This window comes from Lipophrys pholis (assembly GCF_963383615.2).
Source record: "Lipophrys pholis genome assembly, chromosome: 2".
Taxonomy (NCBI): domain Eukaryota; kingdom Metazoa; phylum Chordata; class Actinopteri; order Blenniiformes; family Blenniidae; genus Lipophrys; species Lipophrys pholis.
Genome location: NC_137636.1, coordinates 38743177 through 38813962, shown reverse-complemented (window position 1 = coordinate 38813962; position 70786 = coordinate 38743177). Strand labels below are relative to the sequence as shown.

General features: G+C 46.2%; 4 protein-coding genes across 6 annotated transcripts in view; 1 reads left to right on the top strand and 3 right to left on the bottom strand.

Moving 5' to 3' along the window:
* Nucleotides 1-3358, bottom strand: part of afg2b (AFG2 AAA ATPase homolog B) — an 8611-nt gene extending 5253 nt beyond the window's left edge. Inside the window, exons 1-4 of the mRNA XM_080490680.1 lie at nt 2712-3358; nt 1554-1739; nt 773-1057; nt 1-71 (exon numbers count right to left, since the gene is read on the bottom strand). The exon at nt 1-71 is cut by the window's left edge and continues 115 nt beyond it. Of these exons, the coding sequence (XP_080346806.1) occupies nt 1-71; nt 773-1057; nt 1554-1739; nt 2712-3293 (1124 nt within the window). The 5' untranslated portion in view covers nt 3294-3358. The remainder of the gene's footprint in view (nt 72-772; nt 1058-1553; nt 1740-2711) is intronic.
* Nucleotides 3359-16531: 13173 nt separating this feature from the next.
* Nucleotides 16532-25957, bottom strand: LOC308106739 (dynein regulatory complex subunit 4-like; the record flags this gene model as incomplete). The annotated part of the gene is made up of 8 exons (XM_080458648.1): nt 16532-16555; nt 22441-22722; nt 22802-22957; nt 23879-24072; nt 24157-24211; nt 24299-24499; nt 25181-25378; nt 25943-25957. 8 exons carry the CDS (start codon nt 25955-25957, stop codon nt 16532-16534), a joined length of 1125 nt encoding a protein of 374 aa, XP_080314774.1.
* A 3118-nt stretch (nt 25958-29075) lies between these two features.
* On the top strand, nt 29076-48930 carry nnt2 (nicotinamide nucleotide transhydrogenase 2). The gene is made up of 21 exons (XM_080491998.1): nt 29076-29454; nt 30655-30884; nt 30972-31171; nt 31259-31346; nt 31418-31506; nt 31586-31773; nt 33682-33815; nt 33900-34091; nt 34537-34687; nt 35948-36109; nt 36198-36308; nt 36382-36527; nt 37525-37720; nt 39533-39766; nt 40553-40713; nt 41924-42103; nt 42178-42337; nt 44865-44946; nt 47467-47585; nt 47827-47942; nt 48049-48930. The coding sequence occupies exons 1-21, from the start codon at nt 29325-29327 to the stop codon at nt 48193-48195; spliced, it is 3216 nt and encodes a 1071-aa protein (XP_080348124.1). The 5' UTR covers nt 29076-29324; the 3' UTR covers nt 48196-48930.
* Nucleotides 48931-49239: 309 nt separating this feature from the next.
* Nucleotides 49240-58797, bottom strand: dtwd1 (DTW domain containing 1). Of its 3 annotated transcripts, none has more exons than XM_080492012.1 (6): nt 58715-58789; nt 56906-57221; nt 56485-56622; nt 50907-51159; nt 50586-50819; nt 49413-50483 (listed from the first exon to the last, which is right to left on the bottom strand). In XM_080492012.1, the coding sequence occupies exons 2-5, from the start codon at nt 57161-57163 to the stop codon at nt 50590-50592; spliced, it is 879 nt and encodes a 292-aa protein (XP_080348138.1). In that variant the 5' UTR covers nt 57164-57221; nt 58715-58789; the 3' UTR covers nt 49413-50483; nt 50586-50589. The 3 variants fall into 3 exon arrangements, with proteins under 3 accessions (XP_080348137.1, XP_080348138.1, XP_080348139.1); XM_080492013.1 differs by having other exon boundaries at nt 49416-50483; nt 58122-58718; XM_080492011.1 differs by having other exon boundaries at nt 49240-50819; nt 58715-58797.
* Between the last annotated feature and the right edge of the window lie 11989 nt (nt 58798-70786).

Below are 70786 nucleotides of genomic sequence, written 5' to 3'. Positions count from 1 at the left end.
ACGGGCATCCGCTCACACAGGACGGACAAGATGTCCTTTCTCTGCTGCGAGGTGGGCGCACCGATTATCACCTGAAACACACACATCCACTGACCATGAGCGATAAAAACACAGTCAGATGTCTCTGGTGGGAGTTTCCTAATTCTACATCCAATCAAACAGTTTCGTTCTGAAGCTGAGCAGCAGTTTGGAAAAGTGGAAAAGTGTGGACAAATTTCACATAATGGCGAGGACGTCTTCTTCCTACGGGAGAAACGTCTCATCGCCTCGACATTCCGGTTCATGGCAAGTTTACCTGAAGGTTCAATCCACTGTTCATGCTCACACCAGATCAACTGTTCACGCTCACACCAGATCCACTGTTCACGCTCACACCAGATCCACTGTTCATGCTCACACCAGATCCACTGTTCACGCTCACACCAGATCCACTGTTCACGCTCACACCAGATCCACTGTTCACGCTCACACCAGATCCACTGTTCACGCTCACACCAGATCCACTGTTCACGCTCACACCAGATCCACTGTTCACGCTCACACCAGATCCACTGTTCACGCTCACACCAGATCCACTGTTCATGCTCCAGCAGGACGGTTCAGACTAGTGTGTAGCTCCGGCAGAGTCAAAGTGATTATTTAGTCCAGTGAAAAACTGAATCCAATCTTTAATCAGAAACTGGAATTTCTTCAGAAACGTTCATGAATCACATGAATGAAACCCAGACGAAGCCGCTCTGAAGCGCTGGAGGAAACATGACTGTTACTTTACCTCTCGATCGAACCTTCCGGGTCTCCGCAGCGCCGGGTCCAGGCTGTCTGGACGGTTCGTGGCTCCGACGATGAGGAAGCGATCAGACCGATCGATCCCGTCCATCAGCGTGAGGAGCTGAGCCACCAGGCGGTTCTCCGGAGTCGACGACTCGGTTCTTCTGGGGCACAGAGAGTCCAGCTCGTCCAGGAATAAGACACAGGGACCCTCCTCCGCCTCACATCGAGCTCGCTCAAACACAGTCCGCAGTGTCTCCTCGCTCTCGCCTGGACGCGAGCCCACCACCTGACGACACAGTCGCTCCGTCAGTTACTGAGAACCAACTTATTCAAACACAAAGTGACGCTCAGTTACAGGACCAATGGAAGCACCTGAGCTGGGGCCACTAAAGACCAATCACATCTGGGTTCAAACTGAATCGTAGCAAAGCTGCAGATTGTGAACAAATCCGGATTCTCACAGTAAATTCTAACATCATCTCCAGCATGTTTTCAATCACTACAAACATTTCACCTGCAGGAATGTCAAATATTGTCACGGTTTGTTTATTAAGGTTACTGTTGTTGTTCATACTTATTCTTTTTGTTCTATTCTTTCCTTTGCTACTCTGATTACTGCTCAGTTGGCCTCTTAATGTTAAAGTTCACACTGAGAAGATGTGTTTGGGTGTACAGGTCCAGGAGGAGGAACAACTCTTCAGAGGAAACTGCTTTTAGTGGACAGATGGTTTCAAATCGTCGCGACTCATCCAACCATGCATGTTGTTATATACTCCGCTTACCTCCGGCCCTCTGACCACCACCAGGCCGGCTCCCACCTCCGCCACCACTCTGTGGACCAGCAGGGTCTTCCCCACCCCGGGCGGCCCCACCAGGAGCACCCCTCTGGGGCAGGACACTCCCAGGGAGCGCAGGGTGCCAGGGTAGAGCAGAGGCAGCTGCAGCATCTCTCTGAGCGACGCGCTGACCTGGAACCAAGAGAACATCCAACCAGATGAATGAAACACTTTAACAGTCTAAGCTGCAGTCTGGAATGCTTTTAGCGTCGTGGACCTGCTGACTGTGGGTGGAGGCAGAGAACAACATGGACAGAGGGAAGACAAACCATGGAGCCACTGGGAGACCATCAAACTGCACACTGACAGGAAGTCCAGACTGGAGCTGAGATATTCTTGCTGTTAGAGGTGGATTATGCCCACGATGTAAACAAACCAGAAGCTGATTATTAGATATCCTCATCAATACTAGATTAATAATAGAATTTAAATGCCAAATCAAACAAATATAACTAAAATGAACCAAATCATTTTGAGTTGGATAAATTGTATAATCATATACAATTTAAAAACAATCTGAAATTGCACATGTTGTTTCAGCGCTCATTACACATATCCATATTTATAAAGGGCTGGGAGGACCTCGGACCTTTTTCATTTCCATGACTTTAAAGGTAAAATGATCAAGAATTAAACAGACAAGGATTCAACTCGGTTGGTAGAGCGCTCGTCTCCCAATCTGAAGTTTGCAGGTTTGATTCCCATCTCCGCCTGTCCACATGCCAAAGTGTCCTTGGGCAAGACGCTGAACCCCAAACTGCTCCCAGTGGAGTGACGGCGCCTTGAATGGCTGCAGCCTCCACTGATGTGTGAATGTGATGAACAATGTAAAGCCTCACGCTATATAAGTGAAGTCCATTTAACTATGTCCCTTCATGTGTAATGAATAAAGTTCCTCTCTGGGCCTGGCCTTTCTAGGCCACATTTGCACATCATACTCATCTTTCTTTCCACAGTCACAATTATTGGCGACACTAAACTGTGAAACATTGAATTTGATAGAGCAGAATAGAAGATGGATGGATGGAGAGTTTAAAAGAAGATGAAGGTTTTAATTGTTTGGTAATGAAAATACTCTTATTGAGGATGTCAGGGAGTAGTTACCTCCTGGAGGCCTCCAAGTGGGGCTGTGTGCTCCTGGGGCTGGCCCTGGAGCTGCTGGTCCTGGAGCTGCTGGTCCTGGAGCTGCTGGTCCTGGAGCTGCTGGCCCCTGAATGTCTGGACGGTCTGCACCCCGCTGACCTCCACAGCAGTTCTGGCAGTGATTAGTCCTGCACTGCCTCCATCTGGACTCATGTCCTCAATGACAACATACTTGATCTCTATGTCAAAGTCCTCCAGGTTGACCACAAACCCTCGGTAGACGTACACGGCCCTCAGCATGTCCTTCACAAGCTCATGCACAACCCGAGGAGAGCCGTGTCTCCTGAAGCCGACACTCCGGGCCACCACACGGACCCGGACAGACTTCAGTTTGGGGGCGGGCACGACCACAAGCTGCCCGGGCTGCAGGCTGAGGTGTGGGGGCAGCCCGGAGCCAGAGATCAGCCCGGGGGAGACACACTTCATGTCCAGCTGCAGAAAGCCGTCAGCCAGGTCGGGCCGGGGCCAGGCGGTGCACAGGAGGCTTCCCCCGGGGACACGAACCAGCAGCGGGGAGCCCAGACTCACACCCAGCACCGACATCACACCCGGGCCGAGCCTGCACCTCTGGGAGCCGCGGTCCGATGGATCCACTGACACCACCTGCAGACACTCCATGGTCGTCCAGCAGCTCCAGGACCAGCAGCTCCAGGACCAGCAGCTCCAGAGACCAACCGACAGCAAAGAGACACAGGAAAAACAAAACAAACAAAACATAACAAGTTTAGACAAAGTCTGATATGAAGCATCAGCCATCACTGCAAGGGTTCCATCCCAGATAGACGCTATATAGATATATATAGCTGTTAAAGTTAAGATGAGCTCTTTCTCATCACATGGAATAGATGCTTACCACACACACACACACACACACACACACACATAGAAAACACATGTTTTGAGTCTTTTCTGTGAATGTTTGCATCGGACATTTTTCTTTTCTTTATAGAGAGAGAGAGAGAGAGAGAGAGAGAGAGAGAGAGAGAGAGAGAGAGAGAGAGAGAGAGAGAGAGAGAGAGAGAGAGATTTCCCACCTGGCCATGATTTCTCAGATTTTCTCCCTGAAGGAATACAGACTATTCCTAATTCTATCTAATAGTGTGCAACCAGGTGCTGGACAGTGTCTAGGAATTCATCTGGTTTTTCTCCTTCATGTTCATATACGTGCTTTGATTTGTTTCCATTTGTTTGTTTTTACCAACAGAGGCATTTACCAATGCTGAGCTACTTTTTCAAAGGAACTATGTGTCTCTATGTGTAAAAATACATTACTATTCATCCGAGGTCACTGAACTGTTACAAATAATTAACTGATTATAATAAGGCATATAAACAACTTGTCCATGTGATTCCGGACATCTCGTCCATAACTAGTTTTCTCAGCATAACAGATTTGAAGGACTGGATTTCAATTAAGCCAATTAAGAGAATGTAAACAAAGAGAAACAAAGCCATATGATACGATACTAAATTTACATGGACATATACTAGATATACATACAACATCAATTAGAAACAACAATATGTAAAAGTACATTGTACAGAATTTATTTTCTCAAAATAATTCTGAACTCTCCCCCGTGGACGTTTCGTCCGGGCGTTCTGTCCTACAATCAGAAAAAACCCCGACTATCGTCTAACTGGGAAGCTACATGCTACAAGCTAGCCGTTAGCTGCAGTGGCTTCATGTTAAATACGTTTTAACAAACGTTATGACATAGTTACATACCAGATGAGGGCAAAATCAGTCGTTAGCAGGTAAGTTATCACCAATAGTTCATCTTCTGCCACCACATGTTCCCCTAATGTTTACAAACCGTGTGGCGTCGAAACGAGTCGGCCAACCAAAACGCTTCCCTGCGACAGACGAGCTGGCGGGTCCCCGGCTTCCCCCACCTCTCACAAACAAGCTTTACTTTTACTTTGTCAATGTTTTCATATTCCTGTGGGTATGTATTTATTTGTGTGTGATATGATAATTAATTATAGGGTAATTCGTGTAACCACAACACAATGGGTTTAGGTTGTACTCCTGGTAAGTCACTGAGTGTTGCAAGTCCAACCTATTTAATGAATATATTCATTAAACGCAGTACCGCCTGAAAAATGTGTGTGTGTGTGTGTGTGTGTGTGTGTGTGTGTGTGTGTGTGTGTGTGTGTGTGTGTGTGTGTGTGTGTGTGTGTGTGTGTGTGTGTGTGTGTGTGTGTGTGATTTGTTCCTGCCCCTGCTGTTCAAAGACTGAATTATTGTAGCAAAGTTCAAGCATTGACAGAACCTTTCTGTTCTCACGTTCCTACACGTTTCACCCTGTGTCCTGCAGGAACCACCATTTATTTTATCATACTACATCCTAGCTGTAAACTCTTGAGCACCATTGATGAGCTGCTGATGCCACTTGGGGGCTGCTGCACGCGTCGTTTATTTAGCATTTAATGGTCTTTTAGAAAAATATACTCATTTTCATAAAAATTACTATAATTTTGCTCAATAGCTCCCAGGTCATGTGACCCACTGACTCAAAATCAGTGTTGGATCGTGTAACTAGTCATGGTTGTTGAGACACACTTCGTTAATTTATAGTTTACTGATCTTTATCAAAAATATAAAAATATTATTGAAAAATACAGTAATTCTGCTCAATAGCTCCCAGGTCATATGACCTACTAGCTCCAAGTCTGTATTGTATCCCATAAGTATATAAGCTGATGAAGGTACAGGCCTTTCTATGGACTTTTAATGGCTGTTTTTAACAGTATTCACATATTTTAAAAAAAACAACTTCACTTAAAGGAGACATATCATGCTTTTAAATCCTTCCTTTTTACATATAAATCATACAGTTGTGGTCTATATAAAGCGGAACTGCAATGCTTGGGTCTGAATTCCTCATTATTAGAGCTCCACAGGCCCCTTTTCTACCCCTTTTCTGATGTGCTTCTGAGAGCAACTCGTTTTGGGGCGGTCTCTTCATACCCCGCCTCCTCTCCAGGTTGCAGAGGTGACACTCGGTTCAACTCCACCCTGTTCGGCCATCTTTGTAGTTCGATAGAACAGATAGAATTATCTAGCAGCGCAGAAACTTTATATTCACACATTATTTACAAAATGTCAACAAGGGAAGATTTGTCCATCCAGCCATACATGTTGGAGCCAGAGTCGGACCCGGCGGAGCCAGATGAAAATGACCATGATGCAGCTGCAGAACAACGTCTTCATATGGATGTAACGCAATGGTGTGTTACTATATTTACACTAACTTCTCCATCCATGCCCACTACTACAATACTGCCTGTATTACAACGACTATTTAACACAGAAGTTACATTCTAATCTAAAATGAGCACACAGCGCTAACATATGAAGACGGTGCAACTGCTAATGCTAACAAAACAATGACAGGGACGTCTTATCATCACACTTTTTAGCGTTATATACAGCTTACCGAAGTGCTCTGTTCGTCGTCTCCATAGATAGAAGGAACTGACCGCTCAATCAGACCAAGTATTTCAGCAAATCCTTCTTTATACTGGCGGAGGTTGCTGAAGCAGTCGTCCTTAAAGTGATTCGCGCACACAAAAATGACCTTACCCACAGATGTGGGTACATTTCTGTGAAAAATAAAACTTAACCAGGCACTTCGAAAAGGTTCTGATGCTGGGAGACGGTGTAACGAAGCTTGTGGGTTACTACATCCAACAACCGAACATTTCGACTTATCCTCTCGTAACTTCGGTTGGACTACAAAATCGCAGCGAGAAACAAAAATGGCGGATTGCTCGAAACGTCGATGTCCTAATTTGGCAGTTCCGCCGGGAATACTGTGACGTCATTGTTCAAAAAACGTAATAGAGAATAGAAAAATCGAAACGGATCGCAAAATATGACCAAAACAGAATATAAAGATATCAACGGAGCACCTGAAGAGACTACTTTGAACTTTTCTGTACTTCTAAACACTCTAAATATACAACAAAATGCATTTAAGGGCTAAAAAAGTGGATTTAGCATGATATGTCCCCTTTAAGCTTAATAACTCCCAGGTAACAGATTCCAAATCTGTGTTGAATCACGTCTCCCACAACAAGAGTTTGTAATCAGTCCATATTCCAAAAACAAAGTAGAAACCATATCATTTCAAAATGTCCTTTTTTTTGAAAACCGAGAGCTTAACTCTGCTCCGAGACGTTACCGTAAAGTTCACAACACGAGGGACCATAAAAATCTCGGAGCGGCTCACTTCACTAAACAGAAAGGAGGGACGGCTGGGGGGACGGCTGGGGGGACGGCTGGGGGGACGGCTGGGGGGACGGCTGGGGGGACGGCTGGAGGGACGGCTGGGGGGACGGCTGGAGGGACGGCTGGAGGGACGGCTGGGGGGACGGCTGGGGGGACGGCTGGAGGGACGGCTGGGGGGACGGCTGGGGGGACGGCTGGGGGGACGGCTGGGGGGACGGCTGGAGGGATGGCTGGAGGGACGGCTGGAGGGACGGCTGGGGGGACGGCTGGAGGGACGGCTGGAGGGACGGCTGGAGGGACGGCTGGAGGGATGGCTGGGGGGACGGCTGGGGGGACGGCTGGGGGGACGGCTGGAGGGATGGCTGGAGGGACGGCTGGAGGGACGGCTGGAGGGACGGCAGTCATGATTTCCTCATTCCTCATACTGTGCCGGGCCGTGGTGCTACATGACTCCATCCAAACTCCACTCTGGGCTCATTTCCATGAGCATAACAATCCCGAAACTATCTCCACTTCTGCTGCCCGACGTTGACGTCATGCGTCCTCTGCGTCCACGAAGGTTTGACTTTCCCTTTCCAGCAGAGGACATAAGGCCCGTCGGCCCAAACCCACCAAGAGGCTCCTGTCTGGTCCCACCAAGCAAGGAGGTTATTAAGGATTCATACAAGTTTTATTTTGACATTTCATTGTATTTTGCAGCAGAATGTTTCATTAAAATTTACTTTATGTTGAGATTGTAATCATTTTCAGTACTAACTGTTTGATCTTACAAAACTTTAGATATTTTCATCACGTACACTGTGACCACAACAAAGAAAAACTTTGAAGATTAAATTTAAAGGTTATTATAGTAATATTTTACCAGTCTGGTCCACTCAGGATGAAACTGGACTGTATGTGGTCCCTGAAGTTAATTAAATGTTATTATTAATTATTTTGTATACATCTTATATACACATGTATATATGTATTTACATTGTACACATCTTATATACCTGTGTATATGTATTTATATAGTATACATCTTTGTATTGGTTCAGTTAGGTCAGGAAGGCAACCGGTCCGGATGGCATCAGCTCCAGACTCCTCAGAACCTGTGCAGACCAGCTCAGTGGGGTCATGGGGCACATGTTCAACCTGAGCCTTTAACTGGGGAGAGTACCACAGCTCTGGAAGACGACCTGTGTGGTACCGGTGCCGAAGACCTCCCGCCCCAAGGACTTCAACCACATCAGGCCGGTGGCGCTGACATCACACCTGATGAAGACCTTGGAGAGGTTGGTCCTTCTCCATCTGCGCCCCCTGGTGAGCTCATCGATGGACCAGCTGCAGTTGGCCTACCAGCCAGGCATCGGGGTGGAGGACGCCGTCCTCTACCTCATGGAGAGATCTCTCTCTCACCTGGAGAGGGCTGGGAGCACTGTGAGGATCATGTTCTAGGATTCCTCCAGTGCTTTCAACACCATCCAGCCCACGCTTCTGGGGGACAAGCTGCAGCACACTGGAGTCGACCCGCACCTCACATCCTGGCTCCTGGACTACCTGACCAACCGGCCACCGTTTGCGAGGACACGGGACTGTGTGTCTGACCTGGTCATCTGCAGTACGGGGGCTCCACAGGGGACGGTCCTGGCTCCCTTCCTCTTCACCCTCTACACTGCAGACTTCTCCCACAACACATCCACCTGTCACCTGCAGAAGTTCTCTGATGACTCCGCCATCATCGGCCTCATCACCAACGACGACGAGGCGGAGTACAGAGAACTCAACCTGGACTTTGTGGACTGGTGCCAGCGGAACCACCTCCAGATCAATGCGGGTAAAACCAAAGAGCTGGTGGTGGACTTCCGCAGGCGGAGACCCCCCCCCCCCCCCCCCCCACACCGGTGAACATTCAGGGAAAGGACATTGAGATAGTGGACTCTTCTAAGTACCTGGGTGTTCACCTGAACAATAAACTGGACTGGTCTGACAACACACAAGCTCTCTACAAGAAGGGCCAGAGCAGACTCCATCTGCTGCGGAGACTCAGGTCCTTTGGACTGCAGGGGGCGCTCCTGAGGACCTTTTATGACTCTGGTGGCATCAGCCATCTTCTATGGAGTGGTCTGCTGGAGCAGCAGCACTCCGGCTGCAGACAGGAACCAACTGAACCAACTGGTGAGGAAGGCCAGCTCTGTCCTGGGCTGCCCCCTGGACCCTGTGGAGGTGGTGGGAGACAGGAGGATGTTGAAGAAGCTTTCATCCCTGATGGAGACCGTCTCCCACCCCCTACATGGTACCGTCACATCACTGGGCAGCTCCGTCAGTGACAGGCTTCTCCACCCGCGGTGTCTGAAGGAGAGACTCCGCCGGTCCTTCCTCCCTGCTGCAGTCAGACTCTTCAACCAAGCCTGCTCCCAGTAGACCACTGCACACCACCACCAGACAATATCACTCCACTCCAACTGGGCAAGAAGTGGTGCAATAACTATAATAATCTATAAGAACGTATTTACTATGTAAAATACATCCACCCCCATATTCTGTACATGTCCACACTTATAGGCACCGTGTGCATATTTTCTATTATATTGTATTTTTATCTGCTTTTTTTTTAGTTCCTGCTATGTGTACTTCTTTCTCTGTACTGTCCTGCTGTACCACTGCACATTTCTCCACATGCGAGATAAATAAAGGGATATCTTATCTTATCTTATGTGCTTTTAAATAACCAGAACATATTTGGTGTTTGGTTCCTTCAATATCAACTGGTCCTAAAATTTGTCCTGGTGACCCGTCCCTCTGAGGAGAAGACACCTGTCTTCGGGGGACACTTGCCCTTGGATTGTAGGGCGTCCCTCCATCACAGGTTTTACAGTATTGTTTATCACAGTCAGAAGGAGATGTTTTCATACAGTAGGTGTTAACTTCTTTAGTTAGATTTAGTTCAGTCTGTCTGGAGGAATTACTGATGCTTCCTTTAGAACCTCATTTAGCCTAGGAACCACTGATGCTTCCGTTAGAACCTGCTTTAGCCTCAGAACCACTGATGCTTCCTTTAGAACCTCCTTTAGCCTAGGAACCACTGATGCTTCCTTTAGAACCTCCTTTAGCCTAGGAACCACTGATGCTTCCTTTAGAACCTCCTTTAGCCTCAGAACCACTGATGCTTCCTTTAGAACCTCCTTTAGCCTAGGAACCACTGATGCTTCCTTTAGAACCTCCTTTAGCCTCAGAACCACTGATGCTTCCTTTAGAACGTCCTTTAGTCTCGGAACCACTGATGCTTCCTTTAGAACCTCCTTTAGCCTAGGAACCACTGATGCTTCCTTTAGAACCTCCTTTAGCCTAGGAACCACTGATGCTTCCTTTAGAACCTCCTTTAGCCTAGGAACCACTGATGGTTCCTTTACCAAAGGAGACCAGCTCATGTTCCCCCACAATTCCTTGCGGCGACAACATTTAAAGGAACCCGCTCATCGGAGCGTTCAGGGAAACTCAGGATGACTGAAAAAGGAGCAGATCATGTAAGTTACCAAAGCAATAATCTGCCTAGAACCACTTGAAATCATCTAGAACCCAGAGGAACTTTTTGTAGTTCATTTTCAGAAACTTGTAGTTCTTTCCCCACCATGACGTCACTAACTAGAGCCGCCGTCGCTTTATTATGACGTCACTAAGTGAAAGTCTGACTGCCTCACCACCGTGATCTCCTTTACTAACTCCTTTAGGAAGTCTCCTAACACCTTTACTAACTCCTTTAGGAAGTCTCCTAACACCTTTACTAACTCCTTTAGGAAGCCTCCTAACACCTTTCACTAACACCTTTAGGAAGCCTCCTAACACCTTTCCTTAACACCTTTAGGAAGTGTCCTAACACCTTTCACTAACTCCTTTAGGAAGTCTCCTAACACCTTTCCTAACTCCTTTAGGAAGCCTCCTAACACCTTTCACTAACTCCTTTAGGAAGCCTCCTAACACCTTTCCTTAACTCCTTTAGGAAGCCTCCTAACACCTTTCACTAACTCCTTTAGGAAGCCTCCTAACACCTTTCACTAACTCCTTTAGGAAGCCTCCTAACACCTTTCCTTAACTCCTTTAGGAAGCCTCCTAACACCTTTCACTAACTCCTTTAGGAAGCCTCCTAACACCTTTCACTAACTCCTTTAGGAAGTCTCCTAACACCTTTACTAACTCCTTTAGGAAGCCTCCTAACACCTTTCACTAACTCCTTTAGGAAGCCTCCTAACACCTTTCCTTAACTCCTTTAGGAAGCCTCCTAACACCTTTACTAACTCCTTTAGGAAGCCTCCTAACACCTTTCACTAACTCCTTTAGTAAGCATCCTAACACCTTTACTAACTCCTTTAGGAAGCCTCCTAACACCTTTCCTGAACCCCGTGATGTCATCCAGGGGTTAAGGTGAAGTCCATAGATAAGGAGATAGGAGGGACAATTCGGACATACCCTAAGCCATAAAATAAAATAAAACTTGCAGAGGAAACACTGTAAAATGTCTAAAAACAATAACATTGTACTACAGCTGGGCGACATAGTCATTATGCTGTTATTGCATCTTTTGTTTTTTCTGTTAATTTTCTTTGATGCATATTTGTTCAGGAGTGAAATATAATTTTACTAATCCAAGCTGTGTGTTATCAAGGTTAAGTAGTGCTATCTTTAGAATGGTACATTTGACTACTGCTGGTTTATTCTTTGCATTTCCATTACATACACTAATAGTGTGTATACTAAGTTTTGCTGCTGTAGGGAAGTAGAAATTGTGTTTTGTCATTATTGTTATTATTACTCAGACGACATCAACGTGGTGTGAAAAAGAGTTCACTTTATTAATCACCAGCTTGACAGGAACAGATATTCAAGTGTCCATGAAGCACCGAGAAGGCACACTCAATGTGGCTTCGTCTCCAAAACTAGAAAAATACTTTCACTTCTTCCCTCTGGCTGTCATTTGCCACAGTTTTCACTCTGCCCCCTGCTGGCAAATATAACTAACTGCACAAACAGAAAATGAACACCTGATGTCGAATGAAATATCAACTAAAAAGAAAAGCATTATAAACCCACGTGGTCTTTCAGGTGCCAACATGATGTTAAAAGAAAGAAGGGAGCTGTTGTCTTGCTGATTCTGTCCCTTTGCACTCCCATCCTACCTACTGAGGCATGATGGGATATGTTGTAGTCTTGTGAGGATTGCATTTGTAAACAGTGACGGCAGGAGCAGCAATTAATGGTGACAGAGATTCCATTAAGAATGGCTTTTATTTAAAGCAACACAGAACATAATAGCGGAGAGGCTGTTCTTAGATTCACAGGTCAGCAGTGAATCCTGTCGAGTCTGCAAGAGAAACATTTACATCAGTTGAATATTAACATGAAGACAAAATGAAACCTCCGAGGACCTGGCGTCCACATATGTGGACTTCACATTTTCAGGTGTCTAGACCACAATACTACATTTTGATGTACAAGGGCCTGGTGTCCACTTACGAGGACATCATACTACCACTCAGTGGTGGAAGAAGAGTATAACACATTACAGGTTGGATTCAAGATGGCTGACGATACACCCAGAAGTTTCTTCGGCCACTTCCGATCCAAACGTCGACCAGGTAAAGAATTCAATCAGATTCCACGGCTGATTTTTGTTCAGAGATATATATACAGTATATATAGATATATATTTAGATATATAGATATAGATATATATAGATAAGTGTTATTGAAGTCAAATGTCACAAAAGTTAGTAACTGTAAGGACTTACTGTAAGGACTTACCATGCTGTTATACATGATGTACACGTATGTGTACAGAAGGACTTAGTCCTAATAGTTTTGTTGAACATGTCCACAAATGTGGACAGAGGGAATTCATTTTGAAATTGTATTTTGGGATGATTTTGGTAGAAAGAAATAGTTTAATACAGTACAAGTAGATATGGCATGTTTTATAAATAAATCTACATAGGTTTTTATTAGATTTTTGCAATGATGTTTTTTTCCAGAGTATTATCCTGCCTCACAGGTACTGGAGTTGCTTGGGTGGAGACAAGTCAGAGAATATCAAGGATATCGTTCAGATCGGGACAATGACAGATCACGCCCTCCCAGGCGTCGCTCTCGGGCACAGCAAGATGAGGATGACGTCTCAAGCAATGTCCCAGAAGAGACAACACCAGGACCAAGCCCTCAAGAACGTTTCCATTGATGAGCAGATGACTCCATTCACAGGAGCTTGTCCGTGGTGACGATATCTGCCAATGAAGCCAAACCCAGTTGGCATTAAAAACTTTGTGCAACAGCAGATGGTATTGTGCTGGACTTTGACATTTACCAAGGTGCACATGCACTCCAACCTCTGGTTCTACTGGTTGAAGAACCAGAGGATCTGGGTTTGGGGGGCTTGGTGATAGATTGTCAGTCTCAAACCGTGCGTCCGAATACAAAAGTGTCTTGTGATCGGTTTTTCACATCCATTCGAGGTGTGGAACACATGATGAAGAAACAGGTCCATCTAACTGGTCCAGTTATGAAGAATCGGGTCGCTGCAGCAGTGCAGAAGCTACCCACTGACAAAGAAATGAAAGCAGACGGAAGAGGTACCTCAGCCCAAGTTACCACTGAGGATGAGTCGTATGACAATAAACTGGTATTGACGATGTCAAGAATGAGATGGGACAAGAGAATGAAAAGATATGTGACCATCTCACGACCAAGTATTATCTGTGAAAACAACTCCAAGATGTGTGGGGTTGACCTTGATAGAATGATGAGTTCCTATCGCATGAATGGCTGTACAAAGAAATGGACACTGCTGATGCTGAGGCACTTTACCGACCTGGCTTTAGCCAACAGCTGGTTACTGTACCCTAAAGACCTCAGTGGGTTTGGCACTTCAAAGAAGAACATCATGCAGTTCCTTGAATTTCGTATGGAAGCGGCCATGACCTTCTTGGGTCACATGACAATGACAACTCTGACTTGTCAGAGCAGGAAGATGGCCCAGATGTTTCGGTCCAAGGGAAACGGTGTCCAGTGGAGGCAGTGCCCCATGTCTCAGTCCGCAGGACGGCTAATGCACATCGTCCAGAGGTGGTAAACATGAAAAAATGCAGCCCGGTCCAGAGCAAAAGGCTGCTCAGGGAAAACTCCAGTGCATTGTGTTCCATGCAAGGTGTTCCTCTGCTTACAGGCACATCGTAAATGTTCCACAGCCTTTCACACAGACAGTAGGTGTGAAGCTGTTCAAATGGGAAAGTTTGAAGGAGCAGTTTTGGAAAGCAAGTTAAGTGTTTCATGTTTCATGCCATGTTCAAAAATTGGCGTTAATAGTTTAGAATAGTAACAAAACATTTAGAATGTGTTTTTACTTTATTACAGGCATATGTTTTCCTGCAGCTGTTAGCAGCACTACAAGTTAACTTTACTGATCAAAAAGGAAAACTTGTTTCTCATTTTGGTTTTGCACTGAGGAGAAATCATGTTTCTCAGAAACTACATCATGTTGTAAGGGTCTGTGTCTTTGTGTGTGTTCGTCAAGTCCGCGTCTCACACTCTATGTTCACTTCCTGCTTTATTGTGTAATCCTCAGTCTGTCACTTGCTCTTCCTGTAATAATATAATTCTCTGTTTTTACAGTCATCAGGTCCCAATTTGTCAGGTCTATAACCCCCTGTGTGTCACCTCATGTTTCTAACTAACCAATGGCCTTCTCCCTCTTTGTGCTCCCATTGTTGTGTACCACCTGTGTCCACCCCTTCCCAGTGTATTTAAACCTAAAGTTACGTACGTAACTACGGTTCTATGAATCCCGGATGACCGCCAGAGGTAGTGCTTTAGCACTGGATGAGCAATGTCAACAGTGTCATGAGGACTCCCGATACCCACCTCACACACTGGATGCTGATAGAGTGACGCCCAAGACCGCTCCCAGAGGAGGAGGCGTAGCCACGTTTACTCTGTAGAATCTGGTAAATGTGCTGGGTGAGGTCCACGAGGCGGCAGCACAGACTGCCTCAATGGGTACCCCCTTCAGGGCAGCTCATGAAGTAGACACACTCCTCGTTGAGTGACATCTCACCCTGGATGGTGGTGGGGGGAGCACTGGCCATGTAGGCATGCGTAATGATGTCCACCACCCAGTGGGATAGCCTCTGTTTCGACAAGGCCCTGCCCTGCCTAGGGCCACCGTAACAAACAAACAGCTGCTCGCATCGGCGTATGCGTGATGTAGCGTTAATGTGAGTCTCCAGGGCCCGAACTGGCCATAGCAGTTCCGAACTTGTTCTCATATTGAGTTTGGGTGGAAGGTGCCAACGCGTTCAGGATGGTGGCTCTTACCGCATCGTTACAGTCCTTCAACAGCAGGTCGGCCCCTGCAATGGCCAGGCCCACAGCTGGAGATGCCCAGGATCCGGGTGCCAGATCTGATCCACCACTTGAGAGAGGAGATCTCTCTCCTCCTCTCCATGGCTGACGGTGACAGAGCCTGCACAGCAGGGCAAACCAGGTCCTCCCCGGCCACCGAGGAGCCACCAGCAGCAGGCTGTGGCCCTGCTCGAAGACCCTGTGTAGTGTTGGCATGATCAAGGGCAGAGGGGGAACGCATAGAGCAGCCCTCGTGGCCAGTTGTGTGCGATGGCGTCTTGCCCAAGGGGGCTGGAGGTTTCCGTCCAGGAGAACCAGAGGGGGCAGTGGGCTGACTCCTCCAAGGCGAAGAGGCCTACCTCTGCCTTTCCGAAAAGTTCCCGGAGGTTTTCCACCACCTCGGGGTGAAGCCTCCATTCGCTGGGCAGGGGTCCCAGTCGAGAGAGGAAATCCAACACTTGGTTCTGTTCCCCCGGCACATACATTGCTCTCAGGCTGGCCAGCCGGGGAACCGCCCAGCCTAGGAGACCCTCTGTCACCCGCAGTAGCTTCAGTGACCTGGTGCCCCCCTGGTGGTTTATTTGTGCCACCGCCGCCATGTTGTCCGACCGGACAAGGACGTGCCTTTCTTTTATGAAGGGCATAAAGTGTTCCAGCACGTTTATGTGCCTGGTGCTGTCCCTGGCCGACCACAGGGCCCGCACAGTCCGCTTCTGCCATACGGCGTCCCAACTTGCCGGGCAAGCGTCCACCGTCATCGTCTCTCTGCAAGATGGAATGGCGCCCAGGGCGACCCCCCTCGCCAGAAATGACCTCTCTCCCCACGGGGTTAGAGATCAGGCACACCTCCAGGTAACCTTGACCCTCCGAGGCCTCCACCTGCATGCAGGTGGAGGCTGTTGATCCATATCTGGAAAGGCCGAAGAGCCAACAGGCCCAGTAACCCGTGATGCCGCTGTCAGTTTGCCTGCAAGGCTCAGGAACTGAATGTGAGGCAATGTCCTGCCTACCCTGAAATGGGACCGGGAGGAAAGGATGTCGTCCACCCGTCCGGCTACTAAGCTTGCCGTCATGGTGACGGCATTCAGGTTGATCCTCGGATATGTAACCCACTGGGAGGGATCCAGACAGCTCTTCTTCATGTTCACCCGTAGCCCCAGGCGGGCCACATGGGTCAAAAGCCGGGCTGTTTCTTTGGCTGCCACAGACCAGTGAAGACCCGGGGAGAAAGGGACAGTCCGAAGGGCAGTACCCTCAACTGATAGTGACAGCTCGGTGTTTGACAGCTTGGGAACTTTTTTGATATTGCTACCAAGACGAGTTCTGACAACCCGGAGTGGCTCGCTTTTAGCCTGGATCCGAGTGTCAGCGGCGAAGACAGCAATAGGCTCCCAAGGAAAGCACCGTCGATGGAGGGAGTTGAGGAGATAAAACAGGCTCTCAACTTCATCACAGAGGAACTTTCTGCTGTTAGGAAACAGCAGAAGAGCATCATGGATCTGCCAAGAACTGGAGCTGAAAACTTTTGAGTACACCGATTACAACATTCTGGACTTGGAACAGGATCTAGACCCGAACAATAACTCTTTCTCCACCATTAACAATACCTGCTGCTACTATACAGAAGATCAATACAACCAGGAGGTCAAATCTATGGGTAAATTATCAATTATTCATTTTAACAGTAGAAGCTTATATGCAAATTTCTAAAAAATTAAGGATTATCTGAATACTTTTTCACAACCTGTCAATATCATTGCAATATCAGAAACATGGATGAATATTGAAAGAGGAATAAACTTTGAAACGGAGGGTTATAAACTCACATATAAAAACAGAGGAAACAAAGGTGGTGGAGGAGTGGCTTTATATATAGATAAAACATTAGATTTTAAGGTTCTAGAGGGAATGACCACTGTGGTGGATAATGTTCTGGAATGCTTGTCAACTGAAATTTTTATATATTTATGATATGTATAAGGTTTCTAAGCTACTACATTTTGTACTGTTTGCTGATGACACTAATATTTTTCACTCAGGGGATAATAAAGTACAATTACAGGAGGAAATAACTACAGAAATGAACAAATTAAAAAAATGGTTTGACAGCAACAGATTCTCATTAAATTTAGGAAAGACAAAAATATTGCTATTTGGCAATTATAAAATGAGCAGAGGTAAAAATAAAAGTAGAGGGGGTAGAAATTGAGAGAGTTCACGAAATTAAATTTCTGGGGGTATTTATAGACGACAAAATGAGCTGGAAACCACATATCAAACATATACAGAGTAAAGTCTCAAGAAACATCGCAGTACTGAATAAAGCAAAGAACTCCATACTCTATACTGCTCACTACTCTCCCCTTATTTGCAGTACTGTGCTGAAGTTTGGAGCAACAACTACAAAACCACATTATCTTCAATAAATACCCTTCAGAAAAGAGCAATAGGATCCTTCACAAAGCCGGTTATCAGGAACACACAAACACAGTATTACTCAAGCTTACTGACAGTGTGCAGTACCAAACAGCACAAACACAGTATTACTTAAGCTTACTGACAGTGTGCAGTACCAAACAGCACAAACACAGTATTACTCAAGCTTACTGACATTGTGCAGTACCAAACAGCACAAACAATGTTCAAAGCAAAACATCATCTACTACCAGAGAATACTCAACAATTGTTCAAAAATGATGAAGAGTCACAATCTAAGGAGGAAATGTAACTTTAAAGATTTCGTAGGACCAGAAAAGGGTTTTGTCTCTCAGTCTGCGGGGTGAGAGTACTGAACAGGTTTACTGTGGAACTGAAGTAATGTCCAAATATGAGACAGTTTAAAATGCTGTATAAAAATATGATTTTCAAAAGGTATGAGGATGAAGAAGGTGCGGCCAGTCACTGGGTATTTTAGGGGCAAATGTCTCGTTTATTTTGGATATTTCTATTGTTCGTTTCTTTCCTTGCATTCATTAGTTTTGCTCGTCTCGCTTGTAGTGTTTGTGTGTATTGTTTGTGTGTATTGTTTGTGTGTATTGTGCTTGTATGGTACATGGAGATTTATATGTGGGACTGTACTTGTGCAAAGGGATGAAGGTATTAGACGATGTGTATATGTTTATATATAGTTCTTCTGGACCTTAGTACTGCATTTGATACTGTCCATCATAATATACTCTTAAGGAGATTAGAAGATGCCGTCGGCATTAAAAACTTAGCCTTAAACTGGTTTAAATCATATTTATCTGACCGCTTTCAATTTGTTCATGTAAATAACAAATCTTCAATACATGAAGGGGTCCTGTGTGGAGTACCACAAGGCTCCGTCCTCGGACCCAGATTGTTTAATCTCTAGATGTTACCACTCGGAAATATTATTAGGAAACACAACATTAACTTTCATTGTTATGCAGATGATACTCAGCTCTATTTATCAGTTAAAGCCAATCAGGCCGACCAACTTGTTAAACTAGAGTCCTGCCTCAGGGACGTTAAGTCCTGGATGTCTATCAACTTCTTAATGCTCAACACATCCAAGACTGAGGTTCTAATCCTAGGTCCTAAAAAGCTCAGGGATTACTTTTCAGATAGTCTGATTACCTTAGATAATATTACCTTAACCTCTAACAGTGATATTAGGAACCTGGGTGTTATTTCTGATCAGGATCTGTCCTTTATGTCCCATGTTAAACATGTCTCCAGGACAGCCTTCTTCCATCTAAGGAATATTGAAAAAATGAGAAACTTCTTGTCCTTCAAAGATGCAGAACAAATGCTTCCTGCCTTTGTGACTTCAAGATGAGATGATTGTAACTCCCTAATGTCAGGATGTCCAAACTCCTCTGTTAGGATCTTCCAGCTAGAGCAGAACGCTGCTGCAGGTTTACTAACCAGAACTGGAAGAAGAGAGCACATCTCCCCAGTCTTAGCATCCTTACACTGGCTTCACATCAAATCTAGAATAGAATTCAAGATCCTTCTGATCACATCTAAAACTCTTCATCACCAGGCTCCGTCCTATATGGAGAAACTTCTAGAAGGGTCTCACCCTCCACGAGCCCTTGGCTCTGAGGATGCAGGACTGTTGGTAATCCCTAAAGTCCTTCAAAGTAAAAGAGGAGGCAGGAGTTTCAGCCATATGGCTCCTTTACTCTGGAATCAACTAGCAGCCTCGGTCCGAAGGGCCCACACCATTAGTTTATTTAAGAGGAGACTAAACGGCTTCCTCTTTGATAGAGCTTCTCATTAGGAATAAAATAGGAGCACTAAGTTGAGCTGCTCTAGGCCTAGACTGCTGAGGGGATTTCCTCTCTCCCGTTAAAGGGAGGAACTCTACATTTGGAGCTTCTGTTTCTTGTCTTTCTTTCTTTCTCTCTGTGTAACAACATTACTGGAGCCACCAGATCCTGACAGGAGGGGAGCAGGATCCAGGGGATCAGACCCAAGACTCACAGAGTGGAGTTACCACGGTCCTACTACCCGACCCCCCCACAGCACCGGGACCCCCCCACAGCACCGGGACCCCCCCACAGCACCAGGACCCCCCCACAGCACCGTGACCCCCCCCACAGCACCGGGACCCCCCCACTGCACCGGGACCCCCCCACAGCACCGGGACCCCCCCACAGCACCGGGACCCCACCACAGCACCAGGACCCCCCCACAGCACCGTGACCCCCCCCACAGCACCGGGACCCCCCCACTGCACCGGGACCCCCCCACAGCACCGGGACCCCCCCACAGCACCAGGACCCCCCCACAACGGCACGGCCCTTAAACTCCAGACTGAGATTGGTTCATCATCAGACCAACGCTCATCAGAGACTTTTCTTAGTATTTGTACTTCTCTGGCCTGTCTGCCTCTCTCTCTCTCTCTCTCTCTCTCTTCTATTCCTCTCTCTCTCTCTCTCTCTCTCTTCTATTCCTCTCTCTCTCTCCCTCTTCTATTCCTCTCTCTCCCTCTTCAATTCCTCTCTCTCTCCCTCTTCTATTCCTCTCTCTCTCCCTCTTCTATTCCTCTCTCTCTCCCTCTTCTATTCCTCTCTCTCCCTCTTCTATTCCTCTCTCTCTCCCTCTTCTATTCCTCTCTCTCCCTCTTCTATTCCTCTCTCTCTCCCTCTTCTATTCCTCTCTCTCCCTCTTCTATTCCTCTCTCTCTCCCTCTTCTATTCCTCTCTCTCCCTCTTCTATTCCTCTCTCTCTCCCTCTTCTATTCCTCTCTCTCTCCCTCTTCTATTCCTCTCTCTCCCTCTTCTATTCCTCTCTCTCTCCCTCTTCTATTCCTCTCTCTCCCTGTCCTATCCCATGTACTTCTCCCCCCAACCGGTCAAGGTGGATGCCCCCCCCCCCTTCCAGAGTCTAGGCTCCGCCCCCTTTCTTCCTGAGAGGGACTTCTTCCTGGTTTCCTCTGTTGCTTGTTCCATCTGCTGCTCTGGAAGGTTTAGTTGGGTTCTGTTGTTCTCTATCATTGTAAGAGGTTCTGGAAGGTTTAGTTGGGTTCTGTTGTTCTCTATCATTGTAAGAGGTTCTGGAAGGTTTAGTTGGGTTCTGTTGTTCTCTATCATTGTTAGAGGTTCTGGAAGGTTTAGTTGGGTTCTGTTGTTCTCTATCATTGTAAGAGGTTCTGGAAGGTTTAGTTGGGTTCTGTTGTTCTCTATCATTGTAAGAGGCTCTGAGATGTTTGTTGATGTGATTTAGAGCTTTACAAATAAAATTGAATTGAATTATATGTAATAATGCATTTAGCACAAGTGTTTAATTAGCTGTGCATATATTATAGAATGTTAAGTACATCTTACTCACAGCATACGCGTTATGTAAAATAGAACCTCTGTTGACTTTGTCGGCTCGTCTTGTCTCCATGTCGCTCTTGTGTCCCCTGCGTTTCCTCGTTCCCTGGACTTCTGTACAATAAACCTGATTTTATGGAACTCTGAGTCTGTGCTGGGGTCCCTCCTGCAATTCCTTGACAGAACAAGCCGACCATCATGGACCCAGCGGACTCACCCAGATCCACTTCACATCACTGCTTCAGGAATCCCTGTGACCTGCCCAGGACGACGACGGCCTGTTTCCCCTGTGACCTGTTCCCGTCTGGCCTGTTTCCCCAGTCCTCTTGAGCAGCAGGTTCTCTAGGTCCTGGTCACCCCCCTCAGTCTGTAGATTCCAGTGTCAACCCCCCCCCCCCCCCCCCCCCCCACAGACTGTAGGTTCCAGGACCACCCCCCCCCCCCCCCCCCCCCCCCCCCCCCCCAGTCTGTAGATTCCTGGCCCCCCATCCCCAAGTCTGTAGATTCCAGTCCATCCCACACCCCAGCCTCTAGGTTCCTGTGTTCTCCTCCAGTCCCCCGTGGCCTTTTCTTTGGAGGCAACTGTGGCCTTCTATTTGTAGTCCCCGTGGTCTTCTGTCGGGAGGCCCCCATGCCCCCCCTTGTCTTTGGGCCGTCAGGTGCCGGCCCTTGAAGGGGGGGGGTACTCTCAGGTCTCTGTCTGCCCCTGTGTGTCTTGCCTCATGTTTCCAATTAACCAATGGCCTTCTCCCGCTGTGTGCTCCCATCATGGTGTTCCACCTGTGTCCCCCCCTCCCAGTGTATTTAAACCTCTCTCCCTCTATTGTCCTGGTCGGCTCGTCTTGTCTCCATGTCGCTCTTGTGTCCCCTGCGGTTCCTCCTGTTCCCTGGACGTCTGTGCAATAAACCTGATTTTATGGAACTCTGAGTCTGTGCTGGGGTCCCTCCTGCAATTCCCTGAGACTATTAGCCAAAATAGAAAAGAGAAATTAACATCGCATGCCTTTTAAGAGTTCGGGTGTTAGGAGGTTAAAGTAACTGCATGTTTTCATCTGGGGAATAAACCGTCACGTTCATACAGAAATATATGTTCAGGAAATACCAAACCACAAACCTTTTCTGTTTTTGACGGCAGTATTTGAAGAGTCAAAACTCTCCTACAAAAGAAAAACACACATTTCTTGGTTATGAATGAAACGTGGGCCTCAGGAAGTCTTAGAACGATGTGAATTCCATGGAGAGTCCGTGGTTAGAGGACAGTATATATGAGTGAGGAGAAAGTGTGAAGCAGTACCGGAGCTTGGCCAGTGATCCGTCTGAGAGCAGGGGGGTCCAGGTTGGAAGCTGAAAGCGTTGAGCTGAGCTGAGCCTGCGTCTCCTCCACACTGAGGGCCGGCGCCTGCACCTCCTCCTCCAGCCTCAAGCTCTCCACATCGGCCTTCTGCTGCATCCTCTCAAGAAGTGTCCTCTGGATTTCTTCCTTCTCCAGCTGAAGCTTGTTGAACTTCTCTAGAAGTGCCTCCTCCTCTCGTCTCATAGCCGTCAGCTTCTTGATCTTGGCCTTGTCGAAGGTGTCCTATCAAAAGTACATAAACTGTATGGAACAAGGCTCATGCTGCACAGCAGAAATTACAAAGGCACATAATGACACTGACCGTTTTCTCAGAGTAGTATTTCATTTTCTTCTGAACACCAGATTGTTTGTTTTCCTCTTCTGTGACCAACTCTTCAAGATGTTTGTTTTCCTGCAGGAGAGTGCTCAGCTCCTTTTCCTTACGTTCCTGCACCTTCTTCTTTTCGCTGATGCTTTTCTAGAAAATGTCAAAAAAAGACAGAAAAACATGCACGGCATGTAAGAAAAGACAAAAGCGAGACCTGATCCACATCAATGTCAAACATGATCACAGTCGATGATGTCTTATCATCACATGAGTAAGAAATATTTATCTTTTCTTTTATTATCCAGTCTCAGATTTGGCTTTTTCTTTGCCACTCTGCCCTGAAGGCCGGCATCCCGGAGTGGCCTCTTCACTGGAGAGGTAGACTCTGGCGTTTAGCGGGTACTATTTAATGAAGCTGCCAGTTGAGGACCTGTGAGGCGTCTATTTCTCAAACTAGAGACTCTAATGTACTTCTCTTCCTGCTCCCACTTCTCTTCCTACTCTGGTTAGAGCCTGTTTGTGCTGTTCTCTGGAGGGAGGAGGACACACCGTTGGAGGAAATCTTCACTTTCCTGGTGATGGAATAGCCTTCAGTTCTAAGAACCAGAACAGACTGTCGAGTTTCACATGAAAGTTCTTTTTCTGGTCATTTGGAGCCTGAATCCACCACACATGTGATGCTCCAGATCCTCCAGCTGCTCAGAGGAAGCTCAGTTTTATAGCTTCTCTCAGCAGCTAAACTGTTTTCAGCTGTGCTAACATGATTGCTCAAGGGTTTTCTAATCGTCCATCAGCCTTCTGACACAACGAGCAACACATTGGAGCATTAGAACACTGGAGGGACAGGCCTCTATACACCTCTGTAGGTATTGAACCAACAACCAGACATTTGCTGCTAGAATAGTTATTTACTACATTAACAATGTATAGAGTGTATTTCTGATTACTTTAAAGTATCTTCATTGAAAGAAACTGCTTCTCTTTCAAAAATAAGGACATTTCTAAGTGAGCCCAAACTGCTGAACGGTAGTGTACGTTTTGGGCATCAGGAAGTTAATTCTGTGTTCGTACCATCAACTTCATGACCTGCATCTCCTTGTCCCTGATGTCCTCGGGCCCAATCTGGAAGGTTTGGTCCGTTTCTTCTTGCAGAGCAGCGATGTGGCTGTTCCACGCGTGCTCCCTTTCGCTGATCGCCGTCTCCCTCAGGTGTTCCTGCTCTTGTTGCATCAGCAGGAACTCTTTCGTAGACTTCTCTGCAAGTTCTGCTCAAAACGTGGGACAAGCATCAGTTTTGTGATTTACTCTCACAGCACGAGATGCTGAGTCTGAACTCTAAAACCATTTACCTGCCAAAGCGTCTTCCCACTTCTTCTTTGTGGCAGCCATCTTTTCATGGTGTTTCTGTTCAAATCAAGCGGTGGTTGGCGTTCAGATGATCATTTAGTTCATACGTCTTGGGGAACATTAAGAGAAACAAAGCATACAAACCATTTTCAGTTCCTCAACAAGGGTTTCATACTGGAGGCTCTGAGTATCCACCATGAACTCCCAGGTTTCCTGGTGAAGCTCCTTCTCCACTCTGTCTTGCTCTTTGCGCTCCACCTCGCCAGAGACGACAGCATCTGCTTCCAGCTCACAGATTGTGTTCTGGTGCTCGAACAGCAGGTGTTTCATCTTCTGTTTGTTCACCTGGGAGGAGACACAAACCCCCGACCAGCCATACAATGAATTCAACATGGAACACTGCCCTCTCCTGGCAAACTCGTCCTTTCACTCAAGTATTGAGGATTGAGAAAGGAATTGTCAGCAAAGCCAAGAGCACAACCTCAAACTACACCAATGATGTTTAAAGCAATAAACAACCAACTTCCTACAAATATCCAGAGCTTGTTTTGGAACAGAGGTGGAGGTTAGAGGTGGAGGGGATTTAAAGTTAAAACACGGCAGATTTGCCACAACGAGAAAGTCCTTCAGTCTTGGGATTGGTGGAGTGTGGCTGTGAAACAGATTGGAGGCGGAGCTCAGGCAGCGTCCAATCACGAGCCAGTTCAACAAACAGCACAACAGCTGGTTTTCCCAAAGTACTGGGAGGACGAGCTGGAGACACTGGTGTAAAGATGATTGATGACTGATTGGCTAGTTTTCTGGTTAATTTGGATGGATCCATATGTTTAGTAACCAGTGGGGTGTAGAATGACTGATGGAGAAGGGTGGAGAAGGGGGAGGAGGAGATAAACCGAAGCTTCGTCCTGCTCCTTTTGGGATCTGCTATTATTGATCTATTTACTTATTTTGTTGGTTTTGCTTTGCTCTGTTTATTGGTTTTGTTCATGTATTTTGGTTGTTAAGTTATTTTCTGTTGGTCTTTACCTTGACCTCTGCCTGCTGATGAGCCTCATCCTCTTCCATTTCCTTCTCCAGGTTTTGCAGCTCTGCCTTGACCTCTGCCAGCTTTCTCTCTTGGACTTGGCTGAAGCTCTGGTTCATGTCTCGCTCCAGCTGGAAGTAGTTCCTCTCTTCTCGCTCTCGGTCCAGATCTTCTCGGAGGCGCACAATGAACTCCTCCAGCTGAAATACAGAGAGCGGCGGTACTGCAGGCTTAGCACAGCGACAACATGCTGACGTGCTTATTTAGATTCCTTATTGAACAACTAAGTGCTTTTATTGTTCATCAGAAGCAAAAAGCTTCATCCGGTGGAGTTTACCGTAGTTTACCTGCCTCGTTTTGCTTCATGAAAATGACCAAGTCTTTAGGACATTTTAGACAGAGATTAACAGAAGAACAAATTATGATGGAAGATTTGCATTCTATCGTTTTCATTATGAAGGAAGGCAGACAGTTTTTTGATTACATTTTTTCTAGATTAATTATAAAACCATCAAGTTAAAACAAATTACTTGATGATACTTAAAACTATAGCTCATCAACTTAAACTTTGACCCCAAGCCACACAGAAATATAGCTATTAATCCTTTGGCTTATAACTTTCTCTTTAAGGCAGTTCATATCAGCTGATTTCTTTAAACCATTTAAATTACATCATCACAAAGTATCAAATACACACTACTTAAAATGACCTGTTTTGATAGTACACAGTACAAGTCCAGAAAACACATGTCCAAGGCTCTGACCTGCTCCATGGACATTTCGTCCTTGGTCAGTCCATTTAACAGTGTCGGTGTCTTTTCCTGGGCGGGCTTTTTGCTGGAGCCTCTCTTTTTGGGTGGCTGCAGAGAGAGGGACAACATCTCATATTACACTCATTTAATACACATTTCAATGAAATACCATTTGGCTATGAGCAATAGGGTTTCAAGAAAATGGCCAGTGTCTTGCCTGTTGGGCAGGCACAAGAACAAAACACACAAAAACCTGAATGTTGAATCAAAATGAAGCTTGGCATTGACCGGAAGTGAACCTGTCATAACAGCTATGACGCTTTACTTTAAAGAAATTCTTTTAAACTACACTTGGTTTACCATCTTATATTCTACAAAACGAGCCTCAGAGACAGTCAATGTCCGTCCCGCCAGGAAAAGACCAGAGACTAGATGATCTGTGATTAAAACCCGGGGCTCCTCCGGCTGCTGCAGTCAAACACATGTTACCATGGCGACAGGCGAGCACACACCACCAGGGGGCGCGCGCACTAAAAACACATGACGGCCATGAACTACATGACAGGGACACTTGTGGTTCTCATCAGGACATAAGAAACTAGTCAAAAGAATCCCATGAAGACGTTACTGTCATGGCTTCACAATCTGCTCACATCACGTGACTGCAGCCCAATTGTTTTATGTAAGCAGGGCTTGACATGAAGGATTTTGACATTACACATTAACAGAATCATTTCAGTTACCTTAGAATAGTTGAAAACAACTGTCTGTATTATATACAAGTACTGCATTAATAATTTAGAGGGAAGAATTAAATTCTTGACTAGTTTTAGACAAATCAATTGTATTATAATACATTAAATGATATTATTCAGTGACTAGAGTACACCAATAAAGACACAAACCTGATGCAGTAATGTAGAACACAATCTCACAAAATCTGTATCCAGTTTGTCGCTAAAATATTTTGATGATCCACGTTTTTTTACTTTTGATCTGATCCTGATACCCAAATTTGTTTCTGCTGATATTATCCTGATAGCAGAGCTGTTTGCTTTAATATTAATATTATTATTATTATTGATTTTATATGAGGCTGTAATAAACTCCTCTCTACAGTAAAGTATGAAATGTACTAATGTATACATGTACTCTCTCTAAAGACAACTTGAGGTTAGTATCAGGTCAGAAAAGGAAGCAGTACAAAGTACACTTGCCCGAGCAAAGCTTTTACCAGCCCCGGACGGTGGGACAGTCCTTAATGTGGAGCCCTGCTGAGACCCAAGTTACAAAAACACACGTAAAACTAGAACCCACTGCTGTGTGAGTGTGATTTATGTCCCACTGAATAAGGAAGATGTCTCCTCACTGTCTCCTCTCCTGTCCTGCCTTGAGGACATTAAAACCTGGATGGTTTTCAACTTTTTAAGTTTTAATGACAACAAAACTGAGGTGATGGTGTTCGGGCCCAGTGGCTCCTGTGAACCCCCTCTTTTTGACCTGGGTCCCCTGGGTCCACATGTGAAGCCAGTGGTTCTGAACCTGGGTTTTAGAATGGACAGTGATTTTAAACTGGACTCTCAGATCAGGGCACTGGTTCAGTCCAGCTTCTTCCACCTCAGAAGGTAAAGGTAAAGACCATTCTGGCCCAGCAGCACTTTGAAACAGTAATCCAGCTTTTATTCCGTCCCGGCTGGATTACTGTAACGCAGTACTTTATGTTGGAGTCGGCCAGTCGTCCCTCGCTCGTCTCCAGTTAGTCCAGAACGCTGCAGGACACCTTCTACCTGGAGCAGGTAAGACGGAGCACAGAACCCCGTTCTGGCGTCTCTCCACTGGCTGCCTGTGCAGTTTAGAATTCGTTTTAAGATTCTTTTATTTGTTTTTAAATCTCTGAATGGTCTTGCCCCGCCCTCCCTCTCTGAGCTGCTCCACCCCTACACCCCTGCTCGGTGCCTCCGGTCAGCTGATCAACTTCTTCTGGAGGTACCGAGGTCCAAACCAAAGCTCAGAGGGGACAGGGCCTTTTCTGTTGCAGCCCCTCTGTTGTGGAATGAGCTCCACAGTCCCAGAAAGAGTCAGCTGCAGTGTCTCCATGGCAACAGACGGCGATGCCATCAACCTTCTATCTCCTCCATCAGGTGCCTCTCCCAGCTGCTTTATATGGGAAATGTTTCACCGTTTTTGTGCGATTTGTTTTGGAAACGGTTCTCCAAACAGTAATGACAGTCACAGCACACTATTCCCTGAACGTTCCATAGGTTTTGTTATGCTCTTTGAATCTGGGCTTCCAACGGCCCGGGACTAGTTACCAACAACGAAAATGGCGGAAGAAGAAAAATAAAATTAAACAGCCACCTGGTAATCTCTGCTGCTTGCCTGTTAGGTCGACAGACATGAAACAAAACTGACCACTGAATTAAAATGAAACTTGGTATTGATCGGAAGTTAACCTCTCATTAGAGCGCTGGCCAGTGTGTGTGTGTGTGTGTGTGTGTGTGTGTGTGTGTGTGTGTGTGTGTGTGTGTGTGTGTGTGCGCATGTGTGTGTGTGTGTGTGTGTGTGTGTGTGTGTGTGTGTGTGTGTGTGTGTGTGTGTGTGTGTGTGTGTGTGTGTGTGTGTGTGTGTGTGTGTGTGTGTGTGTGTGTGAGCAGACTTCTAATCTGGGCTGGAAGACTCTCTGGCGACATAAATGATCTCAAATTATTTCTGCCTGAATGTCGATCGGGTTTGGAAATAACAGACAATTCATTTCTAGCAGCTGCTTCAGGTGGGAGGAGCCAGTAGAAACTCAGGGTTTCCTTTACTAAACCTGCCAGCCAGCAGGTTCTGCTGAGAGTATGTTACCATGGTGACTGACCCAGAGCTTAATCCAGCTGTCTGGAATGGAAAACTCTGGGTTTCTCTCATTTCAGGGTTAGCATACTCTGAGTTTTCACAAAACTCGCTTTCTGGAATCCCCCCTGGTGTTTGCTTGGATGTTGAATATTGAGTCTTCCTCTCCAACCTTTTAATCTCAACACTGACACCTCTGCTCCTCCTCTGCTCCTCCTCACAACAACCAGGCCCAGAAACTTGGCACAGTGTCGCAGGGCGGCGTCATAAGTCCAGATCTCGCGAACAAGCCTGTGGTGTGTGTGTGTGTGTGTGTGTGTGTGCGTGTGTGTGTGTGTGTGTGTGTGTGTGTGTGTGTGTGTGTGTGTGTGTGTGTGTGTGTGTGTGTCCTGCAGGGCTGAAGTGTCACTCTGCTGTCTGTAGGCCTCGCTGCACACAGGGCCTGGTGTGGCACCGACTCCAGGGCAGTATAATGTTCTTAGCTGTTCCACAGCAGTAGAGTTCACCGATCTCTGCTTGTTTGACTTCATAATCAAGATCTGTCTGGAGTCTGGGGAACATGTCGTACCTCCTGCGCTGCATCTCCAGCTCTTCTGTCACTTTGTTCCAGCGAGGCGTCTGTCAGAAGATACCTGGCCGGAGGCATTTCAGGACTTTCCCTGTGTTATGGGACCAAAAGGCCTCCAGAGGTAGGACATGTCCAGCTTTATTCAAATCTCCCTGCTCAACCTTCAGAAGATTTTCCACAGGGGACCGGCTGGGTTTGCACTCTTCCTTTTTTCGGTTTGGATTTCCTCTCGCCTGAATTTGAGAATAAGAGTGTAAGAGTTCAGTCGAGGACACGCTCCTCCTGGCCAGCGGAGTGGAAAACTCCACGGATCGCCTCCCGTGTCGGCAGGTTATTCGAGATGTTCCCGAAATAGGGAAAGTAGTTGTGAAGCAGGCCGCGGCGCTGCTCACTGAGCAGCAGCCACTGCTAACGTGAGAGCAGAACGAGGTCAGTTAAAGGTGACAGGACAAAACCTTCGCCGCTGTCCAGACCATGGTGTCCACAAGCGTTTGTTTATGGAGTCGGTGCCGAACGCGAGGTCACATGCCACACAGCTTGTTTGTCAAGGTGCTGCGAGTTTTAACGTTAGAGTGTGTGTGTGTGTGTGTGTGTTTGTGCGTGTGTGTGTGTGTGTGTGTGTGTGTGTGTGTGTGTGTGTGTGTGTGTGTGTGTGTGTGAGAGAGAGTGAACTGGAGCGGTGCCAATCACCTGCTAATAAAGTCTCCATGGCGGCGAGGTCACCGTGCCATGTACAGAGAGAAATGTGAAACCCGAGACCGTTGGCAGCCGCACGACCTCGGCGGTGTGCGCATGCTCGCCGGTGATCTTCAACATGTTTTCCCCATTTTTCACTTGTGATCAGATATTTTAACTCCTCATGATAATAATGTGTAGCGGCCATTTTATGTTTGATAAGTTTTTGTTGTTTATGATGTTCACCTGCTGACTGGCCTCATCTGAAAACACTATGTTCACCCACTAGGGGGCGCTTGGGTAATGTTTGGAGGACATAAAGCCTCCAGGTGATGGAGGCCCGGTGAGCAGGACAGTGTCAGGTGGGATCATATTCAACCCTGATTTGGTTTTGTTGGAAATCTAGGAATTATATAGGAACTCAGTAAATGAAGGAATCAACTTGTTGGAAACTGAAAGCCAAAACAATGGATTGATATGTCCAAGGACAAGCTGTGGATTGGACATTGATCGTTGTTGCTCTGTACACAGGTCTGAAACCAAAGTCTTCTCACCGGAGTGGTACTTTGAATAGGTTAATGCATCAATGTACAAGGTGTGGTTGATGCATCTTTTTCAAACTGCCGTTGCTCTGGCTGGTGTGCAGGTGTGCTCTACAAAGACGTGGTGGTCGGCGTTCCCAAAGAGACGATGCAGAATGAGCGTCGCGTGGCGCTGTCTCCCGCTGGGGTGCAGGCGCTGGTCAAACAGGGCTTCCAGGTGCAGGTGGAGAGCGGTGCCGGAGAGGAATCCAAGTTCTCAGACCAGCAGTACCGAGACGCTGGAGCCAGGATCACCGACGTGGAAGGAGCTCTGGGCTCAGACCTGGTCCTCAAGGTTCGACATGTCTGTCGTTTGTGCTGCTGACATGGAGGATCTTCCTGTAGTTTAGATGCAGTTACAGGTTTACGTTGTCTGCTGCAGGTTCGAGCCCCCAGTCTGAGCGAGGCAGACCTCCTGAAGCCTCAGGCCACCTTGGTGAGCTTCATTTATCCGGCCCAGAACCCGGAGCTGATGTCGAAGCTGTCGGAGAGGCAGAGCACCGTGCTGGCCATGGACCAGGTGCCCCGGGTCACCATCGCTCAGGGCTACGACGCTCTGAGCTCCATGGCGAACATCGCTGGGTAGAGAAAAGCCTGTTCTCAATGCACATTAAACTGTATCAGGAAGTGTTTCTGCAGTAACTAAAACTTGAGTCTATACTTCTGCAGATACAAGGCGGTGGTTCTGGCCGCCAATCACTTCGGTCGGTTCTTCACGGGTCAGATCACAGCTGCAGGAAAAGTCCCTCCGGCGAAGGTAACCCCTTTCGTTCTAGTGCTTTCAGATAAAGGTGGTCCTCTGGTACGTGTGGATGTTTCTGTTCACAGGTCCTGGTTATAGGAGGAGGTGTTGCCGGTTTAGCTGCAGCAGGAGCAGCGAAGTCGATGGGAGCCATCGTCCGGGGGTTTGACACCAGGTATGAGACGGGAGGAAGGAAGACAGTATGTCTGAGAGTGCAGGCTGAGTGATGATGCTGCGGATTCTTCCTCCGTCAGGCCTGCAGCTCTGGAGCAGTTCAAGTCGTTCGGGGCCGAGCCTTTAGAAGTGGAGATCAAAGAGTCTGGAGACGGGGTCGGAGGTTATGCCAAAGAGATGTCAAAAGAGTTTATCGACGCCGAGATGGCTCTTTTCGCCAAGCAGTGCAAAGACGTGGACATCGTCATCAGCACTGCTTTGATTCCAGGTCAGTCTCCCTCGTACCTCCTCACACTTCTGACTTTGCTCCACGTCAACATTGAACCTCGTCGCTGACGAGGAGGGAGTAGTTCACTGTGATGAGGCAGCAGACGTTCGCTGGTATATTGTTCTTAGTCTGATTTGCTGCCATGAACTTGTTCCAACAAAGAAGCTTCAGATTCAACCCCAGTGGAAGCTGTTTCATCAGAAGCTTTCCTGCTGCCAACAGAAGAAGGGCACCGGCCATCACTCACAGACGAGAGCTGAAGAGTTGAGGAGTTTAGATTCAGACATCACGTTTGGAGTGGATTGACTGTCCTCTGATTCTCCTGCATCTTCAACTGAAGAATTTGCTTGGTCTCAGGGAGTCGAGGTTCTGCTGCTCCAGCGGTTTGCTCTGTGGAAAACCAAATGATTACTATGTTTGTTCCAAAAGATTGGGGGCAGCACATCGAGTTTTCAAAAGATGAGTTCAGAAGACTGAAGTGCTTCATGCTATTTATCCTGGGCCACGTGACAAATCAAAACCTCTTGCTTTTCCTTCATAGAGCTTTTGTTGGAGTTGTGATGGTTCTGCTGAGACTCTGCCTGTTAAACTGAACACAGCAGGTGTAAGAGAATCCAGAAAGCATGTGTTGTTTTAAGTTCTATAACTCAGAACCTCTGGCCTCTGATTCACTGCTCTGATCAAACACTAGGTGGCAATGAAGAGACACAACTCCAAACCAATGTCTCAGACTCGTGTGTAGTCTCTTGTCGGCAGTGCAATTCTTTTATTTGACAAACACATAATGAGCAGATTCTTAATACATTAAAACAATATCGCCTCCTTGTGGGCATCGTGGTAAAGTGGTGGTTTGTGTTCTTGGTCTAGCAAGAGACGTGTGTGTGTGTGTGTGTGTGTGTGTGTGTGTGTGTGTGTGTGTGTGTGTGTGTGTGTGTGTGAGAACTGGAAATTTGTTAGCATGGAGAAGCTCTCCGTCCTTGCATTGGTATGTCCAACATATGTCCAACATACGTTGGTCCTCCTGCTCAATCTTCCATTCATCTTTCTCTGATCGGGGATCAGCTGGATCTGATCCCGGCCGGTTACACTGCAGACGGCTCGTCAGTCTGGGTCATAATCACAAATCAAGTACCAAAGACACATTTTAAATGAGAGGAAACCTGAGTTTCCACAGGAAGACAATGCAAACTTCTCATGGAGAAGACGTCTTGATTGGAAGGTGTGGTTTTCTGTCTGTGAAGCGACAGCACTAACCAGTAACCACTCCACCACAGTGTCGTGAGTCTCCTCAGCTGTAAAAGGAGAGTTGAAGCTGCCCTTTGTGTTTTTTATGCTCCAAACAGTGAAACTCTTCGCCCCGTTTAATCTCTGAAAAACAAAGTTTCCACGTACTTTTGTACCTTTTGTTCCCCTGGAAAATAAGCTCAGTATTAATGATGTCAAACTAGTTTTAACAGCAGACCAGACAAAAACACAAGTTTAACTGGAAATTCTTTGCCAAGCCGGAGTTGTTGTTCTCTTTCCCTCCTGTCCTCATTAAGGGTGGAGGAGCAGCACCTTGCAAGGCGTTGGAGTGAGGCTGGTCTGTTAACGTCCACCATGAACTCAGGATACACACAGTTGGCCTCGCTTCAGTTACATAGGATCCTTTTCCTGCTGGACTTCCTTGTTTTCAAATGGAGAGATGTGGATGAATGGATACCAGTGGATGATTTCTCTGCAGTGACAGAATCCGTTGACTGGTGTTTGTTTGAGACTCGTACTTACAAAGATTTCCACCTGTTACCTCCATGGTGTTGCAGTCTAACTTTAATGAACTGTGACTTTTTTTTCAACTTTAAGTTTTAAATCACATGACTCTACTTTGAGTTATTTGTTGTGCCGGTCCTGTGATGTGACCGGATGCAGGGAAGCGAGCTCCAGTTCTGATCAAGAAGGAGTTTGTGGAGTCCATGAGGGACGGCTCAGTGGTGGTGGATCTGGCTGCAGAGGCAGGGGGCAACATCGAGACCACCAAGCCCGGAGACCTGCACGTTCACAAGGTGTGGGCTTTCCCCCTAAACACACCCGGTGCAGTTTTACTGCCGTGAAAAGTTGCCGTTGATGTGTTTTTCTCACTGAACCAGGGAGTAACACACATCGGCTACACGGACCTGCCCAGCCGCATGGCCACCCAGGCCAGCACTCTCTATTCCAACAACATCCTGAAGCTGCTGAAGGCCATCAGCCCCGACAAGGACTACTTCCACTACCAACCCAAAGACGAATTCGACTATGGAACAATTGGCCACGTCATCCGTGGGACTTTGGTCATGAAGGTGGGTTTTTCTTTGTTGTAGCTGCCTGCTGGCCTCCTTCCCGTCCCGCTCACTCAGCAGCAGCTATCAGTCCGGACCCGGCCCAGCAGGGAACAGCTCACGCTGGATCCCACATTGTTATGAAGGTTTCAAAATATACTTTCCCAGGAATGTTGGCTTTGACATTCTGTTTATGACAGAGAAGCCACGCAGCCGCAACAGGACATATCAGTTTACCTCTTGTTAAACGAAGCATTCTTCCAGAGGCCCTGGTGACCGGCTGGTGATCGCTGTGAGTTCAGTTTAGTCTCCGTTGCTTCCCGGGAGTTCCTCTCCCACCGTCGCCCACAGATCTCCCACCACGCAAATCCAACTGAGTTTTGATGTTTGTTTCTCACGGAAAACTTTCCTGGGCTTGCTGGTGCTTCTCGCACTGGTCTTCTTCTTTGTTTTCTGTTGAATTCAGGACGGTAAGAACATGTTCCCGTCCCCCCTCCCCAAAACGCCGCCGCCAGCTCCGCTCAAACAGAAATCAGTGGCAGAGCTGAAGGCGGAGAAGGCAGCCACGGTTTCTCCCTTCAGACGCACCATGACCTCCGCCAGCGTCTACACTGCAGGTCAGACAGTCGGCACCACAAGGTCAAAGAAGTACATTTAAAAATACTACATAACATGTATACTTCCAACATAATTATATCAAGATTCCTGGACATCCATGATAAATGGAACTTTTGTAAAACTGAACCTGAGAGTGTAACTCATCTGTCTTATTGTTGCTCACACAGTCGTGTATTTTCTATACAAAACAACATAAAGTCAATATTGAAGGGAAAAACATTACTGATTTTGAATCTAATGATGAGAAACGTTCATTTCTATACTTTATTAGTATAATTGTTATATTTACTAATGTACATTTTTAAATTCTGTTCTTTTATTCAAGTTGTTCTTGAGTGAAGTTGATTATTATCTTGAGTCTTTTAAGTTAACGACTTAAAAAACTGCACATGAATGATCAGCACCCACACTGAGATATTCAATCATTAAACTGTCACTTATATAATTCATTTTACAGGAAATATCACAACTATCAAGTCTGCCACACTGATTTATTCTTTTATTTCTTTAGTTTATTCTTCCTTTTTTCTCTGCCATTTTACTGTCATAATCTTTAGTGTAAACTTTGTTGCTGCCGTCGCAGTTAAGATTTGTGAATTGGAAGGATGATTCACAAGCTTTAAATAAAGTTTATTTAAAAAAAGAAGAAAAAACCAAAGACATGCACAGGAACACAGAGACATTCAGACTTTGGAATTAAAGTCAAGCAACTTTTAAGTTATTTTCTTTTTTCCACTTTTGTGCAAAACATTATAGAATTTAGCCAGACTACAAACAAAAACTTGTTTCTCTTTACTGTTATTTTTTTTATGAACAAAACATCAACTCCCATATCTATTTGTATAGTATTCATATGTAATTAAAAAAGTTGCAAAAAAAAAGCTGATGCAGCTAAAAATGTGTCTCTCAAAAAAATGGGGGTTTATACTTTGTTTTATACTTTAGATGTTTTTCTGAAGGGATCGAGATTTAATGACACAAAATCTAGTTCAAGTCAATAAGTTGCAGATTAACATTCAGTGGTTTTCCTGGACAACCTTGGGCTTTTTTCTTTTCTTGTTTTTTTAGTAACAAAAAAAAAAAAGTTAATGCAGCAAATCTGCATGTTTTCAAATGGAAAATGTATGAATCAACAATTATACAACTATTCATTAATGCATAAGAATTGATTTGTTCCTGGGAGAAATCCTGTTGCTTGTGAAAAAGGAAGAAAGGTGTGGTTGCAGAAGCAGAAGCTAAACGTTGGCGTTGCTCTGTAGGCGTCTCCACCTGTTTGGCTCTGGGCATCATCTCCCCCAACGCTGCCTTCACTCAGATGGTCACGACCTTTGGCCTGGCCGGCCTGGTGGGCTACCACACCGTGTGGGGCGTGACCCCGGCCCTGCACTCCCCTCTCATGTCGGTCACCAACGCCATCTCAGGTGAGGGGGAACGACCACAGGAAACCGCCGGAGCTCCATCTGAAGTGTCTTGGTACTTTTCTGAACAAACGGTGGTTCTGCTCTGCAGGCCTGACGGCGGTCGGAGGTCTGGTGCTGATGGGCGGAGGCCTCACACCCTCCTCCACGGCGGAGAGTCTGGCTCTGGCTGCTGCCTTCGTCTCGTCCATCAACGTCGCCGGTCTGACCTGCAGCACATCATCAGACTCACTGCAGACCCAGCCACATGACCTTTCTTTTCTCTGCACATGCAGGAGGTTTCCTGATCACCCAGAGGATGCTGGACATGTTTAAACGTCCCACTGACCCCCCAGAGTACAATTACCTGTACGCCCTGCCGGCGGCGGCCTTTGTTGGGGGATACGGAGCGTCTGTGGCGGCTGGATATAACATCGAGCAGGTAAATGAAAATACACTGTTCTGTCAAGTCAAACAACTGAAGACGTCCAGTGGCTGCTCAGTGAACCGATCCAGAACACAGCAAGTGTTTGGTCCTATTGACTGTGAACCTATTCTTAGAATGTCTCAACGTCTGTGTGAGTGCACTTCATTTTAGTAGTAGTAGTAGTAGTAGTAGTAGTAGTAGTAGTAGTAGTAGTAGTAGTATGTTCAGTCAACCAGATACATGATGCAACAAAACAGAAAAGGAAAACAAAACAAAGTCTGTCAACTTGTTGTTTCAATGCGTCAACGTGCTTCTAATCAGTGAGCGAAGCGTTCAGGCTCAAGTTAAACTTATTTTGCCAAACCCTGTACAGAATACAAGTCAAGCTTCTTTCACTTAAAGCAACAAAACACAAACGAGTAATTCTCAAAACTGATTGGTGTCAGCGATGTCAATATAGAGGAGACTTGCATTTTGCTTTTGGGCCATTTGTGAAAAAACAAAATAAAACTGTCGTTGAAGGAAACACTGAATTTAAATTGTGTTATTCCTGAGCTCAGTGGTTTTCAAAAATAGTGAGCTAAACCACTTTTTAAATGTTTTAAGTGTATTTCTATTACACTTAAAGCGCTTTTTATATTCGTTCTTGCCTCATTTTAAACAAACTCCATTGAGGCTGTATCGATGTGCCTCATTCATTACAGCCTGTGTGTTAAGATCAACAATGACGTGTATTTTTTCATTTTAATGCAAAAAGTTTAATTGTTATTATTTGTATGTTTTAATGCAACATCTTTCTCTTCAAAATAGTAAAAGAACTCTGCTGCTCAGGTGCTTATTAATACAGGAAGTTAGAAATTGATTTGATAAGTTAAATATCAATATTGCTAAACAACATTTGAATTGGTTTCTATTCTGAATATTAAATGATTTGATTCCACCGTGAACGTTAACCACTGAGTCTTTTAGTGATTTGAGCAGAACAACCTGAGACGTGGTTCCTTCCTCCCAGATGATGTATCTGGGCTCCGGCCTGTGTTGCGTGGGGGCGCTGGCTGGACTCTCCGCCCAGGGCACCAGCCGCCTGGGGAACACCCTGGGCATGATGGGAGTGGCGGGGGGCATCGCTGCCACCCTGGGAGCCCTGAAGCCGTCACCGGAGCTGCTGTCGCAGATGACTCTGGCCATGGCTACTGGAGGAACGCTTGGTAGGCCTCATCTTCATCTCCCACACCCTCTTCCTCCACGCTGCTGCCACGCAGGCCTGTCCGCTTCATGCTGAGAGAAAGGCAGGGTACATCATGAACGGCCCCCCAAAATACACTTTCAGCCACATTCATGACCACTAATGGTCTTGTCTGTCTTTCTGCCATACCCAAACCAAAGAAAAAACACCCATCCTAATATTCGTCCTGTGAATACAGGCTGTGAAGGTGAAACATCACAAGTTACAACAGACAACACCCTTGTTAATGCTATATATACTATTTACAGTGATCCAAACACTTTCCAACTGTTGTTAGATTAAAGGAAGCTGAGCAGCTCTATCTAGATATTAACAGGACTGTCGAGCAGGAACTTACGTTTAACAAAGCAGCAGCAACAAATACAGAAGAACATGATTTTGACACTTGAACAAATGATGGCAGAGAACAAGAAACAACAGCAGCACATCTCAATGATGAGGAATGGGAGTGTGTGTGTGTGTGTGTGTGTGTGTGTGTGCGTGTGTGCGTGCGTGCGTGTGTGTGTGTGTGTGTGTGTGTGTGTGTGTGTGTGTGTGTGTGTGTGTGTGTGTGTGTGTGTGTTCTGTCCACTGGGTGTGGTTGGAACTGTTGCCCTCCTTCCCAATCCCAGCGGTGAATCCAGGCCCCCAGAAGCCAGCCGGCCTACCTTGATTGGGATTGGCTAAACCCCCGATGACACTATATAGGGTTTGATTTCTGATTGGCTGCTTGGAGCAACACACTTTTTATAACCTGGAACAAGCCAGGGACAGAGAGGACAGACTGTCTTCACTTCTGGGACGTCAGTCCAGGTATGGGGACGAGTAGTACTGCTGGAGAACCTCTAGGAAGTGAATTTTGAATATGAGCCTTTAAAATAATAACTGCGCCACTAAAACCTGGAATTTAACCTGAACCTTCCTGCTTTGACGTGAAAAAAATCTAACCACTGCTCAACCTTGCTGATCCTCATATTTAAAGAGTCTTTTTTTTTTTTTATTCTTTATTTTCAAAAAGTTGTGAAGTACAACAGGTTACAATCAGACATGTCATCACATTATCCACTTTTCTTATATTTAAAGAGTCTTTGACTGAAATTCACAGAACGTTTTAGTGACGTCAGAAATGTTTGTTTGCTTCCCGACGTAGCCTGTGAACAAGTGTTATCGTCGTCCTCCATCACAAATCCTGTCTCCTGTTTCCACGGCGAGGAGACTGGTGACCATCAAGCAACAAAACATGAGTTTCAGGTTAAAAAGAAAGAAAATGAATAAAGTCCAGACGTGTTTCCTTTGGAAGTCCAACAAGTTTGTTTAGGAAACTAGGAGACCATCATGATTGAGTTCCATCTTATTAACTCTGCTTGTTACTCCTCCAGCGCTTGAAGAGTGTGGTTCTGGTTGTTTTCTCTGTTCTGTTGTTAATTCACAACAGAACATTGATCAGATTGAAAGACGGTTGAGCTCCATCATCATGTGTGAACATTGTACATGTTCATAGTGATTGAAGAAGCCATGCTGTAGTCAACCTCCTGGGAGAAGCACATGCAGGTGTTAATTCACTTCCCCCCTGTTCTGGAGAAAACCCCATTAAACACTGAACTCAGGCCTCATTAGTTGGTCTTTGAAGAGCAGGCCCCGTAACTGAAAACAGCTTTCTCCTTTTAGAACTTTTCTTTTTTGAAATGTGTTTTTCCAGCCAGTGTGCAGGAGAAAGGAGGTTCTCTTGTGACTCAGCCAGAGACGGTTCCTCCCTGAAGCCTGTTTTTCTCCTCCTCTGCTGATCCTGCTGCAGGTCTGACCATCGCCAAGCGAATTGAAATCACTGACCTGCCGCAGCTGGTGGCGGCGTTCCACAGCCTGGTGGGGCTGGCGGCTGTTCTCACCTGCGTGGCCGAGTTCATGATCGAGTACCCTCACCTGGACACTCACCCGGCCGCCGGGGTGCTGAAGACCGTGGCCTACCTGGGCACCTACATCGGAGGCGTCACCTTCAGCGGGTCGCTGGTGGCCTACGGCAAGCTGCAAGGTACCGGCCTTCACACATCAGGCCCGGCGCCGCGGGTCTCATGACGTCACCGCCGTGGGTTTAAATCGTGTTCGTCTGGATCTTCAACTTGGATTTCTCCCACAGGAGCATCTGGTTCACAGCAGCACAGCCAGAAAAACAGAAATAAAACAATCCAGAGACCACACAAGCTCTCCCACACCGACACGGGCAGCAGATGACCTCTGGGTAGTCCTACAAAATGATATTTCATGGCTGCAGTGGAGTGGTCAGAGAGTTCTGACCTGACGGGTATTCCCCCTTGGTCACTAATATCGCTCTACATACTAGAGAAGCTGTGATGTTTAAAGCTCGGTTGAATCCAGGTCTGGACTCCAAGCTTGTACACGTGTCAGTACTCTCTAGTACTCTGTAGTACTCTGTAGTACTCTCTAGTTTACATGATAGTGTGACTGATCAAGATGAACACATGAGGAGCTTCTTGCTTTCGAGTCAGGCAGTCTCTCTCTCTCTATATACAGTATATATATATATATATATATATATATATATATATATATATATATATATATATATATATCTTGTGTGTTTATGCAAACAGTGAGATTATTCCCATAGTTGGTCTGGAAGAGGCACCAAAGACTTTCCACAGTTTAAAGCCTCCATGGAGAGAAGTGAGGGTTGAAAGTCATTCCACACCATTGAGGAGAAAAATGTCCTTATTTGTTTTATCGTGTTTCTTCCCTTTATTCCACCACAGACTCAATAATTCCTTTGCTTCTGTAAGAAGGTGCTTGTTGTTTGTAGGCGTCCTGAACTCGGCTCCTCTGATGTTACCTGGACGTCACGTGCTGAACGCCGGCCTGATGGCGGCGTCCGTCGGGGGGATGGTGCCCTTCATGCTCAGCTCCAGCTACGGCACCGGGATGGGCTGTCTGGTGGGAGTTTCCGGCCTTTCGACTGTCATGGTGAGTTGAACGCTGTGTTTCCTTGAGTCAACTCATATAAAAATAAAATAATGAAATACAGCAAATTCCATAAAGGAGGAAGATGTGCAACTTCTCCATGGTTCCATATTGTCCAGTTTGTCCAACAGGACTTTCAGTTACACGTCTTTTCCTTCAGCGTTTCAACGATTCATATTACTGGACTCAAATATCACATGGAAGTATAAAAATGTACACTGTGACCAGAATCGGTCGTGTACTTTTACTGTATTCTGCGAGTCACTCATCATAACAAACAACCATGATAAGATTAGTAATAATCCATCTCTCCATTATTTATCCACACCCTGGTCCGGGGTGCTGAGCCTCTCTCTGGCCACAGAAGATTGTGGCACCGTGACGTCACACACTGATCTACTCCTAAAGCGTTTCTATAGTCGCCAGACGGAGACCAAGTCACACATGCAGGTGGTTTTTTCTTGGGCCAGTCAAAGGTTATGTCAAGTCCAGGTCAAGTTACCTTATTTTCATGTCCTGTTTTAACATATATTTATTACCTCTGCCAGTTGGGGCGAAGGCTATGTTTTTATCTGTGTGTGTATTTATTTATTTGTATGTGTTTTACTAACTTTTAGCAAAAACTTTTCTCCTGAATTGCATGAAAGTTTAAGCGGTTGGGGGTCAAAGGTCAGGGGGGTATTTTCGTCATTCCAGGACAAGGAATTGAAAACTGAAGATTTGGTTTGACAACAATCGGACCAGAGCTGGCAGCGTTTCCATGAGCGAGACCTTGACCTTTGACCCAATCGCTCTCAATATTTAACGGAACTCGGATGATGACAAAGCATCCCTGGAATTTTTATGCAGTTCGGGTGAATAGTTTTTGTGAAAAGTTGGTAGAAAACATAGAAACCAATAAATATAAAAGGACCCAATGTGTGTCCGGTTCCAAATAGGTGTTTGCAAAGCAACATGGAGTAATAATGATCCTCATCATAACAACCATCCTCATAAATGCTCATGTCGCCGCAACCATGAGAAACATCAAACTTCATTAAGTTTTCTCTGCTGGATCTCAAAATCTTTAAAGTCTATTTGCAAAGTTATAAAGTGTACTTTGGTTTCTAGTTAAATCAGTTGTAACTGAAGGAAAAGGAACATTTGAATGGAGGAACACCACTGAGGCTCATTGAGCTGAAGCAGAGATCCACCGGGTCTGACGTTCCTGCAGGGTGTGACTCTGACGGCGGCCATCGGCGGCGCCGACATGCCCGTGGTCATCACGGTGCTGAACAGCTACTCTGGATGGGCTCTGTGTGCTGAAGGCTTCCTGCTGGACAACAACCTCATGACCATCGTCGGAGCGCTGATCGGCTCGTCTGGCGCCATCCTGTCCTACATCATGTGTGTGGTGAGTAGACCAGCATCTCTTCAAGACATCCACGTTAATCCCTCGGGTAACCGGCATCAGGAAACTGGTCTCAGGCGATGAACCGCTCCCTGCCCAACGTGATCCTGGGCGGGTACGGCACCACCTCCACCGCCGGCGGGAAGCCCATGGAGATCGTTGGCACGCACACCGAGGTCAACGTGGAGCAGTCCATTGATATCATCAAGGAGGCCAGCTCCATCATCATCACACCAGGTACACCTTGGAGACGCAGCTCCAGGTTTTATCAATAAAATCTCATTCATAATCTCAAACAATTTCTGGTTTTAAAACTAGTGACAAGTCTTTTTTTAATTTGTCCATTTTTCACTTGATGTACTTAACTTTAGGCCCAGATTTACATACATTCAGTTACGTGTAGCTGATGAAGCCTCAACCAGGGATTAAGGGCAGATTATTAAATTTATGGGGGGAAAGGGGGGGGGGGGCTTCTCCTGAGGGCCACATAATGATCCTCAACCGTGAGGACCAACTTTAGTATCGATGTCTCCCTCGATTAAAAACCTGCCTCTTTATATTCGACCACTAATTAGGTACTTATTGTGTTAAAATCTTTACATTCTGCATGAATCCTTGTTTGGTCACTGTGAGCTGACGGACCGTTGGTGCCTCTCAGATGAAACTACACACCACCTGGAAAATACCAGCCAAGCATGTAAATGACTTTTCTTTTCTTTATTCATTCCTCATTGACCGGACGGACAACCAAAGCTGCCATATAGAGTAAAGCTCTGATCAGGTTTTTTACTTCGTTCACCCAGAAATACTTTTTACTTCTGCAGATTTGTGGTATTTAACTCAAATAAATGTACCAGATTTTGCAGTTTGCTCATTTAAATCGGACAGAAAACCTGCTTATTATCTGATGTTGTTGGAATTCTAGTTAAAGATTGAACAGAAAGAATGAAGGAATCAGAACAACCCCCAGACAGAACGTCATTTTGACCTCATTAGACTGTTTTTGTTTTTTTAAATATATAAAGCTTCATGTTTGAGTAACTCAAGGTGAAGAAATAAAATGCTGTCACGTTTATGCAAATATCACACTTCTAATTATGAGCCAGGTCCTTTTTTTCCGGATTGCATTAAAGCCAGAGGATATTAATCGACCTCCAGGGTGTATTATCCTCGTGTACCATTACATTAAGCAGTAACTTTTCCTCCGGCACAAAGTCAAACAGTCATGATAAAAGGTCCCAGCCTTAGGTGGAGATGCGTAGATAAATAGAGGTTTGGGCTGACATGAGAGACGAAGGTGGAGCTCCATTTGATGAAACTCTCACCACTGGACAGCATGAATCTTTCTCTGCTCTCCAGCTGCAGCTGCTCAGACTGTCAGGATCGATCACATAAGCTGTCTGTCATTTGATCGAGTTCACCTGGAGAGAACGAGCAGAGGCTCGGCGCACTGCCAAAATGAAATGTGAATAAAAACAGCAGCCCTGGATCGGCCACAGTCTTTAGTAGAGCGCCTCAGAATGGTCTTGGGCCTGGGCCTTGACGGTCAGTGACCACTAGAGGGAGCAGTTTATTCACAAATGATCCTGCAGCCACACGTGCAGGGAGAAAAACACCACAATTGATGGTTTAGATTTGTGAGCGTGAGATAATGAACACATCTTGATTGATGAAGCAGAAGAAGCCAGACTCATCTGTCAGCCGAGGAGCAGCATGAGAAAAGGAGGGAACCGGTCGGAGAAGCTTGGACTTTGCTGCTGTTTTCCAAACCAACAGGAGGACGGCTGTGTGGTCCAACATGCTGGTTCCATTAGACAAACAGTGACAAGTCTGAAGAGCTTTTGAGTTCAAACAAGACTTCTCGATGTGCTGTGAGGAAACAGAAGGCTCTCTGGTTGTCTGGGGATTTACAAGATACTTGTTACCAGTGACTGGAATCAAAGAACCTGATTGAGGAAATGTTTAACTCAAAAGAAAGAAAAGAAAAGTAAATGACCACCAGAGTTATTCAGGGGTTAGAAAATGGTTCTTTGTACGCAGGAGCTCCAACTGCTCACCACACATGCTCCAGTTTTCCTTCAGAGAGCGGTGAAGTACTCTGATTTAATCCAGAGGAGTCTTGGATTATCCCAGAGCAGAGGAATGAGCAGTTTGATCTGTCCTGCTGGGTTCAGAGAGGAATTACTGTGAAATGTTCTTCCTGTCTGGTGGGCAATGAGCAGAAATGGACCTCCAGAGGATAAACTGCTGCAATAAAAAACACTTTACACAAGTTTTTCTTTACTTGATTTGTAGAATCATTAGATCCTGAGACTGAACTTTTCCTTTAAGTCTCAAAATGTTGGAGGAATCTGAGGTTCGGAGAAATGCTTTTTCGTTTTAGTAGAAATAAAGAAATATGGAGGCAAAAGATGTTTTCTATTGTCGGGATTTGTTGAAAATGTATTATTAAAATGAACTAAGCCGTAGTGCTGAACAATGTAGAGAATGTAACATCAAGCCAAATTTCAAATCAAAAGTTAAAACAAGAAAATGTATATAAACCTCCTCGTGTTACATCTTAGGTCTTCTCTGCTACTTGGAATTGAAGAAGATGAGTCGACACGATGAAGCTTCAGAGGCTTTTTAGTTCAATTCATCCAACTCTGGTTCAGTCTTGACTGTAGATGGAAGCGACCTGGGTTCAATTTAAAGGAGCAGCTGAAGACATGTTTACTGTTTAGAACACATAAAGCTGAAGGACGCTGGCCTCACTGTGTTGCAGGTTGGGGTCTGTGTGCAGCCAAAGCTCAGTATCCCATAGCAGACATGGTGAAGATGCTGAGGGAACAGGGCAAGACGGTCAGGTGAGTTTCTTCATCGCTTTGTGCTCAAAGGTAAAGATTATTCAAACTAAATCACAATGAGCCAGACGACCGCAAACACTCACTTCTACTTTTAAAGGAAATGTTAAAAAACTAACGAACACAGAGCCTGTTTATGGACGGTGGGGGGGCTTTTCCACCAGGTTCTAGTTCTGGTCCAGGGCCAGACTTAGCACCGGTTCTTTGACTTTCCACCTCCAAATCCCCGGCCAATCAGGGGCTGAACTGGTGCTACACTGGCCCCACTTCATTGCTGGACCAGAGCGGAGCCAGAGCGGGGCCAGAGCAGGGTCAGAGAGGAGCCAGAGAGGAGCCAGAGCGGGGCCAGAGAAGAGCCAGAGAAAAGCCAGAGAAGAGCCAGAGAAGAGCCAGAGAGGAGCCAGAGTGGGGCCAGAGAAGAGCCAGAGAGGAGCCAGAGAAGAGCCAGAGAAGAGCCAGAGAGGAGCCAGAGAAGAGCCAGAGAGGAGCCAGAGAGGAGCCAGAGCGGGGCCAGAGAGGAGCCAGAGAAGAGCCAGAGAGGAGCCAGAGAAGAGCCAGAGAAGAGCCAGAGAGGAGCCAGAGTGGGGCCAGAGAAGGGCCAGAGAGGAGCCAGAGAGGAGCCAGAGCGGGGCCAGAGAAGAGCCAGAGAGGAGCCAGAGAGGAGCCAGAGAGGAGCCAGAGAAGAGCCAGAGAGGAGCCAGAGTGGGGCCAGAGAAGAGCCAGAGAAGAGCCAGAGAGGAGCCAGAGTGGGGCCAGAGAAGAGCCAGAGAGGAGCCAGAGAGGAGCCAGAGCGGGGCCAGAGAGGAGCCAGAGTGGGGCCAGAGAGGAGCCAGAGAAGAGCCAGAGAGGAGCCAGAGAGGAGCCAGAGAGGAGCCAGAGAAGAGCCAGAGAAGAGCCAGAGAAGGGCCAGAGAGGAGCCAGAGAAGAGCCAGAGAAGAGCCAGAGAGGAGCCAGAGTGGGGCCAGAGAAGAGCCAGAGAGGAGCCAGAGAGGAGCCAGAGCGGGGCCAGAGAAGAGCCAGAGAGGAGCCAGAGAGGAGCCAGAGAAGAGCCAGAGAGGAGCCAGAGAGGAGCCAGAGAGGAGCCAGAGAAGAGCCAGAGAGGAGCCAGAGTGGGGCCAGAGAAGAGCCAGAGAAGAGCCAGAGAGGAGCCAGAGTGGGGCCAGAGAAGAGCCAGAGAGGAGCCAGAGCGGGGCCAGAGAGGAGCCAGAGAAGAGCCAGAGAGGAGCCAGAGAGGAGCCAGAGAAGAGCCAGAGAGGAGCCAGAGAAGAGCCAGAGAAGAGCCAGAGAGGATCCAGAGAAGTGGTTATAGAGAAAAAATAAAGATAACGCTTGGGAACGATATAATAAGTCGTTCCCTGAAGTTAATAATACGAGGGAACGAGATTATTTAATCCGTGATCGCGGAGCCGTGGTTCTAGAGCTACAGAGCTCCTCCTGTCAGTCAGCTGGTGACTCTAGAACCTAGAACCAGTTCTTTTCAGGCTTTTCATGGTGACATCATTGTAACTAAGTCCACCTCCAGGTCTTGTCTGGCGTTCTGACCGCAGGCTGAGGTCTGCATGAGCAGCAGGGGGCGCTCCGCTATGAGACGCTCTACAGAACTTCTTTCTAATGAAGCCAGACTTCTGGTTCCTCAGGAACTACTAAACAAACTACAAACTACTGGAAATGAAAGTTGGAGTTTTTAGAGCTAAAATGAGCCTTTTAACGGCTTCATGTGAAAGAGAACTTTAATCAGAGTGGTTACCTAGGTTACCATGGAAACGGCTGTAGAGCAGCGTTCTATCATTCTACACCTCCATTCCTCCATGATCTTTGCGAGCATATGTGACGTGTGTTGTTTTTCCGCGGTCACTGCTAAATAAAAAGGGGCGGCGCCTCTCTGCTGGAGAGTGAGTGAGTGCCGCACGACGGAGTTCAGAACGCCTCTTGAGCTATTTGGTCTAGCGACTAGCGAGCTGAGTCTGTGTGTGTGGTGATGTCCACATCGGCTGTAAGGTCCGGAGGGAGCTCCGGGACAGCGAGAGAGACAACCGCTGCTCGGGATTCAACAATAACTCCAGTGATAACTCCGCCCCCACCTGATGATGCATCTGGCCCCGCTCTGGCCCCGCTCTGGCTCCGCTCTGGCTGTGCGGTGGAAAAAGAACCGGTTCCTTGTTGTGCTCATTTGAGAACTGGCTCTGGCACCGGCCCTGAACTAGAACCTGGTTCTTGTTGGTGGAAAAGCCCTACGGGAGGACGAAAACTCTCGGTCCCCCTGTAGAACATGCAAACTCTACACAGAAAGCCTGTGCAGTCAGTAAAATGAAAATACACCTCGACAGCTGGTTCTGGCAGAATAAATGTTCCAGAGTCGTCCCACCAGTCGCCTGCTGCTCGGCGCAGCACCAGCTGGGTGGTGATTGGGTTCAGATTGACCCTGCCTTATCATTTCACATGGAAAGTATCTCTTTATTATTTCATGCTATAATTAATCCAGATGAATGTAGCTGTAATATTTTTGAGTCCCTGTGCCTGCAGGTTCGGTATCCACCCGGTGGCCGGTCGTATGCCGGGCCAGCTGAACGTCCTGCTGGCTGAGGCCGGCGTCCCCTACGACGTGGTCCTGGAGATGGACGAGATCAACAACGACTTCCCAGGCAAGCTCCTTTTGATGCCAGCGGTTCTGTCCTGCGACGCGGCCGCCGGCTTGACAGGACGGATCCGATTGCAGACCACCTCCTCTTGATCGGCGCTCGCAGCAGCCACATGTTGTCCGGGTGTTCAGAGCCGCGGTCGTTTCCTTAGCAACACGGCGTGCAGTCAGTCCCAGACAGGGTTCTGTTTATGACGGGGCAGATCCGATGCTGTTGTGTTAAACGGAGTGTGTGTGACCCTCAGAGACAGACCTGACGCTGGTCATCGGAGCCAATGACACGGTGAACTCTGCTGCACAAGAGGATCCCAACTCCATCATCGCTGGCATGCCGGTTCTGGAGGTGTGGAAGTCCAAACAGGTTCGTCGACTCTTTGTTTTTTTGACAACCTTTGAAGAGGCTCACTGGAGCAGGATTGTTTTTCAGCCCATAAAGTGAGATGTTTCCTGTTGAATGGTGACTGCAGGTGATCGTGATGAAGCGCACCCTGGGTGTGGGCTATGCCGCAGTAGATAATCCCATCTTCTACAAGCCCAACACGTCCATGTTACTGGGAGACGCCAAGAAGACCTGCGACAGCCTGCAGGCAAAGATCAGGGAGGTCTACTACTAGTTACTCACTTCTACTGCGTCTCAGCACGTTAACAACAGTATTTCCAGTATTGGCTTTAAGGATTGAGTTTTGTAGAGAACATATTTATTTGGTTTGTAACAAATGTTATTAGGTTATTAAAGTGGAAAATATTCCTAATATGACTTTTTTGAAGATAAAGGAATGAATCTCTCAAATGTAAAAGTGTATTGATTTGTAAATATAGTATTTACCAGGAGTGTGTTTGTGCATTACTCTTCTGCCATGCACACCTCTGCAGCAAACAATATGTCAGGTCTCTGTGTCTCTGTGTGTCTCTCTGTGGGTCTCTGTGTCTCTCTGTGCGTCTCTGTCTCTCTGTGTCTCTCTGTGCGTCTCTGTCTCTCTGTGCGTCTCTGTGTCTCTCTTTGTGTCTCTGTGCGTCTCTGTGTCTCTCTGTGCGTCTCTGTGTGTCTCTGTGTCTCTCTGTGCGTCTCTGTGTCTCTCTGTGCGTCTCTGTCTCTCTGTGGGTCTCTGTGGGTCTCTGTGCGTCTCACCTCGTGTTTCCAATCAACCACTGATCTTCTCCTCTGTGGTCTCCCATCGTTGTGTCCCACCTGTGTCCACCCTTCCCAGTGTATTTAAACTCCTCTCCCTCGGTTGTCCTGGTCGAATCGTCTCGTCAACATGTCTCGCCTCTTGTCATCGTGTCCCTCCTGTGTCTCTGTGTCTTCTTGTGTCTCCTGGACTTTGTTTCAATAAACCTGGTTTTTACGGAACTCCCTGCGTCTGTGTTTGGGTCCACCCTGCATGACCCTGACACCATAATGGAGTAACTGCCAGGAGCTTCATAGTTTCATCATTTGGACTGTAATGAAGCCGATCATGGAATGAAACGGTCAAAGCCATCACTGAAATGTTGCTTCATAGTAAATCTCCTCAATGAAAGAGTACGATGACAGTGAATCCCACTCCACCGATTCTTCAGAACCAATCGTTTGACCTTTCTTACCAGGTGGAGGTCACGGAAAGGTCAGAACTTATTCTGTCACGACGCAGTCAGTTTTAATCTGACTGATGTCAAACCAGCGTCAACATGTTTTAATTCCCTATAATCTGACATGACACGTGATGCAGTGACATCATTACCCTGGTTAGCGGTTTGGGGTCAAAGGTCAGGGGGTTCACATGGCAATTGTAAAATGTGTCAAACAGTGAAAACATGAAGGACTTGAAACGACCAGGATGACGGAAGCAGTGGTGGATCAATAACCTGTAATCTATTGGTTTCCATGGCGACAGTCAGCACTCTACTGAGCGTCGGCTCTAATTCAAGACATGCAATCATTTATGTATTATTACAACACTGGACTTTTTTATTAAATGGTTCAATTATCCTGCTACACTACTGGCTGCGTATTACATTATGACTTTATTAAAACTCACGTGCCCACAGGTACAATGTGCAAACTCCACACAATAGACCAACTGGATGTTCCTAACCACTGTGCTGACTCTGCATTATTTCCATACTTCGGGACGTCACCTGGAGGCTAGTTTTTATGTTTGAAGCTGCAATGAAGTGAAAAGGCAGAAGTTACTCTAAACCAGGGCTCTGACTCCTTTATTTCAATCTTTATTTCAAATCTGTCTGGAGCTGCAAAACATGTTAAAATCTGAAATAAAGAAAAAGCAAAACATCTAAAACTACAAACCAAAAACTAGAAAATATATTCTATTACATTTAAGTTGGCTTAGAAGTCAGTTTTAATATTTTTTCCTAATTTTTCCCACTTTGGCCATTTTAGCTCTTTATAGCAGTTTTGAAATTCCTAATGCTAAAAACAGCTTTAGCTTTATTAGCAAGTTGAACATGTTTGGAATGTTTTTACTAATTTTACCACGAACATTTTTCCTGTTTTTTGTTTTTGATCTGCTTTTAGCAATCCGAGCAGTGTTTCCCTGGTAATCTGATTTATCCAGGAGATTAGACCATTTCTGAGGAATTGTCTGCAAATCAAATAAGAAATCTACATTGAATTTACTGGATGTTTGGGTTGAGCCACTACAGATGAGCTGAAGAGCCACATGTGGCTCCAGAGCCACAGGTTAAAGACTCCTGGTCTAAATTGTGAGAGTTATTAGTGTTTACATTTTCTATACATACATCTAATAAACATGAGTTGAAACCAAGAAGAAACTCATGTGATGAACATGAAATCCACTTTATGTTGCTCACTGCCCTTTATTCCACTGCCAGGAGCCGCCATCGGAACAAACATTCCTTCGTTTTATTCCAACAACCGCTTCATGTTTAGTGTTTAGAAATCCTGTGAACAATAAATACAAAGCGTTAAAAAAAAGAAAAAGAGCTCCAGGCGATGCGAGGACTTGCAGGAACCCGCTGAGCGTCAGTCTCTCGCTGACGTCACCTGCTCAGATTTTTCCAGCCAGCCTTTTGGCTTTGTTGATGACGGAGTGCAGGAAGGTGTAGAAGAAGAGCAGGTTATCGTATTGGCCACTGTACTGCTGTCCCAGGCAGTGCTGGTGGAAGTCCTTCAGGAAGTAGTAAATGGCCTCGATGGTGGCCAGGTAGCTGTCCGGCTTGCCCTTCTGACGACGCCAGAAACAGGTTTTCCTGGTCTTCAGCTCCACCTGCAGCAAACCTGCGGGAGAACGGCGGCAGCAGAGGGGCGTCACGTCCAAGTGCTGCTCTAGATCACAAGGAGTGTAAAGTAATGTCCCCGGGTTACCTTGCAGCCGCTCGTCTGTGCTGATCTTGTTGGTCTGGTTCCATGTGCTGTCGATGAAGACCACCCTCTGGAGGGGACACACCTCCGACTCCCAGCTGTGGGACTCCCTGGAGACGTGTGAGGCGCCTTGACGTTCCTCAGTCTTCAGCCTCTTGGTTCGCGGTTCATAAAAGGAGTCCTGTGACCGGTCAAGTAAATGCTGCAACACATCCTGAACTGAGACGGCCGCCGGACCGGGGAACACCAGCACCACCTGGGGGGGACGAGAGTCAGACATCTAAGTGTCTGTCTCATGTGGTGATCAGCTGAACGTAGGACGCAGAGAGGAGGGGAAACAGTCCAACAGCAGGAGAACCGGGAGGGAGAAGGTTTAAACATCAAACACAATAAACACACACAGCTTGTGTGTGAGAGCCGCCGTACGTCTGTATGTCAAGTCACTGAAGCAGATTACATCCCAGAAACTTCAAACCTGACGGGCAGGAAATATGAGAATGTTACACGTGATCCAATCCTCTAATGCAGGGCTCCTCTATTATCCCCCCGAGGGCCAAAGTCCGACCAGCATGATAAACCATGATAAACCAGAATGATAAACCAGCATGATAAACCAGCATGATAAACCCTGATAAACCAGCATGATAAACCAGCATGATAAACCCTGATAAACCAGAATGATAAACCAGCATGATAAACCAGCATGATAAACCCTGATAAACCAGAATGATAAACCAGCATGATAAACCAGCATGATAAACCCTGATAAACCAGAATGATAAACCAGCATGATAAACCAGCATGATAAACCCTGATAAACCAGCATGATAAACCAGCATGATAAACCCTGATAAACCAGAATGATAAACCAGCATGATAAACCAGCATGATAAACCCTGATAAACCAGAATGATAAACCAGCATGATAAACCAGCATGATAAACCCTGATAAACCAGCATGATAAACCAGAATGATAAACCAGAATGATAAACCAACATGATAAACCAGAATGATAAACCCTGATAAACCAGCATGATAAACCAGCATGATAAACCAGCATGATAAACCCTGATAAACCAGAATGATAAATCAACATGATAAACCAGAATGATAAACCCTGATAAACCAGAATGATAAACCAGCATGATAAACCAGAATGATAAACCAGAATGATAAACCAGCATGATAAACCAGAATGATAAACCAGAATGATAAACCAGAATGATAAACCAGCATGATAAACCAGCATGATAAACCAGCATGATAAACCCTGATAAACCAGCATGATAAACCCTGATAAACCAGCATGATAAACCAGCATGATAAACCCTGATAAACCAGAATGATAAACCAGCATGATAAACCAGCATGATAAACCCTGATAAACCAGCATGATAAACCCTGATAAACCAGAATGATAAACCAACATGATAAACCAGAATGATAAACCCTGATAAACCAGCATGATAAACCAGCATGATAAACCCTGATAAACCAGAATGATAAATCAACATGATAAACCAGAATGATAAACCCTGATAAACCAGAATGATAAACCAGCATGATAAACCAGAATGATAAACCAGAATGATAAACCAGAATGATAAACCAGCATGATAAACCAGCATGATAAACCAGCATGATAAACCCTGATAAACCAGCATGATAAACCAGAATGATAAACCAGAATGATAAACCAGCATGATAAACCAGCATGATAAACCAGAATGATAAACCAGCATGATAAACCAGAATGATAAACCAGCATGATAAACCAGCATGATAAACCAGCATGATAAACCCTGATAAACCAGAATGATAAACCAACATGATAAACCAGAATGATAAACCCTGATAAACCAGCATGATAAACCAGCATGATAAACCCTGATAAACCAGAATGATAAATCAACATGATAAACCAGAATGATAAACCCTGATAAACCAGAATGATAAACCAGCATGATAAACCAGAATGATAAACCAGAATGATAAACCAGAATGATAAACCAGCATGATAAACCAGCATGATAAACCAGCATGATAAACCCTGATAAACCAGCATGATAAACCAGAATGATAAACCAGAATGATAAACCAGCATGATAAACCAGAATGATAAACCAGAATGATAAACCAGCATGATAAACCAGAATGATAAACCAGCATGATAAACCAGCATGATAAACCAGCATGATAAACCCTGATAAACCAGAATGATAAATCAACATGATAAACCAGAATGATAAACCCTGATAAACCAGAATGATAAACCAGCATGATAAACCAGAATGATAAACCAGAATGATAAACCAGAATGATAAACCAGCATGATAAACCAGCATGATAAACCAGCATGATAAACCCTGATAAACCAGCATGATAAACCAGAATGATAAACCAGAATGATAAACCAGCATGATAAACCAGAATGATAAACCAGAATGATAAACCAGCATGATAAACCAGAATGATAAACCAGCATGATAAACCAGCATGATAAACCAGAATGATAAACCAGCATGATAAACCAGAATGATAAACCAGCATGATAAACCAGCATGATAAACCAGCATGATAAACCAGCATGATAAACCAGCATGATAAACCAGCATGATAAACCAGCATGATAAACCAGCATGATAAACCAGCATGATAAACCAAGGGCCGGACAGTCGCAGGTTTTTTGCATGACATCAGTAAAAGTTGTTTTAATTGCAGATGTTAGCTGATGTTACCATTATTACTATTATCATTGTTGTTATCATCATTATTATTATAGTAGTAGTAGTACTCAAGGTGGTTGTAGTAATAATTGAAGCCTGGGATTTTAAAAACTTGTGTTGAGGGTCACATAAAAAGCACTCTTCAAAAAAGTAAGTGTAAAACAAACTAATTATTCACTCAGAGACAGAGAGAGGCAGAGACAGACAGAGACAGAGAGAGACAGACAGACAAAGACGGAGAGAGACAGGCAGAGACAGAGACAGAGACAGGCAGAGACAGGCAGAGACAGAGACAGGCAGAGACAGAGAGAGACAGACAGACAAAGACGGAGAGAGACAGGCAGAGACAGAGAGAGGCAGGCAGAGGCAGAGAGACAGGCAGAGACAGACACAGATACAGATAGAGGCAGAGATATGCAGAGACAGTCAGCGACAGAGACAGAACTACAGGAGACATTTACACTTTGTTACTTTTGAAATTCCATATTTGTTGTTTCAGTGCTGCTTTGGTTTCTGTTCTCATTTCATCATTTATTGTTTTTAATTGTGCTCTGTTGTATTTGAAGTATAAAAACTGCAATATAAATGAACTTATTAGTACTATTGTTGTATTTTGTGTTCTAATACACCAGTTAGAAGCCAAATAAACCAAAACAAATGAATTGACTGACCAATCAGTGAGAACAATGATGAGATGAGGAAATTCCTGATATATGTTGAATCAGAAAGTCTGATTCTGATTCTGATTCTTTAAGTCGGAGATCAGAGGTGAAGAACACTCCTCCACCCAATCCTCCACCCAATCCTCCACTCTTCTAGTCGCAGTACATATCAGACAGTTACTAATATCATTCCCATCATTCCTCCACATTCCTGAGTTCTTCATGTGACCTAATGCATCTGAAGATGGTTCTGGAATGGTTCTGACGTTCCTCATGTTCCTGAACTTCTTCAGGAAGATGAAGAACCAGCTGTACTGGTGAAGTTAGTAACTGAGCGTGTGGATTAGTAATGATGTGTGTTGATGTGTTCTACAGAGTGTCAGCATTCGCTCCCTGCAGCATCCTCCTCTCTCATCAACTCCATGGAGGTTCTCTGAATGCTGAGCGCTCTGGAGTGTGTCCACTGTTCAGTAGCTGCTGGGAGAAGAACTGGGGGGGTGGAGTCATGGGGGGTGGAGTCAGATGTTTTTAAACCCAGTAGCAGACCTGACTTGTTCTACGCCCTGTGTGAACACCCGCCTCCACCAGACGCCCCTGAGACGGTGGTTCTCATGTCCTCTGCTGAGGCGTCCTCTAGGTGGCTGGACACGTCTCTCATAACAAACAACTGAATTTAACAAATTCTCCAGATTGTCCGGGGACGTCCGAGCAGAGCAGCAATGACATCAGACACACAGACTACGGTGTGGGATGAGGTCCAAACTAGCTAGAGCAGCACAAATCCCTCTTTATTTCACCTTGATGGGCAGCTCATGGGCCGGCGCCGGCCAGACCCGCGGGCCGCCTATTGAGGACCCCTGCTGAATGATATTAACTGAATTATGGAGTACTGATCCACATCTCAGTTTAGTCACGTTACAAAATACCAAAATGTGAAGAAAGAAAAAAAAAGGGTCGTTGTACCATGATTCATCTCAAAGGCAGAAATAACAACAGCAGTTAGTCAGAAGTTCAGGAAGCACGCTCAAATAAACAGACCAAGCAATACTAGAGTAGGAATTACTGACAATTAATTTAGTCTTAGTTTAGAATAAAACTGATCTTCTAGTCTAAGATCTAGAATTGGACCCAGTGGCTGGAGCTGGTTTCCTCTGGTTCAGCTGATCAGTGGTTGTTTCTGTTTGAACTGTGATGGACTGGATTCAGCCTGACGTCAGCTTGTGAAGTACTACTCAGTATTTTGTACTGTTAAACTGAAGGACTTTGGTTTACAGGCCATTGAAAGTTAAAAGGCTCATATTCTGTAAAATTCACTCCCTAGAGGTTCTCCAGCAGTACTACTCGTCCCCATACCTGGACTGACGTCCCAGAAGTGAAGACAGTCTGTCCTCTCTGTCCCTGGCTGGTTCCAGGTTATAAAAAGTGTGTTGCTCCAAGCAGCCAATCAGAAATCAAACCCTATATAGTGTCATCGGGGGTTTAGCCAATCACAATCAAGGTAGGCCCTCCCTTTGACTCCTCCCACAATTAGGCAGCTCTGCTCTGGCACATGGCACCACCAGAGGAAGTACTTCCTCCTCTTCCCAAGATGGGCATGTGTGGGCGGAGCCAGTCCAGCTCACACAGACACAGCAGATTCTGAATGTAGCTCCTATGATCCAATATTCAAATGAGGAAAATCAAGGAGGAGCTAGAAACTTAGAATACTGAAGGTTTCTGGAGCGACCAGACCAGGAGGAGGAGGAGAACAGGAGGAGGAGGAGGAGGAGGAGGAGCAGGAGGAGGAGGAGGAGGAGGAGGAGACCAGGAGGAGGAGGAGGAGGAGGAGAACAGGAGGAGGAGGAGGAGAACAGGAGGAGGAGGAGAACAGGAGGAGGAGAACAGGAGGAGGAGGAGGAGAACAGGAGGAGGAGGAGAACAGGAGGAGGAGAACAGGAGGAAGAGGTGGAGGACAGGAGGAGGAGGAGGAGAACAGGAGGAGGAGGAGAACAGGAGGAGGAGGAGAACAGGAGGAGGAGAACAGGAGGAGGAGGTGGAGGACAGGAGGAGGAGGAGGAGAACAGGAGGAGAACAGGAGGTGAAGAGGAGGATAAGAGTAGTTATTTTTAATGCTTTTTTTCTTGTCAGTTGTCAGTTTTGGAAAACGTGATTAAATGATGTGGAACATCAGTGTCATGAAATCATAAACAAACCTGATCTCTTTCAAACTCCGGGATGCAGGGGTAGGTGTAAATGGTGACGTCGTCGGGCGCCAGGATCTTGGCGTGGATGGCGGTGCTCTTACCGTCGGTCTCATTGGGATGCTTGATGATGTCAATCTTCACAGGAAGCTGGGCACACACACACACACACACACACACACACACACACACACACACACACACACACACACACACACACACACACACACACACACACACACACACACACACACACACACACACACACACACACACACACACACACACACACACAGTCAGGTCTGGAGCTCAGGCACGCCGCGTGCAGAACTAAACAAAGTAATTATCCAGTACATGAAAAGACGGAGGACATTGCAGCTCCTCTCCTCCTCCATCAGAACCATGACTGAGTGGGTCCCGACCTTTCACTGACCTTGATTAAGGGAACTTCCTGTGGACTGACCCCCACTAAGGAGCAGCATGTGTAGCAGAAGAACATCCTTGATCCGCCACATTTAGAGCACTTCAGCCTGCCCCTCTGCTGCGCTTCCTCCAGCGCAGCATGCGATGCCAACTTTAGCCCCTGGAGAGGCGAGTTGGCCGGCCCAGCAGCATCTGGTGAATCACTGGAGACTGTTGTTTTGTCACGGCAACAAGCAGAGAGACGCTGGTCTTGATCCAGACTGCTCATGCTTGCGTTTTGAATGTTGGCAGGATCTTTTGGGGTTACGCCGACTCCTCAGTCATATCTGCACATGAGTGGTGAAAGAAATGAACAAATATTAGAAGACAGAAGAACCTTAGAAGGCACTGCAGTCCTAAAGTGGAACTATCGATGGGTGTTTCACAGGCTCTGCTTTCCTCCCACAGTCCAGTAACACGTTTGAAGTGACTGGGTCACTCTGAACTGCATGTAGGTCTGAAGTTGTGTGTGCGGTTGTCTGTCATTGTACATCTGGCCCGAGATGGACTGGAGTTCTTCCCCGGGAGAACCGGGACCTTGACTGTGTCTGTTGTGAGCCAGGATGGACGACAGCACCTCTAACACGAGCTGCATCAAGTGTTATAGAAGATGGATGGATGGAATCAGCAGTGCAACAATGGAGACAATACATTTATTGGGCCACAAAGGAGGAGATGTTTAGAAATATAATTGAATAAAAGTCTATGTCAATGTCTCTGTGATAATATGCTATAATGAGACAGAAACTACTCACACAATCACTGAGTGAGGGACGGGTCAGAAACACATCCACACGCCACCAAAAGAAATGTTTTACTGAAGGAAATGATCTTTGTGAGAAGAAACTTCTTATGGAATATGAAGCTGGTTAGAATAAGTTCAAGATGCATCTCATTTCATATCAATTTTAACGGAATGAAAAAGTCTCTTTTGTGAAATAAGAATAAGAATAATTTATTTCCAGAAATGGAGGACAAAACTCATTTAAGTACTTTAAAATGTACTGTTCTTTCAATTACAATGCACAGCAAAACCTTTTAATATGCAGAACTCACTCACAATACCAATCAGTGGGTTTTGATAGAGAAATTTAAAACTGACCTTGTTCTCAATACTACGTAGTAACGTAGAGGGTTTTACTGATATGTGCCAATTATCTCATAAGAAATAAAAACATTTAGGTCACCTAAAGCCTACACACTGATGTAGGACAGTCCTCTTCTTCTTTTGACATTGCCTCTGCTCATTTTGCCTGCTGACTCCATCCTCCATCATTTCCCTCACAAAGCTGGTCCACATCTCAGATCCTGATCGTTCTGATCGATCCCAGTGATCCAGTGCTTTAGTGGTGTTGCTTTGTTTGACTCGATGTCTTGCGCATGTATAATCCTGAATAAATGCGTTTTTGTCGACAGGAAGGAAACAAGTGGGGGGACATAGACAGTGTAACACACGCTGCTGCTTCCTGCCGCAGAGCCACGCGCAGTTTAGTCAGGACACTAACAAACTAACTAACTAAGTTATAAACTGTTTTCGTTCTCCTCGGTGAAATCTGACAGCTGCGCGTGTTTAACAGCCTCAGACACCGGAGCGAATTCACTCACTCGGTGATCAGTACGAACCGAGCGGCTGTGTGCGCGCGCACACACACACACACACACACACACACACACACACACACACACACACACACACACACACACACACACACACACACAGATAAAGCAGAGGTGTTACATTCCGATGAGACACAACCAAACACGTTGGAGACTCTCCTACCAGTGTTTTGGTTGACGCACGGCGAGCCGTCTCTTCTGCTGCGCCACCCGGAAGTGCTCTGACGTCACACGTAACACAGCGCTGAGCGCGTGCTGTCATGCGGACGGTGCACGCGCTGCACGGAGATAAAATTCATCATTTATCTTTTAACCTTTTCGTGCGGAGGAGTACCTAAGAGTATTATGGTCATTAAAGAAAAAATAATAATAGGAGGTAAAAAAAACTGTACTTCGAGAATTAAAATTTTTTTTTTGCATCATGCACTTTGAAAGAAAGTTGAGATAGCCCGCACATGTGACTTCTACAAAATGCATTCATGTGTTTCGCTGTGGTCCTGATACTCTGTTTGCCCGCTAAGTAGCCTCCGAACATAGCAACAACACAATGCTAACCTACGCTACTTGGTGACGTCATCTATCTCGGTACTATGCCACGGGTGTGTTCTTCTTCTTTTGGGTTTAGTGGCAGTTTGGATCCGTAAAGTTTCATTACCGCCATCTGCTGGTTCCATCTTTACATTGTTTCCCACCACTTGTCGACCCTGATGACTGTTTCTCTTTTATCAGCAGCTTTTTTGCCCCTGATGACTGTTTCCATTCTTCTTCTCCTTCACTTGGGTTCAATGGCAGTTGGCATCCCTGAAGTTACACTACTGTCATCTGCTGGTCTGAGCTAGTCCATAACATCCCCACCGCTCCACCCCAAAAAAATAAGGAAGGAAGAAGAAAGAAAGAAAGACCAGATTAATGTTGCTGCCTCTCTACCCATGAGGCCACTTTGAGAAGAAGTGATTTAGGGCTTTCAGGATGAATCACCACAACAAGCTCGGTTCTACAGCGATACCTTCCCTGCCTCCCTACCGGTGTAGGTACCAGATCTGTCCGGGCTACCAGATCTGTCCGGGCTACCAGATCTGTCCGGGCTACCAGATCTGTCCGGGCTACCAGATCTGTCCGGGCTACCAGATCTGTCCGGGGCGGGGCTGGAACCCGCGCGCGGTGATGACGTTTCACATTATGATTGGCTATGATGGCGTTTCGCATTTTAACTGGCTGCAAGTTTTCTCCCGTCACAGTATGAAGCTAACATTAGCTTTCACAGTTAGCTTCGTAGCTCCGTGAAAAGCTAACAAGGCTGTGTGAGGTGAACAGGACGCTACGACTGGTTTTATGCCTCTGAATGTCCCGAAGCAGCAGTGATCTGTCTGGTTTAACTTCAGGAGAGTTTAGAGGCAGAACGTGTCTGCTGGAGCTTCGTCTGATTTTAAGAAATGTCATTTTTTTACCCACTTAATGCTGTAAAGACCTGTGATGGGTGACAGAGACATTTAGTCTGTTTCTCATGTCTCCAGCAGGTGAAACAATAAACTGAGTGTTTTCCAAGACTGAAGATAAATATTGTGGCGACATGAATGAGAAGGAATGTTCAGATATAATGTAGAGATAAGTGACTGTTTTCATTATATTTCCAAATACATACACAATATTATAATATTGGACATAGCGACAAAGGTAGAATTCTTATGAAAAACTGTATGTATCTATCTATCTATCTATCTATCTATCTATCTATCTATCTATCTATCTATCTATCTATCTATCTATCTATCTATCTATCTATCTATCTAGCCGGTAATGTAGTTTGTTTATATGGAGTTGCCGTAGATAATATTGTGTGTGACGTCATTGACAGGCGCAGGCACGAACTCCGCCCCGCACCGATCTGGTAGCCTGAGCGCATGCGCAAGCCCCGCCCCGGACAGATCTGGTAGCCCGGACAGATCTGGTAGCCCGGACAGATCTGGTACCTACACCGGCATTTCAACTTGTGTCCACCACAGTCAGGGTGAAGACATGATCACGATTCCTATTGTGTTTGTTTGTCTTCATTGGAGTAAAATATATCAGATAAGTAGATGACAGATACTTTCTATGTTCTATGGATGTGTCATACTGGAGGAATGTTCACGTGTGTTTGTCATATTCAAAGCCAGATGTGCTTTGTGTGATGCAAGGCAGACTGTTTTATATCAGATTTGAAAGAGAGCTCAGCTGTCACACACAAAATAAACCAATCACATGCAAACGTCCACGACTGAGATCTTCCATTGTCGATAATAATAGATTAGATTCCCAACAATCCGAGTGTAGGAGACCTCCAGGTTGAAGATGAGGAGCACGGTGTGTTTGAGTGGGTGTGTTGCAGGAGGCGGGCTTTCACGTGGGAGTAGGCGCGTTCACATGAGGAAGTGTGTGCGTGTGTGTAAAGGTGTGCACTCACAGATGAGAGTCAGGGTTGGGTAGTACCCGGAATTTTTGTTGACCACTACCCATTCATTCATTCATTCATTCATTTATTCATTCATTCATTCATTCATTCGTTCATTCATTCATTCATTCATGCATTCATCATCTTTTTTACCTGTTCAATCTGCTGGTTTTCATTTCTCCATTCATCCATTTTGCTGCGCTGTGATAACTCTGTGCAGTTTGTCATTAATAAAAGCAGCAGAAGCACCTTTGGATCTCAGCGTATCTCTTACCACAGCCTCCTAGCGTGTCTCAAATCTGCCAACCTGAGGACCCGACCTCAGGTTCTCAGAGATCGGCCACATGTTCTCTGAGAGCCAGTTTGGTTTGAGAGTCGTTGCAGCAAAGTGTCACCATTCATCGTCCTGCAGATCCACTTAACTCCACATTTATTACATCTTACTGTTTTTCTTTCTCTTGGTCAGTCCAGTGTGCTCAGCATGGTCATTTTCATTAAACTGATAAAATGATATAATGCTTGGAGCCAGCTGCTAAAATCAAATATAAATGAATTCCTGTCATTTATTGTGATTAAAAGTCATATATTTAAACTTTTCCCCCTTTCTTTGTTGTGCTGCATTTTAAATGTATGAAAAACTGACTTTATTGTTGCAGTATCATAGTAATGAAAAGTCCATAAATCAAATATGATATTGAGTCTGCACAGCCCGAGTACTCGTCTTGTTTCCCAGGAACAGCTGGTTAGAGCTGTAAGAGATCTCACATGGACCTGCTGACCTGAGCTCAGGTAACCAGACGATGATTACACATCCATCTCTATCAGTATGACAAACTTTTCCATCGTTTCTGTTGTGCCAGGTTTTTAAACAGCTGTGCAGTTTATTTGTCATGTATGAATGAATGAATATGTTTTATATCATCCCATTATTATTATTATTATGTTAAAGCTCTGGCACCAAAGCTGTGGAATGCTCTTCCACTTCAGCTGAGATGTGTCGACTCCTGTGGTACTTTTATGAAGCAGTTAAAACATTTTTATATAGGCAGGCCTTTGACCTGGAGCTGCTCAATTTGACTTTTTTTGTATAACTATGTATGTTTTTCTTGCTTCTATATTTTTACTGATCTCATCTCTGTTTTATTTTTTTTCTGGTTTTAGTGCTTAAAGTCTATTCTATTCTATTCTATTCTATTCTATTCTATTCTATTCTATTCTATTCTATTCTATTCTATTCCAAGAAAATGCGAACCCTTATCTCTTATTTTTGTGTTAAAAGAAAATTCCTAAAACTGAACAGAGTGTTTTGAAAAATATAGAACTAAGTCTGAAACCCCTAAGTGTATGTTTTAATGGTATAATAGTGATGTAAGAAGGTTAATGCTTCCAGTCCCAAATGCGCCATTTTAGTATCAAATAATGTTAAAAGTAAATGTTTAACGCTGCACATTATCTTTATTCAATCATGCTCTGTTCATCACAAAAGAAAGTCATTAAGCTATTTGTAGGCCATTTTTCGAATGTATGAGAAAGCCTGAGTACTGGAAAAATAAACAACTCATTCACATCCAGGGGAAACATACAAACTCCACACAGAAAGTTGTGTCAGTTCTGATTTTGTTGGATACCTGAGTCTTGTTACAGAATAAACCTTCCTGTATGACGACATCAGCTCAACGTGTGCATCTTCTCTATTCTTGACATGTTGACACAACCAAGACATCATTTTCCTCCGGGTTGCAATACCAGAGGGGCAACACAATCAAACTCTTACTGAAACCAGATAAAGATCCTCCACTGCCCTCCAGCTGCCGCCCACTATCACTAATAAACACCGACATAAAATCATTTCTAAGGCAGTCGCCTCTGGACTCAGACTGGAGACAAAAATTCCATCCATCATTCATAATGATCAGACCAGATTAATTAAAGGCCGACTTTCCAACAACAATGTTGGTAGACTTCTAAATCTTTTTTTTTTCTTCCCTTGTTCTGTTCGGCATCTTGGGCAAACAATAAGATATGATTGAGAACCTTCCGGTGTCAGAACAGTTTTTGCTCTGGAGTCTCCTCTTTTCAGAATCGGCTGCTTAGAACCTGGTTCGCCCGTCGTACAGCAGGAGTTTTCCCGCTCGAGTTGTCAGCGCGCGGCGCAGTATCTCCCGGTGAAGGCAGTGTCCTCGCTCCCGCTCCTGGTGGCTACTGTCGCCATGTCCCACGCCTGTGTGGATTGCCTGGCCCCTCTGGAGCTAGAGGATGGTCACGATCTTTGCCCACCCTGTTTGGGCATCGATCATCTGAGGGCAGGCTTATCAGAGGATTCATGCATGAACTGTGGCTACATGCCATGGTCGGTACGCATGGCCAGGGTGAGAGAGGTGGAGCAAGCCCCGGAGGGGGCCGCCTCCCCCCTGGACGACCCGCTTCTCCCCTGCCAGGTCCCTGCGGTCAAACGACCGGCTGAAAGCGCCGTGGTGGCCCCAAGGGCCAACAGACCTAGCGATAATAAGCTGGCAGCCAAGGTGGACCGATTGTCGGCTGAGCTGGGTCAGAGGAAAGACCTTCTGAAGGCTCTCGAGCCTGGAGCCGCCGCACTCGCTCCTCCAGAGATGGGAACTCTGGCTGATGACGACGCCATGTCCATCGCCGCATCGGCAACCCAGTTCATAGATCTTTGGGTGGACGCCCTGTCACATACCTCAGAGTCACTCTCCCGTTCCTCAGGGCAGAGCCTACTGGGTGGGGCTGAGGACACCCCTATGGGGTCTATAATCTGTGGGGCCCTAGCTCGGCTGCAGCTGGATGTCCCACAGGAGAACCCTGCTCCCGTTAATGCTTTCTTTAGGCAACAACAGGCGCCAAGCGTTTTTTCAGTCCCCCCATCGGAGGACTATGTAAGGGAGCTTCACGCCTGCTGGAGAGACACCAAGGTGTTCTCCCACTCCAACTCGGATGCCAGGGCAGCTATGCAGGACACAGCCAAGTATGGATTGGGCCAAATACCAGCTATCGAGCCGGGTATCGAGTCTCTGATAGTGTCTCCGGACGAGTCCATAAGGCCTGACACTAGGTGTCCTCGACCCCAATGCAAGATAACGGATGACTTGCTGTTGAAGGCGTACAATACCGCAGCCCGCATGGGACGGGTCGGTAACTCCCTCTCCCACCTTATGCTGGCCCTCTTAGCTTCTCTGTCATAAGCATCGGTTGATGCATCGGTGATAGATCTCAGCGATGCTTCGCTGCAGGCCTTCGCCCTCATGGCCAGGGAGACGGGGCATCTTATGTCGACGCTGGTGCAGGCACGAAGGCAGTTGTGGCTAGCGCAGTCACCTCTGACCGATGCATGCCAAAGGGTTCTCCACTCCCTTCCAGTGGAGCCGGGGGAGCTGGCCCTCGCTTACCGGCCGGGTCAGGATTACCATCATCCACCACCCGGCTTCGGGCACCACTATCAGTTGAGGGTACTGCCCTTCGGACTGTCCCGTTCTCCCCGACTCAGTGTGTGGCTGCTGCCCTCGCTCCTCTGCAAGCAGAATGGCTAAACTGACTGGTATCAGGAACGTTATAGGGCTCCACAGCCATGAAGCAACAAAAGGTGATTCCTTTAAGTTCTGATGAGTCCGCTGTCTTAGTTTGCTCAGGCTTCTTCGGCCAATGTTCTGCACTTTGCTTGAGGTATGGTGGACCTTGACTCCAGCGACCAGGTTTTGCAAGATCTAGCAGTGACTTTCCCCTGGTTATGTCATCGGCTGGATTGCTTGGACTGTTGACATAGCGCCAGGCCCGCCTGTCAGTCAGTTCTTGTATTTCTGATACCCGAGTTCTGACAAACACCTTATAACGACAGGAGTCAGATTGGAGCCATTCCAAAACGGTGGTGTAGTACAGGACTGTTTGTCTGAGGGGGACCGATATCTCAGTTTCGATGAGCTTGGCCAGTTGAGCTCCAGCTAATGCTGCACAGAGCTCCAAGTGGGGGACAGATTGCTGCCTTTTAGGAGCAACCCTGGATCGTGCCATCACAAAGGATGTGTGGATAGTGCCTTTTGTGTGGACTGCAAGGTAAGCCACTGCTCCATATGCTCGCTACGAAGCATCACAAAACATGTGGAGATCACGTTTGACCTCTGTACCTTCCACTGGGATAGGCATGTAACAACGGGGAATGGATACACTGCCAAGGTGGTTCAGCTCACGCTCCAAGGTTTCCCAGGCTTCTCTGAGGACAGAAGGGAGGTCAGGATCGTCCCAGCCTCTGTGCTTGGACCAAAGCTGCTGGTTGAGCACTTTAGCTCGGGTTGTGAATGGCACTATGAACCCTAATGGGTTGTATTGACTAGCCAGCACTTGATAAGCTCTTCTCATTGTCAGCACAGAGTGCTCGATTACTCGGTACTGATAACTAAGAGTGTCGGCAGCACAGTTCCACCTCAGTCCTAAGGTGGGTTCAAGTGGGTCGGTATGGTTCTGACCCAGCCACTGCTGTGTAACTGAGGACCTTGCATCCGTTGGAAGGTGGGCGATCACTGTCGGTTGATTACTGCCGGAGGTCGAACCCTCCCTCTGCTAGTTGGGTGCGCAACTGGTCGACTCTCTGTTTAGCTCTCGCTGCAGTGGGAACACTCTCAAGACAGTTGTCAACATAAAAGCTCTGCTGAACAGACTGTAGCACTTCAGGATGGGTGTCCTGATGATTACGAGCATGTTGCTGAAGTGCGAAAATGGCACAGCATGGGCTGCTTGTCGTACCAAAGGGCAGCACCTGCCATTCATACACATCTGGTGGGTCTTCGCAGCGCATGTCTCTCCAGATGAACCGGAGGAGTGGTCTGTCTTCAGGGAGCAAGCGGATTTGATGGAACATGCCACGAATGTCACTACTTACTGCCACTGGATGTTGTCTGAAATGAAGGAGGAGCAACCAGCGATGGACCCAGCGTTGGCCCAGGTAGGAGCTGTTCATTCAGAGAGACATCTTGTCGCTGAAATGAACAATTGAAAACCAAGCGTGGTTTGTTGTTGTGGCGAACAAGATGGTGGGGCAAATACCATGTCTCTGTCGACTGTTTCACGTCCTTTGGTTGGAGCTTCTTCACGTACCCCGCTTCGATGAGTTTGCCTATCTCAGCTGCTGCTGACTGCTGCTTTCTCCGGCTCCCTCTGAAGTCGTCTCTCTGTGGCTCTCAGGTGAGCCATAATTGACTGAGTGGAGCTATTGAGTTTGGGGGCTCCTGGTTTCCTTAGGAGGGGTGTCGCGTACCGGTTGACTCCTCCCACTTGGAGTCGCTGTGTTTTGGTTTCCAGGAGGCGGAGAGCATCCTGGTCCTCACGAGAGCGGACGGCCATCTTCTCATTTCGGAAAGGCAGAACATCGAGTTGCCACAACCTTTCGACGTTCCGGTAGAGAAGGCTGTCTGAGCTGGTGACCGATGTGAAGAGACACTGCTGCACTGGAGACTGCACTGACCCACATCTCTCTGTACCTTGCAGGGCCCACCCAAGGGCAGTGTGGATAGCTACAGGTCCACCATTAGTTCCACTGCGAATTGGTTCAGTCGCTGTGATGAGATGTACATGATCTGAACCGAGTAACACGAGTGGCCGTACCTTGTGAAATGACTGCAGCGGTAATCCTCACAGGTGGGGGTGTCGTCTCTGAAGCATCTGTACGGGGTAGGTTTGTCCTACTAGATCCAGACCTGTAGCAATGAATGCTCCCTGTACTTTGTACCGCTTCCGTGGGTTAGCTTTGTGACCTTTGAGCCCTGAAGATGTGTGACATCTGTACGCACTGTACGGAGGGTGAGGGTCTCTGACTCTCCATTCAACCGGAGTTGCTGAACAGCCGTTGGCAGCATCATAGTTCATTGAGCGCCATCATCTAAAACAGCAAAGGTTTTCACTGAATTCGAATGTTTGTGCAGCAAAACCGGAACCACTTTCAGTAGCACTTGGCTAGTTGTTAGACTGGGTGTTAAGTAGACTCGACTTTCTGAGTTTCTGTGATGTAGGTCAGTGGAGCAACACTGAGCTACATCGTGAAGCACTTGGAGGTGGACATCACCACAGTCGCTGCAGAGTTTCTTGAGGTTGCACGACTCCGGTTTGTGATCACGTGCACATTTCCAGCAACGTTTCCCTTCCGTTATCCACCTGTCCAGCTCCGTTACTGATTGCTCTCTAATGCTGGGACTGCTACTGATGAAATGTTCTTTGCTGTCACAGAAGAGGCAGTGGACTTTGAAGGGATTCTTGGCAACATATGACGTGGATTTGTGAGAGGTTGGCTGAGTGGGCTCTGATCCATGGTACACAGCTACACTCTGACCTTTGTCCTTATGGAGGATTTTCTCTTTCCCATAGTTAGCTGGTTTCTCCAGTTGGTAGCGCTGTACTAGTCTGTTTGACAAACGCTGCTGTTGAGCTTTGCTTTGAAGCCAACCATTCAAGTCTTGTAAGTTGTAGGGGTTAAGGCTTGTGGTGTCGAGCTTTCCCTGTACCTGGAGGGATTCGATGAACCCATCTGTGTGATATTTGGGCAGCTTACTGAGGAGGCGGTCAACATGTGAGCAACAGTTGAGTTCCATCCCACGAGGTCCCTCAAGGGAGCGCAGCATGCTGACGAGGAGATAGACTCAGAGCGAAGCCCTGGAAGGTGCGTGCATCTCCAGGTTTCACATCAGGTGTTGTGAGGATTACTGCAATTTCACTCTGTGCTAGTTGAAGTGGCTGACTGTACTGGAGCTGTAGTGCATGCATGGCTGCTGTGTAGGGGAATGGATCATGTCGACATGACTGACCTATCATCTGCGCCTCAGGGAGTATAAGATGTTTGAGTAGCACATGGTATTTGTATTTTTCAGACAGTTCCAGATGGGGTTCAAGCAGATTGTCCAATGCTAACTTCAGGTTAGCAAATTCCCTTTCACTAGCCGCAGTGAAATCTGGGATCTTGGGTTTGGGCACACCATATGTGGAGTGTGGTTGTGGACCAAAATTGTGTGAGACTGTAGTCTGACTTGTCGGGAACCGTGCCTGATGTGCTGCAGTGGTGTTACTCATCCCTGGCATGGGTACATACTGAGATAGACCACAAGTTGTGAAGACTTGAGCTGGAGGATAGTTCGTTGATGATTGCGGCGTCTGATATGAAGCTGACGGCAGGGCTGCAGTGGCTGATTGCTGCTGTACCTGAGGCTGGTACCTGTATAGAACGTCATCCTCACAGAGATACGCCTCTGTCCTCTGGGGCTGTAAGGGGACTGACCTTAAGAGAGGCCTCCGGGCGAAGGTTGGTGTCATCATCCCAGAGGAAATAATAGAATAGGGGGAGTCTGGGTGCATCTGAGGGACGGGATGTATTGGTGTGAATGCAGACGTTGCTCTTTCACTTGTAATAGCAGGCGGGTGGTCCCTCAGTTCAGTTTCTCCCTCTCTTGCTAAGATCACACTTGTTGTGCGTCTCTCAATGTGAAACTCCCTGTTACGCACCTGCTTCTCAGCTGAAGGAGAGTGGCTCAGAGAATGAACCCTGGTCTGAGTGAGGAGTGGAGACTGTCCTTGTACTTGAGTGGGCGTGGTAACTCTAGCATTGTGGGTCTCCTCGTCCCCTTCTTCTTCCTGCAGGAATGATGTGATGTGCTCTAGCAGTTCCTGACGACGACGTTGTCGATGTTCGTATTGATGCAGCTTGTGAGTGACTTCAGCTATTTCTGCCTTTTCCTCCTCTCTCTTGCGGAGGGATTCAACCAGTTGTTTCAGTGATGTGGTGCTCAGTGGGTCACCTGAGTGAGAGTTATGTGAGGCTCCGATTGCACCAGGATGAAGACCTGCATCTACTTGTCCACTGTCTGCTGCTGCGGCCGCTGCTCCTCTCTGCTCCTCATGTTCATCATCGTCAGAGTGGGAGGAAGGGGCAGGCCGGCGAGGATTGTAGGCAAGGATGTACTCCTCTAGATGTCCAGGTGTGCGGCGCTGTCTCACTTGTCGCTCTTGTGCATCCATATGATGGCGGGACGTTGTATATCCCTCTGATGCCATATTCTGAAATAGTCAATAATCCGGCTCGAAGGACCCTTTGTTGAGGAATACGACCTCTGTTGCTGATCAATTTTGCCTAACTTACTACGGGGCTCCGGTCAGAGAGCACACGAGACATCAGTTGAGATTTCAGTCCTTTAGTGAGGAAATCATATGAACGGTGGTGCATTCTGCATACAACGCAGAGAACGGAGCACACAATTTGAGTATTTAACTAATAAGAGTTTGCCATGGTGAGTTTACATGGTTTAGCAGTTTCTGAAAGACACGAGAAATAAACAACTTAATTACCATTATGCACACGGTAAATCAAATGCAGTAAACAAACATTCACTATAACATCAAACCATGTCCATAAACACGTAATGCCTATAAACATCCAGAGTCATCAAATCAACCCGGTTAGCTCAATGCAAATCGCGATGATGCTAACGCACAAAAACAAACATTCTATAGAACACAAATCCCTCCACGAACTCAACACTACTCAACACTACTACAAACGGTTGGAGACATATACACATATACACATTCTTTCCACAGCAATATTATCATAGCACACATCGTCTCTTCATCACTGTAAACGTGTTTGCTCCAGAACTGCATAGGAGGAAGGAAGTGCCCACTGGGCCTTTAACAACAAAAGTGCCCATTTCAGAATAAAAGCAGGAAGCTACAATCCACTATAACTTGGAGAATTCTTAAAGGAGACATATCATGCTTTTAAATCCTTCCTTTTTACATATAAATCATACAGTTGTGGTCTATACAACGCGAAACTGCAATGCTTGGGTCTGAATTCCTCATTATTAGAGCTCCACAGGCCCCTTTTCTACCCCTTTTCTGATGCGCTTCTGAGAGCAACTCGTTTTGGGGCGGTCTCTTCATACCCCGCCTCCTCTCCAGGTTGCAGAGGTGACACTCGGTTCAACGCCACCCTGTTCGGCCATCTTTGTAGTTTGATAGAACAGATACAATTATCTAGCGGCACAGAAACTTTATATTCACACATTATTTACAAAATGTCAACAAGGGAAGATTTGTCCATCCAGCCATACATGTTGGAGCCAGAGTCGGACCCGGCGGAGCCAGATGAAAATGACCATGATGCACCTACAGAACAACGTCTTCATATGGATGTAACGCAATGGTGTGTTACTATATTTACACTAACTTCTCCATCCATGCCCACTACTACAATACTGCCTGTATTACAACGACTATTTAACACAGAAGTTACATTCTAATCTAAAACGAGCACACAGCGCTAACATATGAAGACGGTGCAACTGCTAATGCTAACAAAACAATGACAGGGACGTCTTATCATCACACTTTTTAGCGTTATATACAGCTTACCGAAGTGCTCTGTTCGTCGTCTCCATAGATAGAAGGAACTGACCGCTCAATCAGACCAAGTCTTTCGGCAAATCCTTCTTTATACTGGCGGAGGTTGCTGAAGCAGTCGTCCTTAAAGTGATTCGCGCACACAAAAATGACCTTACCCACAGATGTGGGTACATTTCTGTGAAAAATAAAACTCAACCAGGCACTTGGAAAAGGTTCTGATGCTGGGAGACGGTGTAACGAAGCTTGTGGGTTACTACATCCAACAACCGAACATTTCCACTTATCCTCTCGTAACTTCGGTTGGACTACAAAATCGCAGCGAGAAACAAAAATGGCGGATTGCTCGAAATGTCGATGTCCTAATTTGGCAGTTCCGCCGGGAATACTGTGACGTCATTGTTCAAAAAACGT

Coding starts and splice junctions, on each gene's coding strand:
- nnt2 (XM_080491998.1), top strand. CDS start 29,325: ATGTCGTACCTCCTGCGCTGCATCTCCAGCTCTTCTGTCACTTTGTTC. Junction 36,528..37,524: donor CTGGATATAACATCGAGCAG/GTAAATGAAAAT, acceptor CCTTCCTCCCAG/ATGATGTATCTGGGCTCCGG. Junction 47,943..48,048: donor AGGTGTGGAAGTCCAAACAG/GTTCGTCGACTC, acceptor TGGTGACTGCAG/GTGATCGTGATGAAGCGCAC.
- dtwd1 (XM_080492011.1), bottom strand. CDS start 57,163: ATGAGCAGTCTGGATCAAGACCAGCGTCTCTCTGCTTGTTGCCGTGAC. Junction 51,160..56,484: donor CGGAGTTTGAAAGAGATCAG/GTTTGTTTATGA, acceptor CGTCCCCCCCAG/GTGGTGCTGGTGTTCCCCGG. Junction 50,820..50,906: donor CACAGACGAGCGGCTGCAAG/GTAACCCGGGGA, acceptor GTTCTCCCGCAG/GTTTGCTGCAGGTGGAGCTG.